The 72,089-nt window shown below is 37.5% G+C and overlaps 1 protein-coding gene and 1 non-coding gene across 9 annotated transcripts; both read left to right on the top strand.

The window, feature by feature from the left end:
- Positions 1 to 31,788: 31,788 nt before the first annotated feature.
- LOC120077113 (putative DUF21 domain-containing protein At1g03270) lies at positions 31,789 to 48,450 on the top strand. 8 transcript variants are annotated; one of them, XM_039031004.1, is made up of 13 exons: positions 31,789 to 32,185; positions 32,282 to 32,358; positions 32,598 to 32,681; positions 32,759 to 32,872; positions 34,103 to 34,186; positions 34,354 to 34,425; positions 35,017 to 35,084; positions 46,183 to 46,270; positions 46,490 to 46,563; positions 46,627 to 46,999; positions 47,214 to 47,260; positions 47,343 to 47,423; positions 48,038 to 48,450. In XM_039031004.1, the coding sequence occupies exons 1-13, from the start codon at positions 31,933 to 31,935 to the stop codon at positions 48,102 to 48,104; spliced, it is 1,482 nt and encodes a 493-aa protein (XP_038886932.1). In that variant the 5' UTR covers positions 31,789 to 31,932; the 3' UTR covers positions 48,105 to 48,450. The 8 variants fall into 8 exon arrangements, with proteins under 8 accessions (XP_038886932.1, XP_038886934.1, XP_038886929.1 ...); XM_039031006.1 differs by having other exon boundaries at positions 47,343 to 47,437; XM_039031001.1 differs by having other exon boundaries at positions 46,627 to 47,041.
- An 11,098-nt stretch (positions 48,451 to 59,548) lies between these two features.
- Positions 59,549 to 59,655, top strand: LOC120078917. The gene has a single exon (XR_005482191.1). It is a non-coding gene; the product is annotated as a small nucleolar RNA R71 (small nucleolar RNA).
- The last annotated feature ends 12,434 nt before the right edge of the window (positions 59,656 to 72,089 follow it).

The raw sequence follows: 72,089 nt of genomic DNA, 5'->3' as shown, positions 1-72,089 counted from the left end.
CCCTTTGACAAAAAGAAATTTGTCCCATCATCATCCAAAGACAAAAGTGTACAGATGAAGAAGAAGGGAAAAGGGAATAAAAAACCCGCGACAAAGAAAAACAAAACTCCCAAGGAAAATGTTTCCATTGTGGAGAAGATGGGCACTAGAAACGTAACTGCCCAAAGTATTTGGCTAAGAAGAAAGCAGAAAAGGCAAGCCAAGGTAAATCAGATTTACTAGTAGTTAAAACATGTCTAGTGAAAAATTCTCACTTGACTTGAATATTAGATTCAGGCGCCGCTAACCATGTTTGCACTTTTCTATGGGAAATTAGTTCTTGGAAACAACTTTCTAAATATGAAATGACTTTCAAGGTGGGAGTAGGAGAAGTCATTTCAGCTGAAGCAATGGGAGATGTCAAACTATTTTTTGGAGAATCTTTTATCTTATTAAAAAATGTGTACTATGTACCTAAGATGAAAAGAAATTTAATCTCTATATCATGTCTGCTAGAAAATATGTACAAAATATCTTTTAAAGTCAGTGAAGTGTTCATTTTTTCAAGAGGTGTTCATATTTATTCTATAAGGCTCGAAAATACCTTGTCCATATTAAAACGAACTGAAGCAAAAGGTATTTTAAATATATAGGTGTTTAAAACGGTTAGACTCAAAATAAAAAACGAAAAATTTCTCCTAACACCTATCTTTGGCACCTCAAACTTGGTCACATTAATCTCAACAGGATTGAGAGATTGGTTAAAAATGATCGTCTAAATCAGTTAGAAGACAGTTCTTTACCTCCATGTGAATCATGTCTTGAGGGAAAATGACTAAAAGATCTTTTCTGAAAAAGGTCTTCATGCCAAAGAACCCCTCGAACTTATACATTCATACCTTTGTGGTTCGATGAATGTAAAAGCTCGAGGTGGATATCAGTATTTTGTCAATTTTATTGATGAGTATTCTGGATATGGCTATATTTACTTAATAAGTCACAAGTTTGAAACTCTTGAAAAATTCAAAGAATTTAAGACCGAAACAGAAAACTTGTTAGGTAAAAGAATTAAAACACTTTAATCAGATCGAGGTGGTGATTATATAGATTTACAATTCTAGAACTATTTAGTAGATCATGATCAATCCCAACTCATAGCACTTAGAACACCACAACAAAATGGTGTTGTAGAAAAAAGAAATCGAACCTTGTTAGACATGGTTCGTTCAATGATGAGTTACGCTCAGTTATCTCAATCCTTTTAGGGGTATGTAGTACAAATTGCGGTATATATTTTGAACATGTTTCCCTAAAAAAGTGGTTCAGAAACACGTCATGACTTGTGGAAAGAATGTAAAAGTAGTTTACGTCATTTCCGAATCTAGGGATGAGCACATGTGTTGGTACAAGATCTTAAGAAATTGGAACGACGTTCGAAATTATGCCTCTTTGTAAGATACTTTAAAGAAACAAAAGATAAATTGTTCTATGATCTCCAAGAAGATAAAGTATTTGTATCGATAAATGCTACAATTTTTTAAGAAGATCATATTAAAAAGCATCAGTCTTGCAGTAAACTAATATTGCAAGAAATGACCAAAGATACTATAGAAAAATCAACAAGAGTTGTTGATCAAGTTGGTCCATCAACAACAGTTGTTGCCCTGTCACGTCCTTCTTAAGAGTTGAGAATGCCTCGACGAGTGGGAGGATTGTTCATCAACCTGAACGCTACATGGGTCTAACATAAACTCAAGAAATCATACCTGATGATGGATTAGAGGATCCATTGACCTTCAAACAGGCAATGAAGATGTTGATAGGGAACAATGGATAAAAGCCATGGATGTAGAAATGGAGTCAATGTACTCCAATTCTGTCTAGGAACTTGTAGATCAACCACATGGAATTAAACCTATAGGTTTAAATGGATCTACAAGAGAAAAATAGACCAAATTGGAAAAGTGCAAACATATAAAGCCAGACTCGTGGCAAAAGATTTTACCCAAAGAGAGGGTGTTGATTATGAAGAAACCTTCTCTCCTGTTGCCATGATAAAATCGATATGAATACTTCTATCCATTCTCGCATATTATGACTATGAAATATGGCAAATGGATGTCAAGACGACTTTCTTGAACGACCATCTTGATGAAAGTATTTTTATGTCTCACCAGAAGGGTTCATTGAATAGGGTCAAAAACAAAAAGTTTGTAAGCTTAAAAAATCCATTTATGGGTTGAAACAAATTTCTAGATCCTGGAATATAAGATTTGACACTGTGATCAAATCTTATGGCTTTGAACAGAATGTTGACGAACCTTGTATACACAAGAAAATAGTCAACAAAACTATAGCTTTCTTGGCACTTTATGTTGGCAATATCTCAGTAATTGGGAATGAGACAAGTTTCCTTGCTCACGTAAAGAGATGGTTAGCACATGGTTCCAAATGAAAGATTTGAGAGATGCTCAATGATAACTTGTAGAAATACAAGTTATTGTCTCTCGAAAGTTGGAACAATCAGGATTCTTAATGATAAAATCTCATCTTTCTTAAAGGAAAACACATGGAATCCTTCAAACATAACTAACCTTTACAAAAACATTCTTTTTGATAAAACCGTGTGTGTCACTAACGCATCTTATCGCAGGACTTCAGTAAATTTTGCTAAGTGTCACAGGCACAACTAACGCAAAGGCATGCGTTTGAAGAATTCCAACGCATAGCAAATACATTGGTTCGAGTTGTCTCTGTCAAATCACCACTTGCAATTATGGGTATTTGAATGTCGGCGTTTAAAAAGCAACTGAAATGGCAAGCGGCTGACTAGGGTATGGAAATTAATGCTGCCATATCACAAGTTGTTGACGAAAAATGCCTATAAATAGAAGACTTGCAACCGAAAAATGCAACACATAGCATTTAGCATAAAGAGCATAACATAACATAACATAGAGAGTTTAGAATAGAGTAGTGTTATTGCTGCAAGAAGATCACAGGAGGAAAAGAACCATTATCATTGTTGATCAAGGAGAATTGAAGAGAACCAAGCTCGAGGGAGAACTTTTCTTCATTTATTTAACAAGTTGGTTGTACACACATTAAGATCAAGCCAAAGAGGACAAGAAATTGAGCTATGTGGCTTTACTTTTTTCTTTTTACTTCATTTCCATTCATCATTCTTGCGATTAAGTGTTTTATTGTAAAGACAGTTTCAATCTTTATAAAATCGTGCATTTAATCCATTCACTTGCCTCTACTTACAATCTACCATGTTAAATGCGTTTGTGACTTAATGCATGCTAAAATTCTAAAAGCTTTAATCATTCACTTGGTTGAAGTTATCTCAGCTAAACCATTCGAGAGAATAGGATAACTAGAAACGCATCAAGTCAGAACGCACAATAGCTTTAGAGATAAAGATACTTCTGGTTTACTATTTTTTGTATCCAACTCATGCATCCTAGAGATAGGAACATGTGGCATTTGCATTGAGAAATGTTAAATGATTAGATAGACAGAAACCCAATGTATTGACATACACTTGATTGTAAACAACGCATCCTTCATCTTTATTCTTGCCCACTCTTTCTTGTCCATCTTACTTGGATCAATGCATTCACTTATCACTTAGCACCATTCCTTCATTGGACCCTATATTTCACTTGAACTCCTGTTTCTTCTTGTACGCATACAGTTAAAGTAGTATAGATAACCTTTTTCAACATTTATTTAGAACCCCTGTACATCAGTCAAATGCAAGGCTTGCGTTAGTCTAACCTAAATCCCTATGTTCGACCCTGGACTTACCAGGAACTTAAATTAGATTTATACTTGGATCTAGCTTAGGTAAAGCTTGTACCATCATCCAATGAGTGTGACACATCAACCATTCTTCTCACCTAGAGAAGTCATTCACCATTCATCTTCATTCACATCAATCTTATCTTCCATTTCCACTCATTATACACTCCTAGCACACATCATGAAACCACGAACACTCAATATATTCTAAGGATTCAAATTTTTCATAATCGAAAGAACAGAACCCTAGCACTATCTCAAACATCTTATGTTGACAAAATGTTGTCAAGATATAATATGAAAAATTCCAAAAAGGGTATGTTTCCTTTTAGACATGGAATTCATTTGTCGAAGGAATAGAGTCCTCAGACACATCAAGAAGTTGAGGAGATGAAAAGAATTCCATATGCATCTGTAGTTGGGAGTCTTATGTACGCTATGTCATGTACACATCCTGACATATGCTTTGCAGTTTGAGTCATCAGTAGGTTCCAATCTAACCCAGGACACAGTTATTGGACTACTGTAAAAAACATCCTCAAGTATCTTAAGAGAACGAGGAACTATATGCTTGTGTATGGACCTAAGGATTTGATCCTTATAGGATACACTAATTCTGATTTTCAGACTGGCGTGGATTCTAGGAAATCTACTTCAGGGTCAGTTTTCACTCTTAACAGAGGAGCTATAGTTTGGAGAAGCATTAAACAAAGTTATATAGATGACTCCACGATAGAAGCAAAATACGTAGCTACGTGTGAAACAGCTAAAGAAGTAGTGTGGCTACGCAAATTCTTAGCAAATTTGCAAGTGGTTCTAGATATGCACTTGCCCATCAAATAATAGTGTGCGATTGCCAACTCAAAGGAACCAAGGAGTCACAAACGTGAAAAACATATCGAAAGAAAGTACCATCTCATCAGGAAGATAGTACATCGAGGAGACGTGATAGTCATGAAGATAAGCTCAAAAGTGTTGGGTTTTATGTCCTAAAACTAGTGGTTTGTAAACATTAGAACTTATTCTGAGAATTAAATAAAGTTGTTGTTGAATATATTGTTTTTTAGAAATCCAATAAACCTAAGTCCCTTGACTATTATATGAGTACTTGAATTTTATGTGGAGACATACAAGTGGATCAGGTTCGAGTAAATAGTCAAAATGATCTATAGTATATGAATAAGGTTGGGTACCTTATTCTGGTAACACTATTGGATGCAGCCTACTCTGTAGTTGTTACAAAGTGTTGTAAAGTGCTACATACGAAGTGATCCTAATTCGTGCATGTTGAGACATGAGGAGTGGGAGTGTCCTATGCAAATGAGTTTTGTGCAAGATCGGACCATGAAACTTATCATTCTTACTTTATAACGTTGTTTACTATTTAAGACTGACGATTTCAAAGCGATGACCTAGGTTACTTAACCTTAATCCTGAGCTAACTATGAACTCTTGTTTGTTCGAGATTATCCTTTGATCTGAAAATGGTGAGAGTATACCAATTGCCTCTACTCAATAAGCTTACCATTTTGGGGATAAGACTGGATGAATAGCTGGGAACATAGGGTGCAAGAGGGAATTCACTCCTAACCAATTAGGGTTAGTAGAGAGGTTGTTTCCTTTAAGTGCTGATTCTAGGTGTTGAACAAGAGGTCTCACCCTCTCATTGGCCTGATAGGGATTCGATTTGCTGATTGTATCATAAATCAATTGTTCATTAGAGGATTAGTGGAACTTAAGGAACAAAAAGTAATTTTGGGGGTAAAACAGAGATTCGACCCAGCCGTTATTACGAGCAACCTGTAAAGGGTTATTACGAGCAATCATGGTTATATCGAGTGGACGTAATATATCTATAGTGAGGGGAGTTCAGCTATGGACTTTAGTGGAATCACCCATCAGTTAGCGAATAGGGATTAGATCGGTCTAATGAGTTTAGCCGATTAATCTCGGATCGTTGGAGCCCATGATCTGTAGGTCCACGAGGTCCCTCTACTAGCTCGTAAATGGGTACACTTTAGGGTAGCTTGAGAAATTAATTTGAAACATTTAAATTAAATAGAACAAGAGAATAAATATTTAAATATGATTTAAATATATAAAAATGATTATTGTGCAAAAATTAATTTAATATTTGATATTAAATTAATTATTTTTAAAATGAATTTATGAAATTAATTTAAGAAAATCAAATTTTAAATTAAAATGATTTAAAATTCATTTTTTGTTTTAAAAATAAAATGAAAATTCGTTTGCATGGGTTGCACATAATAAAAAAAGAGTTTTTTCCATTATCATCATCTTAATGCTCACACACAAACTATGATCTTCTCTACCTTGATTCTCCAAGCATGAGCTGCAAGCCATGCACTCCCTCTCTTTGCATGTTCATCTTGATATATAAAGAAGATTGGAGTTGTTGGAGAGGTGGATGGAGACAGAATTTTGAGAGAAAAATCGTGGTGAAGAAGAAGCTGTCTTCTTCAACTTGCTGTTGTGAGCTTCCGTTGTTTCTCCACATCTACAAGTTGTTCTTGAGTCCCACAACTCTGCCTAAAGCTCCAAGATCATAGTAGAGAAGGCTTTGAGGTGGTTCATGTTGACTTCAAGTGAAGACAGCAGCTGAACAGACATTTTCTTGAAGAGTTCATCAAAAGTATGTTCTGAAAACTCATTTTTATAAACAACATGCGTTAGTTTTTGCCAAAAATAGTGAATTAGAATGCTTATGGATCATTAATACTTCCGCTACATGTTGTTTAACTCTAACAAGAAGACAACCTCGTTGATCCTTTTATATTGGTAATCTCCCACTGAAGTGTTCTAAATGTTTGGGTATTTATTTACTTAGGATTAATACGACTAATTTTAAATAACCTAAGTCTATGTGATTTTTATCTAAGTACAACGTTTATATTTGGAAATTAACCTACGATATCTAAGCGTTTAAACCTCATACTGCTCATGCAAGCTCATAAAATCAGTTAACAATGCTTAATACTTCGGTCATAATCCTCAGGTAGGAGGTGTTACGTAAACCGTCAACTTAAGTACCCCCAGCCTTAGACATGTTTATGAACCGATTTGAGTTTGTAATCAAATTTTATAAGGTACAATCTATTTTAACCATTTAAAATAAGTTGTTAACCTAATTGAGTATATTGTTCATCTTTGTTATGGATTTTAAAGTCTAATTTCATTTTATAACAAACTTATAAAATAAACATGTTTTACCAAACCATAACATGCTTCAAAGGTATTCAAAATTAATATAACACTTATATCAATTTTAACAAACCCTAAACATGCATACTATATATTATAACTAAATATAACATACAATAATGCATGTAACATGTTTACCTATGGTGGGATTTTAAATCTAAAATGGCATATTATATGCACAAACATGTTTAATTAAAAAATAATACACGTCACATGCATAAAATAATAAAATAATAAAAATATGGTTAAACTTTGGCATTCTAAGTAATCAAAATTACTAAATTATTACAAAATTGTATGAAACAACTTCAATTTGAGGAAGAACCACTCGAATCGACCCAAACCGAACCCAAACGACTTGAACTGGACCACCAAGGCTTCTTAAGGGGTTGAACCGGACCGGTTTGAGGAAGAACCGGTCGGACCGGATCCTTTCAACCCGTAAACCGGACTGGCAGCGTGCGAACAATTCTGATATGGGATGAACAACATTATGACACTACACCCTAGCATTGCGGCACTGTTCATTAGCAAGCCTGTGGCGTTGCAACGCTCGATGAACAGCATCGCGACACTGCCTAGACAGAAACATCAGCTCCGTTTTGCTGCTCAACCTTGGTTACTTCAATCTTCAAATTACAACCTAATTTCAACTTTAATTACTCCAAATAAATTACAGACTCTAGAGCACACATATAAGCTCATCAATCAAGAGCCAATTACAAATTTAACAAAGGAATAAAAGAGAAATCTAATGTCAAAGTTGAATTTATACCATATTAGTCACAAATTCAAACACGCTTAGAAATTCACCCACCAAACTCAAATTAACGATAATTGAGTGCTTAAATCATGTTCTGATACTAATTGAAGGAGTTATATAACATGCAACGGAAGAATTCAGAATCAATAAACACTCTGACTACACTTAATTTGAGTTTGAAACATGCTACTCAATGGAAGTTCATAAGAGGGATTGAGCTACACTTTACCTTTGAAGAAAAACTCCATGAATTCAACAAGTAATCCAGAAATTCGAGCTTGAATCTTCAAGTAGACCACCACCAAGATCTTCTCTACTAAACTCAAGGAGGATTGTGTGGTGGACACACTCAAATTGAGATGAATTTGGATGAACTTAGGTGAGGGTTACAGGTTTTCAAGCCAACAACAATTCAGGTTTAAAATCACAGCATGGCTCCCTAAATCGCAACATTTAGCTTCTATATATAAGCCCAAAACTGCATGGATATAGTGTTTGCATAGAGGTCAGCTCCTGCTTCACCAATTTAATGAATTGAAAATAGATTTTGGTGATTGACCACTTAAATAAGATAGTGGATTTTTCCACAACTTGGGAAAAGTCCACTAAAACTCATTTAATAATTTTTTTAATCAAAATGTTAAAAAAATGATTTTCTATTTAAATAAATTATTTTATTTAAATGTTTTATTTTATAAAATTAATTCAAATTAATTAATTTAAATAAAACTAATTCTAATTTTAATTAAACCTTTTAATTAAATTATTAATTTAATATATTAATATTAAATTAATAAAACACCAATTCCACTAATGTGATTCAATTTCATATAGTTAATACTTAAATCATAATTTAAATATTAATAGATTCTCCAATTTCATTTAATTTTGATTAAATTTAACGTTTCTATTGTATCGTATACAATTAATTGAAACCCTAAATTGAATTTGAACCTTTCAAATTCATAACCCTAATTTCAAATTTCATCCAATAATACTCAATTTATTAACCCAATTTACGAGTCAGTAGAGGGACCTAATGGACCTATAGATCATGTGCTCAAACGATTTGTAAGTAATTGGTTAAACTCTTTAAACCGAATTGATTACTATTAGTTAACTATCAAGACGTACCACTATAGCTCGATAGTTGCACTCTCCTCACTGTAGATGTATTTTTGTCCATTTTTAACCATAATTGGCAAGTTGATCCTTCATAGGTCGTTCGTATTAACAGTTGGGTTAAAATTAATATTTTACCCCCGTGAATACATCTTGCTCCTTAAGCTCCCACTGATCCTCTATTGAACAACTGATTTATAATACTACTTACAAATCATGTTCCTCTCTATTAAAAGAGGGTGGGGCCCTTTGTTCAAGACCAGATATCAGCACTTAAGAGAACAACCTATCTGCTAACCCTAAGACGGGTAGGAGTGAATCCCATTTTTGCATAGTTATGTCCCCAGCTATCTATCCGGTCTTATCCTGAAAATGGGAGGCTTATTGAGTAGTGTTGTTAGACTACTCTCACCTATGTAGATCAAAGGATAATGTCGAAATAAATAGGAGTTCATAGTTATTTCAGGATTAAGATCGAGTTACCTTAGGTAATTTTAGTTTGAAATAGTCAGTTTTAATAGTAAACGGTCATTATAAAGAAAAGTGACTATTTCGAGGTCCATTCTTATGCAAACTCATTGCATAGGATGTCCCAACTCACATGTCTCTACATAAATGATTTATGGATTACATCATTTGTATCAGTATACAAAGTGGGTCGCATCCAATAGTGTTACCAGGATGAGATACCCAACTTCATCCATATACTTTATTGACCATTTAGGCTATATACTATAACTTGACCTGTTTATGTCACCATATAAAGTTAAAGTATTCATACTATAACCATGGATTTGTTTATTGGATTTTCATAATAAAATGCAATATCAACAACTTTGTTGAATAAAATACTCAATAATATTTTATTGATAAATAGAATATTTAACATGAAATTTACGAACTGCGAGTTTTAGGAAATTTCCAACACTTTCATCATCAGGGATCTCCACCCTAGAACTCCAACATAGCTCGGTAATCAAGCTAGGGTGCCCTAAGCTACTAGTGATGGAACAACGTCCACATTGACGAATCGAGGCCCTAATGACCCGTCCTGCGTTAACAAACATATCTGAAATAAAGAGTATAAAAGCTTGGCTCGGTCCTTTATGACGTCAGGCGTAGCACTGGTATTAATCTGGAACAAACAAAGGCATGCCATATTTGGCCAAAGACAAACATATCCGTTCCCCTAAATCTAACTGCAACACCTTGTGACCTAGCCCACTTAACTCTAGGTCCATATAGAGTCTCAATAACCTCCCGCTTGAGGAACTATTAGGAGCAGACTCTACTATACTCATCATTAAAGTCCGTCAACCCAAAGACTTCATTGATGGGAATGGACGAAAAGGGAACTCTAATGCTCCTAGCTAACGAAAAATTCCTATTCTCGTCAATGTTGACATAAAACTTTCTAACTATGAGTACCTCCTCGCCAAGATGGTTAACTAAGGTTTCCCATCCTTTCCGCTATATCTCAGCGGAGATATGAAGGTAAGAATTTGCCTCTAAGGCTAAAGCTTTCTTGGGGACTATGTTCCTAGAGGAAATAACATAATGATATCTATTTAGGGCCCTTTGTGAACAAAACCTAGGGTGCTTGAAAACTGGTTCAGGATCACACCCACCCCGACTAGTGTTAGCCCTATTTTTCCTACTTTCTCATCGAGTAAGGGCCATCGTGCAACAAATAAGGGCCATGCACGAGCAAGGAAGCGCTCGGTTGCACATAAAGATGGGCGCAAGGCACTAAATGTAGGGGCATTGGGTGTACAACTGATGGGCTATACGATGCCAAAGACCATGCAATGAGGCTGTGAGCTATGCGACGAGGTTGGCTTAAGAGTATAGGCGATGGCATGGTTGAGCGAGGGCATGCATATGCTATTAAGGCAAGGAGGTTGTAAGCGTTAACCTAGTTGTTGTGCGCTAGCCAAGAGCAAGCCATGCGATGATCAAGCTTTGCAAGGTTAGGAAACTAAGCAAGCTGATGCATAGCAAGGCAACGCCTTTGGCAAAAGGCATGTTGATGCATTGGTCTTGGGGCAAGGTGTTAAATAAGGACATGTAGCCAAGGTTGGGTGGTGGTGCAAGCAATGGTCTTGACGCATGCGACCATGAGAGTGTGCGTTGGCAAGTAGGTGAGTTGCAATGGAAGTGTTGAAGACAAGAACGTTGCATTGGTGGTTAAGGGGAAATGATCAGCTTAAACTAACATTTAAATGGCCAGCTGTTGTGATTAGGCTCAATGAATCCAAGTAAATATGGAGTGGCAGTCTAATAATGAAAGTTAGCATGTAGACTTTAGTATAAATAGAAGAGCTAACTTTAGAAGGATGGCTGGAGCAATCTACTCGTGCAAATGAAGTAATTTCAAAACCATCTAAACTTTGAATGAGTCTTTTTAGTGAAGGAACTCTTATCAAATAGTACCTCTGAGTGGAAGCAAGATCGTTCCAAATTCATTGTGACAAAAATACCACATTCACAAACAAACAACAAGTTATGCATCTAAGAATAAATTACGACATGCTTTGAACAAACTTAAATACAAAGGAACAAGAGACATAACTCTTGAATAACTTTTCTTCCTAGAACTCTCGCTCTCGTCAAGAATGGCAACTCACGCAGTCACAGTGATCGCCAAGTTTATCGTCCACCAAATCATGCTGTCGTCTACCACCGAACGGTCTTTAACACGAATAGGCAACAAAGAAGGACATAACCACTCGAAAACCTTGATATTCTTGGAGTGAGAATCCAGGAGGTGTGGGCTCTGTTAGATTTGGTAGAGGGGAGGAGGAAACAAAGATCGTTTACCACGGCCAAGCAAGTGGGAGAGATATGGTGTCAATCTCGTAGACGGGTGCTTGGTCGTTTAGCAAAAGGTTCACGATCGTTTAGTAAAAAGGGCCTGATTTTTTAGACAATCGTTTAGTAAAATCGCTCGGGCGCGCGATCGCTTAGAAAAGACTATACGATCGTTTGGGTAATCCATGCATGTACATGATTGTTTAGGACGACTTGAGCTATCGTGTAGGCTCTCATTTACTAGACGATGGGTAGTGTACTAAATCGTTAAGCAATTAACCAATCTCTTTGCAAAATGAAAACTATTTTCATTTTATCCTTCAGTTATAAAACTGAATGTAACCTCCCACTATCTCGTGCGATTATGGAGAAAAACAAATAATTATTTAATTTAAAAATAAATATAATCATATTATATTTATAACCTATAGTTTTAATATCACATCATATGCAACATATAAGTCATAGTTCTTATCTCCTCCACTAGATATAAATCATATTTATATCCTTTTCCTCCAATTAATGTATCTCATATATCATGTCAACCATATTATATATAATTGACTAGTTCAATCATATCATATAATCGAACTCCCTCTTGTCAATTTGAACACTTCAAACTAACCCAAAAACTAATTCTCAACTTGAATCCATTGAGTTACCAAGGGGGCCTTATGGACCTGTGACTCGAAGCTCCAACGGTACGTGAATAGCTGACTAAACTCTTTAGCCATGAGATCTACCTTTTGTTAACTGCCATACATTCGACTAAAGACCAACAGTTGCACTTTTTTCACCACAAATATATTTATGTGTCCATCGAATATAACCAATCAACAGTACGATAACTTTTCACAGATGCTCGTAAGTACAGCTGAGCCAATTTATCGTTTTGCCCTTGTAATTACATCTAACTCCTTAAGTACCATTGATCCCTCTAATAAACAATACAACATAGTTCTACTATGTTCGGACACCTTTCGAACCACGAGAAGGTGTGTGGCGACACATCGTTCAATCCCCGGAATTAGTCCCTAAGGGAGCAATCTAACTACTTACCCCTACTTCAGGGAATGAGTGAATTCCATCTTGTGTAGCTGAGTTCCCAGCTCCCAAATCAGACGAATCCTCAAAGTGGTAGGTTTGAGTTAGCAATCTGGCCATTCGCGCCCATGCAAATCAAAGGATCGCCCTCAAAGGCAGGAGTTCCCAACTCACTCATGATTGAGGTCATGCTACATATGGTCATCGTAATGAAGTGAAATCTCTGTCATGAACGGCGTTATGTAACGAGACTATAACACTTCGTGGTCCGGTCTTATACAAACTCCTTTGTATTGATGCTTGGATTTATGAAGTGGAAATATGGATGTTATGCGTTGAAGGAATTGCGTTGTGCACTCATGTTTCCCCAGCAGAATCCAAGTGTAAATTTCTCTGAGTTTCCTGGTAAGTCCAGGGTCGAACACAGGGACTTGTGAAAACAGATTGCGTTAGTAATTTTTATAAAGACTTTGCGGTAACCGGATAAATAAATACAGTGTTGGGTTTTTGTTTTCGTTGATGAAAAATAAATAAATGCGACGGAGTTTGAAAAGAGTTGGTAAACGGGAGATGCAATGAATATGCGGTGAACGGGTTGAGAAGGGTTTCGGCTAAAACTCCCTAGAATGCGTTCATGCTATGCGATCATGCAACATGCATACAACAGTAAACCACCTCTCGGTGCGAATACCACGGCTTCTAAGGCTAGAACGCATGCGATATATGCGACAAGTCTATAGGGTTTACACATAAACCTCTATTTCTATTTATGCGATGACAACAGGACATCCACACAAATATGCGACCACATAATATCATTCCCATCTCTATGATGCATGCAATGCAAGTTGACAAACAGAGCTTATCTCTAAGTCCCTATCTCTTGTTTATGCAGTTCTAATCTTGCTCTCTCGAGTCCAGATTCTAACCTAGCTCTCTCGAGACATTAGGTTCTTTCTTTAAACTCTCTCAAGTAACTCTAAAGGGTACTTGCACAACATAAAACAAGACAATCGCAAGCAAAGAACTTCCTAAGTCATGTTAGCTTAGTTCTTCTCAACCTATTCGACTAGTTTAGCTACTCATGCATATTAAGAGAGTGAACAGATGTAGAAATAGAACTTTCATTGTATAAGTATGAAGATAAAGTACAAAATAACAATGCAAGTATAGAATAAAGAGTCTGGTAGCAATCTCTTACTACCAGGCGTTTACATTGTTTCTACTCGTGCTTAAAATATAATCTCGCTCTCACGAGAGTCTGCTCGCTCTCACGAAAGTCGGCTCACTCTCCACTCTTACACCCCAAGGTTCTCTCTCGAGTTGCCCTAAGCGATCTCTGGTGCCACCACTCTTCTCTTGCTCCGCCTTAAAATGGAAAGGAAACTATGAACAAAAGCGTGAACTAAATGGTGAACTAATCAACTGGTTAACCTCTTCTCTGAAGAATGCCCTTGGTATTTATAGAGCATCCATGGTGAAAGGCGGCTTCTCTCTCCTGGTTGTACAGATGGGATAGTGTTAATTCCTGACTGATGCGCCGAATAATTATCACCGATAAAGCTGAATGTACTTTGTGATCGTTATCAGCTGTCAACTTAATTTGGATTCGACTGTTAGTCCCATCACTCTTAATTATCCTTTCACCCGAATGCACCCACCATGTTTCATTGACCAAGTTGCGGCGATCCTTCTTGGGCGAATGTTTACGACACGATCCACACAAAGCCTTGCGGTGAAGTTACGCTCGACCACTGATTTCCTATGATCATAATTCTTGCATTGCGTTAACGCATATTCTGCACAAAAATACAAAGATCAACTGTTCTAATGTGCTGAACGCATGCGACTGCAATATCACGAAATTGATGCTTAATGGACGCAAGTTAACATATTTCATCAACGCAATCCAACATTGGTTAAGAACTTAGCACTATGATAACGTGCATTTCTGCCCATTATCAAGGACACCCTCGCTCATAATGTCTCCATATGAATGATCAGAATTAGACCATCTGTAGCAAGTCACAACACTTGTAACTATTCAAAAAAGCGGGTCACATCCGTAGCGTTACCAGGATAATATTTCCCTCCTATATCCATATACTACAGACCATTTTAGTTATTACTTAAGACATGATCCACCTGTATGTCTTCACATACATGCTTAAGTTATAATGGAAACCAGAGATCTTAGTTTATTGGTTTGTAGTAAAGTAATTAAAACATCTAATGTTTCATAGACATAGTGAGGAAAATATCAAATATTATTACATCACAAGCGTTTGTTCAATACAGTGTTTACAAACTACAAGACCCAACGAGAGTTTGGGGCATCAACCCCAACATTTAAAAAGGGCTGCCAGAAGAAAAAACCAAGGGAATTGAGCTGGAGATTGAGGAATTTGTAGAGAGGTCGAGTTCTCGGGTAATTTTGGGCGAGTGTTGAAGATTTGAAGATACTGGCCAAACCATGAAGAATCTTGAGCTCAAATTTTAAGGTAAGCATCTCAAGACAAATTAAAGGAATTTTCATGAGAAAAGCTCTAGAAACTGAGTTATTTAAGATGCAAGTTGAATCTGGAATTCTTTGAACAAGCAGGTAACTGCTTGGGTTGATGAAGCTGACAGCTCAAGGGCTGACATACATGCAAGAGGTGAGGTTGTGCGTTGTGTTGTGTTATGAGCTGTATGAGCGGGCACTGAAGGCTTAGATGTGTAAGGGGCAGTCCAAGCGTTGCAGTGTGGCTAAAAAGACACCTAGGACATGCAATGGGTGCATGGTATGGATTGAGGGTGTGTATGACTGTCGAATAAACAAGCTTAACACCTTATGAAAATTCTAAGTACAGGAGGCGTTGGAAGGGTTGACATCAATAGAAACAGCTTGTTAGTCTTGAGAAGATCAACCAAGACTGTGAGTGACTTGAAATGCTTATGAATGTTCTATGTATGCTTAGCAAACCATGTTTTAAATAAGAGACTAATCTTAGATTAGTTACCTTGCAATGAGTTATCAAGCAAATTCATACCAACGCATGCTAAGTAAAGATGTATTGAAGCATGGCTTAGGCAATACATGCTAGCTCCTTAGAAAGTAGTTAGTGTTACATTTCCTCATGACTATGAATGCCTGCTAGTGTAAACTATTAAGTATATTTCAGTTATGTGTTTTTAATGTTATGAGCATGCATTGGAAGAGGGATTTTTCATTAATGCTAGGTGTTATGACATCACGTTCTAGTAAGTCTTCCTATGAAAACACTTCTTATAATGTATGAACAACTAAATATTGAAGTACTAGGAGAAGGTATTTGAGCTAAGTTTTAGGTATAATCATTAATGATAGAATCCAGTATAGCTCTATGTGCACATAGGATAAGTACAAAGGTTAAGATAAAAGGGTGAGCAAAAGGGACTCTCCCTTAAACAAAGATTAGGCGTAAGGGTTGAGCAAAAGGGTTTCTCCCTTAAATGTTGAAAGGCTGAGCAAAAAGGTCTCTCATTTAAATATAAATTAGTTAAAGGTGATGGCAAAAGGCTCCACACCTTAGTCTAGATTATGATTGGGAGTTGAGCAAAAGGGTCTCTCTCTCAACTATTGATATGCTTAGATATAATATGTTAGAAGATTGTATGAAAGCCAAGTTGAAGAATGGAGCTGAACAAACGGATTCTCTCCTAATTGAGAATTAGAACAACTATGCCTTCCAGATGTCAAGGCTATGCCTTTAGAGATAATAAGTTTAAATTATACAATCATGATTTGTTTGAATAGTGTATAGTTCAGTTGTTAGTTTCCAGTTTATGCATGAGATTTATATTATGTATAACTAAGTCACTCACTGGGCTAGTAGCTCACTCAATTTTTTTTTTAATGTTTTCTTCCCCAGGTAGTGATCATTCCCCAGAAGACAACTCTGCTGCTGCACTGCCACTCAAGAACTCAAGTTAAAGAGGAACCTAGGTATTGGTCTTGTAAATACTAGTACACATGTGTTGTGTCATATAGGGACTAGTCATGCATTTTAGACTCATCAAGTGAACAAGGTACAGAAGTTGTAAATATGCACAATTTTATGAAACCCGGTAGTTGTGTGTTTGTTGAACTCTGGTTAAACTGCCCAACATAGTTATAAGTATGAATGCAATTTAGGGTTTTTAGATCAGATTAGGTCGGTTAGTAGGTAGTAAGTGCCAACAAGAAGTTAGTAACTACTGTCGTTGCATTCTCTTCTAGGTTAAAAGGGTAATCTAGGAAGGGGTGTGACAATTCGTATTCGATTCACTACTGTCCATGACATCGAAGAAGAAGCTGTAGTCTTGCCTTGAACCATTGACTTACACCTTACCATCGCTTCTTCATTATTGTGACTTCAAACGTTGGAAGTTGGACATAGAAACATCTCGTTGGAAAATATCCCGATCTATTGCTACGAATACATAACATGGTCACTAGAATGTGGAATATTTGTAGTAAAATTCTTAGAGCATTTAGTGACGGGTAGTTCCCCTTTTGTTATCACTTAGGAGAAGATGAGTGACTATAGGATGTAGTTAGCATGTCAGCTGTAGATGAACGCTCCATATTATTGATGTACATGTATATTATGTATATTATTGATGTAATTTTACTAACATGTTATTTGAATTGTCAGTGTAGAACTAACATGAATAGGTAAACATTTGCGTAACATGAATAGACAAACTCGATTAAATTCTAGAAAGGTTCATGGATAGACAACCACTTAATTAAATTTAGCGAGATTAGTGAGACATTTTCACAGAGAACGAGACATTTTCAGAGATTCATGAATAGACAAACTTGAGTAAAGTTGTGTAAGTGATAGCGAGATTAGCGAGAGCAAGATCCAGAGAGAGCGAGATATTTCCAGAGATTAGTGAATAGACAAACTTGAGTAAAATTGTGTAAGTGATAGCAGGATTAGCGAGAGTGAGATCCAGAGAGAGCGAGACATTTCCAAAGATTCGTGAATAGACAAACGTGAGTAAAGTTGTGTAAGTGATAGCGAGATTAGCGAGAGCGAGATCTAGAGAGAGCAAGACATTTCTAGAGATTCGTGAATAGAAAAACTTGAGTAAATTTGTGTAAGTGACAGCGAGATTAGCGAAAGTGAGATCTAGAGAGAGCGAGACATTTCCAAAGATTTGTGAACAGACAAACTTGAGTAAAGTTTTGTAAATGATAGCAAGATTAATGAGAGCAAGATCTAGAGAGAGCGAGACATTTCCAGAAAGATTCGTGAATGTATAAAGAGAAAAAGATATATATTTGAAATTGATAAGTCCGACTATGAACATTGAGGATTACAAGTGGCATATAAAAAATCATATTCGACCGACATTTGAATCATTTGGATTTAATTTAGATCGCTAGGACGTGAGCGGTTCACTGCAGTTTTGTCAATTATGCCCATAGTTCCCACACCTACCACATTTTATTTTTCTACAGTGTTCTCCTCTTGATGGTATTTTTTATACTCTTTGTCGTCTGACCTGTACCACTCTTTTAGGAGGTGTAATATGCTTTTCCACATATCCCGAAGTTCTTTTCCAATTAGATATGTGACCGAGTGGATTTACGAACTCTGAATAAGCAGCTATAAGGGAGTCAACGCTATAAAATGGACTGCATAGACTTCAGATGGGGATGTTTTGTTCTCATGCAGCCACAATTGCATGCGAACATGGGATACCGAGTGAGTCAAATTCCTTGCACGTACATTCGTTTGTATGGAGGTTCACAATACTGTCTAATCGATTATCCCACACATGGATTCTATGACAATCAATCGGCTCAACTCGATATCGTCTGCCCTCGTCACACTCACTTGCTAATCGATTTTTACAATAGTCCCACAGTGACGTTGTTCGAGATGCCCAATAATTTCTCCGTTCATAAAACCATGACTAGATGAGGCCTCAGACATATTCCAATAAGCACATTATGGGTAACTATCAATATTCTTTGGTCAATGAATTAAAACACTCTGCACTATTAGACGTCATGTTAACGTATCTTCATTTTGTTTAGTAAACACACACCCACCTTTCATGACCAATATCCTCCAAATATTTTGATACAACACCATTTCAAAAGGTACATAGTTGGTCCTAGTGTGATTGGAACTCTGACATGCGAAATGCCTTTGCTGCATCTTTGAACATCCCAACAATCGTACTGCCCTTAAAGTTGGAAAGAATATTATTTTCTATGAGTTATGTGCACAATCCATGAAATGTCGTAGGAAAAACTGCACGAATGGCATTGCCAATAGATATCGCTTGATCAGACAAAAACACCAAGTTAGGGGGTTATCCAATGGCACACTTCAAATTCAACATAAACCACTTCCAAGCTCGATCAATTTCATTGTCCACTAAGGCATATGCTAGTAGATATACTTGGTTGTTACCATCCATGGAAACGCCAACCAACATGGTCCATTTGTATCACAGACCGACAACTTGCAAAACCTCTAATACAAGGTCCTAATGCCATAAACATATACTTGAAATGCACATCATTTTCAAATTCGGTTTCAAACCTTGTACCTGGATTCTCCATTTTTAACCCTTCACCATATGCATGTAAAACAGTGTATGACTCTTATGGAGTACCCCTAGCGAGAGCATAAGTGGTTTCCCTTGCACGCCATGCCTTATCGTAACTTATGTTTATACCGTACTCTTTCCTCATATCCTCAACAATGTGACGAGATTTATAAACACGTCCTATGCTTGTAAACTTGTCTTCGATTAGTCTTATCTATGGTCATGATTTAAAATTCTAATAGAATATGTGTGCAACCGCATATACTTCGTGATCTTAAATATGTCATACCCTGAGATTTTCACTGCACGAAGGCTTCACTTACAATTATCCTTGATACATTTGACAGTAAACAAAGACTTAGTTGACTTTCTTACCTTATATTCAAAATTATTATTTATGAACAGAATAGACAATCTCATTTTTAAGTCACTCTTACTAAAAAAAAGTTGACAAACTTCAACATTTGTCTCAGATGAAGAGGTACCAGGCATAATCAATTCCCCTCTATGAAATGAAGATGTGGAACTCAATCCTGGTGATCTCTCATTAACAACTACTATAGGTCTACACATATCTGAAGAACCACAGTCCCTAGAAATCAATCCTGCTAATCTCTCATTATCAAGCACAAAATGACCATGCTCTTCTGAAGGACCATGATGACAGGCAGAAATGCATGTCATCTTAGGCCTTTTACTTAGAATTATGAGGACTGTTAAGCAGAATATGCGACAATTGTGCTAGGAATCCATGAGAAAAGTGAGCTTGCGTCGTTCAACATGATGAATCTCGGCTAACCCATTATTATGCGATATTATGCGTTCAATGTTCTATTTTTGTAACTAACGCAAGAAGTAGACGCAAACGTGGAAACCGGACCACCGCATAGACGACCACATGCAGAGAAACTCTCCATCGCAAAGGCAAACGCGTTTGATCAATGTATGGATGTTGCGGTAATCAGTCACATGCATCCATTGCATAGGAGTTGCACTCATCAAGTGATTGCAGTCATCGTGTAGAGTTGCGGTACTAAGCGAATGCGGTCACTGAATGATTGCGGCTATGCAATAACGCATACTAATAGGATTAACGCAAGGTTGGTGGAATGAACGCATCAACGCATCTACTTCGAGAAAATCAAAAGATGATGTTGACATTTCACCTACCACGCCGTTGGCAGCAGAGGTTCAAAAAAGACTAAATGTGCCAAATGTCAGAATCAGAGCAGTCCACTAATGTTGTCGGTAATCCAAGCTCTATATAAAGAAGCCGATGAGTAGAAATTCAAGTTATCCAAAGTTTTCGCCTGAGGTTCGCCTAGGGCGAATCCTTGTGATCCAGACAAAATGCGTGAGAAGACGCTTGAAAGTTTTTCACCTCCTTCATCCATTCCGAGTGATAACCGGAGCCTTCGACTGGAGCTAGATCTCGAGAGAGTCAGCTCCACCGCCTATCCATGGCACCACCGGCAGCCTTGACGCACATCCGCTGGAAGCAAGTCTTTGCTTCCAGCCGGTCATTTCATTTTCCTTTATTTTCTTATATTGTATTGTATACATTTTGTGATTAAGGAATTAATACATTTTGTATTCAATACATTTCTATGTTCCTTCGATTCCATCTCCATCTTCTTTACTTAGCATCTTTACTTTCATTGCAACACTTAGTGAGATTGCTTGGGTATCGCATACTTAGTCATGTGGATTAGGAATATGAAGCATGTAGCAACCCACCAAGAGGTGTGTGTTGCGTGAGTGTGTGAGTAACCTTATTTTCTTAATGTGAAGCTACGACAATGCCTGTCTATAGGCTAACACACTTCTTGTCTATGAGTAAAGTTAGCAACAACTAACTGCCCGGGAGGGTAAGTGGTTGGTTGCATTAAGCAATGTATGCATTATTCACTAGAGATAGGAATAATCTTAAGTCAATCAAGTTCATGTTGTTACCTTGTTCTATGAGCACACCATTCATCATTTAGGCATACTTGGGAGAGTAGTCCAAAACCCAAATCTAAGACTCGAGAGAGCGGATTGGAACGCATAGGCAAGAACGGGGAACTTAGAGATAAGCTCTGTTTGCTAACCTACATCACATGCACCCTAGGAATAGGTATGATATTATGTGGTTACCTTATTTGTGTGTGTGTCACTTTGTCATCGCATAAATAAGAATAGAGGCTTATGTGTAGGTTCCATAGATTTATCGCATATATCGCATGCGTTCTAGCATTAGAAGCCGTAGCATTCGCACCGAGAAGTGGTTTACTATCGTATGTGTGTTGCATGATCGCATGGCTTGCGTTGACTAAAGTTGCCCTTGCGATCACTCTTAAGTATTGCAATGAAAACATCTCTGCATTTTATCTATTTTTTTCCATTCATTTGTTTCATGTCAAGAGTTGTCGTGTCTCTACCTCTCATTCATATTCTCATTGTGTTGTCTGTTAGTTAGGAGTATGAGTAGTGTTAGTGTAGAAACCTTCCCATTCATTCTTTTATTCAAACCGTCGCATGCACATTATCGCATTCATTTTACTACAAGTACCTGAGTTCGACCTCGAATGACCCGAGAAACTTGCATTCGCATTATACTTGATGTGAGCGTAAGAAAACTTGTGACAGGACGCATGGTCATCGCATACATTCATTTAACTCATAGTCATTCCAACGCATGACCATCAACGCATACCTTAAAAACATGCATCGCATATTGCGTCCAAGGGATTTTAGTTGTCGAGTAAATGGACATCTTGGTCGCACAAGCTACAATATTCCCAAGATAAAAAGGTTGCCTGCGGAGACACAAAACTCAACAAACAATTAGCTGCCAAGTCCTCGGCAACAGTTCAAAAACTTGGTGACAGGAAATTAGATGTCAATTTACTCGAAAACTAAAATCCCTTGGACGCAATATGCGATGCATGTTCTTAAGGTATGCATTGATAGTCATGTGTCGATGGTCATGCATTGGAATGACTATGCGTTAATGAATGTATGCGATGACCATGCATCCTATCACAAGTTTTCTTGCGCTCACGTAAGTTTCTCGGGTGATCCGAGGTCGAACTCAGGGACTTGTAGCAAAATGAATGCGGTAATGTGCATGCGACGGTTTGAATAAAAGAATGGATGGGAAGGTTTCTACGTTAACACTACTCCTACTTCTAGCTAACAGACAACACAATGAGAATATGAATGAGAGGTAGAGACACGACAACTCTTGACATGAAACAAATAAATGGGAAAAAATAGATAAAATGCGGAGATGTTTTCATTGCAATACTTAAGAGTGATCGCAAGGGCAACCTTAGTCAACGTAAGCCATGCGATCATGCAACACACATACAATAGTAAACCACCTCTCGGTGCGAATGCTACGACTTCTAATGCTAGAACACATGAGATATATGCGATAAGTATATAGGACCTACACATAAGCCTCTATTCTTATTTATGCGATGACAAAGTGACACACACACAAATAAGGTGACCACATAATATCATACCTATTCCTAGGGTGCATGCGATGCAGGTTAGTAAATGGAGCTTATCTATAAGTTCCCCGTTCTTGCCTATGCATTCCAATTCGCTCTCTCGAGTCTTAGATTTGGGTTTTAGACTACTCTCCCAAGTATGCCTAAATGATGAATGATGCGCTCATAGAACAAGGTAACAACATGAACTTGGCTAACCTAAGATTATTCTTATCTCTAGTGAACAATGCATACATTGCTTAATGCGACTAACCACTTACCCTCCCGGGCAATTGGTTGTTGCTGACTTTACTCATAAACAAGCAGTGTGTTAGTCTATAGACAGTCGTTGTCGCAGCCTCACACTAAGCAAATAAGGTTACTCACACATTCACGCAATGCACACCTCTCGATGGGCTGCTACATGTTTCATATCCCTAATCCACATGACTAAGTATGCGATACCCAAGCAATCTCACTAAGTGTTGCAATGAAAGTAAAGATGCTAAGTAAAAAAGATAGAGATGGAATCGAAGAAACATAGAAATGTATTGAATACAAAATGTATTAATTCCTTAATCACAAAATGTATATAATACAATATAAGAAAAGAAAGGAAAATGAAATGACGGTTGGAAACAAAGACTTGATTCCAGCGGATGTGCATCAAGGCTGCTGGTGGTGCCATGGATGGGTGGTGGAGCTGACTCTCTTGAGATCTAGCTCCGGTCGAAGGCTCCGGTTGTCACTCAAAATGGATGAAAGAGATGAAGAACTCTCAAGCGTCTTCTCACGCATTTTGTCTAGATCACAAGGATCCGCCCTAGGCGAACCTCAGGCAAAAACCTTGGATAACTTGAATTTCTGCTCATTAGCTTCTTTATATAGAGCCTGGATTACCGACAACATTAATGGACTGCTCTGGTTCTAAAATTTGGCGCGTTTAGTTCTTTCTGAACCTCTGCTGTCAATGGCATGGTAAGTGAAATGTCAACATCATCTTTTGATTTTCTCGAAGTAGATGCATTGATGCGTTCATTCCACCAACCTTGCGTTGATCCCATTAGTATGCGTTATCGCGTAATCGCAATCATTTAGTGACCGCATTTGCTTAGTACCACAACTCTACACGATGATTGCAATCGTTTGACAAGCGCAACTTGATAACAGGCAGAAATGCACGTTATCATAATGCTAAGTTCTTAAACTATGTTGGATTGCGTTGATGAAATATGCACTTTGTGTCCATTAAGTATCGTTTTCATGATATTGCAGTCGCACGCGTTCAGCACATTAGAACAGTTGTTTTTTGTATTTTTGTGCAGAATATGTGTTAACGCAATGCAAATATTGCGATCATAGGAATTCATTGGTCGAGCGCAACTTCACCGTAAGGCTTTACGCTGATCGTGCTTGCAAAAATTCGCCCAAGAAGGATCGCCGCAACTTGGTCAGCGCAACATGGTGGGCGCATCCGTGTGAAAGGATAATTAAGAGCGATGGGACAGAAAGTTGATGATAGACGAATCCAAATTAAGTTGACAGCTGATAACGGTCACAAAGTACATTCGGCTTTATCGGTGATAATTATTCAACGCATCAGTCAACAATTAAAGCTGTCCCATCTCTACAACCAGAAGAGAGAAGCCATCTTTCACCATGGATGCTCTATAAATACCAAGGGCATTCTTCAGAGAAGGGGTTCACCATTTTTTTTACAATCTTTCGTTCCACAAGTTCACGCCTCTGTCCATAGTTTTCCTTTTCCTTTTCCTTTTAAGGCGGAGCAAGAGAAGAGTGGTGGTGCCGGAGATCGCTCAGGGCAACTTTAGAGAGAACCTTGAGGCGTAAGAGCAGAGAGCGGGCTGACTCTCGCGAGAGCAAGATTATCTTTAGAGCAAAAGTAGAAAATAGCGTAAACGCCTGGCAGCAAGAGATTGCTACCAGGTTCTTTATTCTATACTTGCATTGTTATTTTATACTTCATCTTCATATTTATACAATGGAAGTTCTATTTCTACATCTATTCACTCTCTTAATATGCATGAGTAGCTAAACTAGTCGAATGGGTTGAGAAGAACTAAGCTAACATGACCTAGGAAGTTCTTTGCTTGAGCTTGTCTTGTTTTATGTTGTGCAAAGTACCCTTTAGAAGTACTTCGCAGAGAGAGTCTAAAGAAAGAACCTAATGTCTCGAGAGAGCTAGGTTAGAATTAGACTCGAGAGAGCAAGATTCGAACTGCATAAACAAGAGATAGAGACTTAGAGATAAGCTCTGTTTGTCAACCTGCATTGCATGCATCCTAGAGATAGGAATGATATTATGTGGTCGCATATTTGTGTGGATGTCATGTTGTCATCGCATAAATAGAAATAGAGGTTTATGTGTAGACCCTGTAGACTTGTCGCATATATCGTATGCATTCTAGCCTTAGAAGCCGTGGTTTCGCACCGAGAGGTGGTTTACTGTTGTATGCGTTTTACATGATCGCATAGCATGAACGCATTCTAGGGAGTGTTAGCTGAAACCCTTCTCAACCCGTTCACCGCATATTCATTGCATCTCCCGTTTACCAACTCTTTTCAAACTCCGCCGCATTTATTTATTTTTCATCAACGAAAACAAAAACCCAACACTGTATTTATCTATCCGGTTACCGCAAAGTCTTTATAAAAATTACCAACGCAATCTGTTTTCACAAGTCCCTGTGTTCGACCCTGGACTTACCAGGAAACTCAGAGGAATTTACACTTGGATTCCGCTGGGGAAACTTGAGTGCACAATGCAAATCCATCAATGCATATCATCCACATTTCCATTTCACAAATACAACCGTAAAGTTTTTGCCCTTGCGCACATCAATTTGAGCGCGATCTGTTGAAAGGAATGGTCGTCCCAATATGATGGGCGCACTTTCGTCCGCTTTATAATCCAAAATGAGGAAGTCTGCTGGCAGATGAATTTATCGATTGAAATTATGGCATTTTTCAACTCCCCTTCAGGTTAAATTTGAGATCTGTTCGCGAGCAGGAGAGTTTCCTTTGTGGCATAAGTGTGTTGGCATTCAATTGGTTGAAGACTGATAGCGACATTATGTTTATACATACCTCAAGATCGCATAGTGTTTGGCCACTGAAGGTCCCTCCAATAGAGCATGGGATCGTGAAGATTCCTGGGTCGCCCATTTTAGGTGGGATCATAGCATTTTACGCTACAGCCACTATTGCGATCTTTCCTTCCTCATTTTGTTCCTCTTTCAGTCTTTGCAGAATTACTAGTGGTTGGACTTCTTCTATCCAAGATCTAGAGGCTTAAGGGTGGACGTAACTTCAGGGTCTATTCTCTCGGGCTTCTCTAAATTATAGGTCAACGGGTTTTCGGTTGTCACCGCATTCAAGTTGGTCATAATGTGCTTTTCCCTTACTTCCGCAGTCATGTTGTCGCTTAGCAAGGAGACTGCTAAGCATTGTTTCTTCCCGTTACCCCCAACATTGTGAGGGAGCTCAATTGAGCTGGCAACGCTTCTTTTGGTCTACTTTTCAGCTCACTCGCAATCTGGCTCATCTGTAATTCGAGATTGTGGATGGACGTGGCTTGACTTTGAAGCACGATTTCATTTTTTTCTCTATATATTGCTTCAATTAGGCTCTCTAAAGAAGAGGATTGCGGTGGTTGTTGTGAGCTACTTGCTTGAATTGCTCGGTTGACCGTTGTTGCGTAGGAAGAATCCTTGTGGCCCTTTTTTGCGCCACAGGTTGGAAATTTTGTTGTTTGATTCTTCCAACTAAAAATTGGGGTAGTTTTTCCACCCGGGGTTGTAGGTGTTTGAAAAGGGGTTATTCTTTACAAAGTATACAGATTGGTGGATTTTGCGGGGAATCTTCCATCGCATGTCTCCATCACCGCACAGTCGCATACTTATCGGTGTTTGACTGATTGTGTTGATTTGCCCACTTGCGGGTGTTGGCTGTTGATCGCCAATTCCTTGGATCAAATTATCATTGTGGTCATCTGATTTTTGTAATGAAGCAATAGCACCATTGTTTACGTCAGAGTCTTTTATCTCAATCTTCTGGTCACTCTCTGCTCCAATCTTCAATGTCTTAGAGTGCCGATCTAGGATATTCTTCGCCTCATCATATTTTTTTGTCGAGCAGACTACCAGCGGCTGCCCATTGGTAGTGTCCTGTGAAGCGGGAATTAAACCATGAATAGAAAATCTCCATTTGAAGGCAAGTCTGGTAACCCATTATGCAGATAATCCTGGATCAAACTTTTTAAACCTCGCCCAAGCATCGCTGAGCGATTCATCCATGTCTTGTTCAAAATTTGTAATCAGTTCCTTCGTCTTGCGTTCTTGGTAGGGTGAAAATACTTCTTCATAATTTCTCCACTACCTGCTCCCAAGAAGTGATCTTTCTCGGCTCGAGAGAATATGCCCATTTCCTAGCCTGATCACAGAGAGAAAATGGGAATAACGTTAGTCGAACTTCTTCAGCAGAGATGTTTCGGGAACACAAAGTATTGCAGATTTCAATAAAACTCGGAGGTAGGCGTGCGGGTCCTCGTCACGCCTTCTCCGAAATTGACCTGCAGTCTGGATCATCTGCAGCATCACCGGTTTCATTTCGAATTTACTTCCGTCGAGGGGCAGGCTTCATGATTCCCGGAGAGAAATCAAAGAGGTTTGGCGATGCATAGTCCCTAATGGGTCTATTGCGATCGTTTGCCAGCAAAATTGGATTCGCCATGGCATTATTATCATTTGGTGCTCCATTTTCAGGCTGCTTCGCCATCTCTTCTTTGTCTGATTGTGGTTGTTGTTGGCGGTCTCTCAATCTTCGTCTAAAAGTCTTCTTAATCTCCGGGTCGTAACTCGCCAGAGATTGAGAGTCTGCAAAGAAATCAAAAAAATTACCATTAGCAAACTATCTTGCCGAAGTCCCCGGCAACGCTAAAAACTTGACGGTTGTATTTGTGAAATGGAAATGTGGATGATATGCATTGATGGATTTTCATTGTGCACTCAAGTTTCCCCAACGGAATCCAAGTGTAAATTCCTCTGAGTTTCTTGGTAAGTCCAAGGTTGAACACAGAGACTTGTGAAAACAGATTGTGTTGGTAATTGCGGTAACTGGATAAATAAATACAGTGTTGGGCTTTTATTTTTGTTGATGAAAAATAAATAAATGCGACGGAGTTTGAAAAAAGTTGGTAAACAGAAGATGCAATGAATATGCGGTGAACAGGTTGAGAAGGGTTTCGGCTACACTCCCTATAATGCGTTCATGCTATGCGATCATGCAACATGCATACAACTGTAAACCACCTCTCAGTGCGAATACCACGACTTCTAAGGCTAGAACGCATGCGATATATGCGACAAGTCTACAGGGTCTACACATAAACCTCTATTTCTATTTATGCGATGACAACAGGACATCCACACAAATATGCGACCACATAATATCATTCCCATCTCTAGGATGCATGCGATGCAGGTTGACAAACAAAGCTTATCTCTAAGTCCCTATCTCTTGTTTATGCAGTTCTAATCTTGCTCTCTCGAGTCTAGATTCTAACCTAGCTCTCTCGAGACATTAGGTTCTTTCTTTAGACTCTCTCTCGAGTAACTCTAAAGGGTACTTTGCACAACATAAAACAAGACAATCGCAAGCAAAAAACTTCCTAGGTCATGTTAGCTTAGTTCTTCTCAACCCATCCGACTAGTTTAGCTACTCATGCATATTAAGAGAGTGAACAGATGTAGAAATAAAACTTCCATTTTATAAATATGAAGATGAAGTACAAAATAACAATGCAAGTATAGAATTAAGAGCCTAATAGCAATCTCTTGTTGCCAGGCGTTTAAACTATTTTCTTCTCGTGCTTTAAAGATACTCTCGCTCTCACGAGAGTCTCCCCGTTCTCTGCTCTTACGCCCCAAGGTTCTCTCTCGAGTTTCCCTGAGCGATCTCCGACACCACCACTCTTCTCTTGCTCCGCCTTAAAAGGAAAAAGGAAAACTATGGATAGAGACGTGAACTTATGGAACGAAATATTGTAAAAAAAATGGTGAACCCCTTCTCTGAAGAATGCCCTTGATATTTATAGAGCATCCATGGTGAAAGACGGCTTCTCTCTCCTGGTTGCACAGATGGGATAGCTTTAATTATTGACTGATGCGCCAAATAATTGTCACCGATAAAGTTGAATGTACTTTGTGACCGTTATCGGTTATCAACTTAATTTAAATTCGACTGTCATCAGCTTTCTGTCCCATCGCTCTTAATTACCCTTTCACCCGGATGCGCCTACCATGTTGCGCTGACCAAGTTACGACGATCCTTCTCGGGCGATTTTTGCGAGCACGATCAACGCAAAGCCTTACTGTGAGTTGCGCTCAACCAATGAATTCCTATGATCGCAATCTTTGCATTGCGTTAACGCATATTCTGCACAAAAATACAAAAATGAACTATTATAATGAGCTGAACGCATGCGACTGCAATATCATGAAAACGATGCTTAATGGACGCAAAGTACATATTTCATCAACGCAATCCAACATTGTTTAAGAATTTAGTACTATGATAACGTGCGTTTCTGCCCGTTATCACACCCCCAAATTTAAACAATGCTTGTCCTCAAGCATAAGCTAAAGATTCCTTTAGCAAGTCAACCACAAAGTTCTTTTCCTAGATTTCTCAAGAATACTTCATTCAAATCCTATATACCTGAATTTCCTTAAGTCTTATTCAAGTTTCTTCTTAAAATATTTCTAAGACCTAGGGACTCTAATCTTAACTTTCAAAAGGACTTTACTATATTCCGGAACATCGCATGATTTATTTCAAAAAGAAAATTTTCTAACAGGGTGTCAAATGATTTTATCCTTGCACAAAAATTTTCTTCATTGATATTTTTTTCTAACCTTGCGCTGGTCCAAGTGCCTTGACTTCATTTTGGCTCGCCTCCACGAGTGTCATGCGAACATCCAACTACGAGCAATGCACTCTTTCTCAGACTAAACTCATACCAATTTGGCAGTGGAATTGCGGTCATTTGTTTATGCGTTGATCCTGGTGACTTACTTTCGTTTTGGCTTGCCCCCACGTGTGTCATGCGGACATCCAACTATGGGTAAGTGCCTTTCACAACTTAACTCTTATCAACATGGGTCTCCCATTGCGTTGACAGTGGAGTTGTTATTCTCAAATATATATATATATATTTTCTCTCATGCGATGGACGCATGCAACTGATTACCGCAACATCCATGCATTGATCGAACGCGTTCGCCTTTGCGATGGAAAGTTTCTCTGCATGCAGTCGTCTATCGCGGATGGTCTGGTTTCTGCGTTTGTGTCCACTTCCTGCGTTAGCTACAAAAATAGAACATTGAACGCATAATATCGCATAATAATGGGTTAGCCAAGATTCATCATGCTGAACGACGCAAGCTCACTTTTCTCATGGATTCCTAGTACAATTGCCGCATATTCTGCTTAACAGTCCTCATAATTCTAAGTAAAAGGCCTAAGATGACATGCATTTCTGCCTGTCATCAGATCACAATCCATAAATTCAATCCTACTGATCTTTCATTACCAACCACGAAAGGATCACACTCTTCTAAAGGACCATAATCCATTGAAGTAAGTCCTCATCACACTCTTCTAAAGGACCATAATCCATTGAAGTAAGTCCTCCGGATCTCTCATTACCAAGCACGGGTTCGTTACATTGAGTTTCTCTTTCCAAGTCCCATGCATGAAAGCTGTCATTGTTTATTGACAATATTGATGGTTGAGTGTTCATAGACAATGGAATATCACCCTCTTATCGATTAAGTTCATATGATACCTTGTATTGTCTGTCTACCCCTGTACGATCATAACTCATATTCACATTTCCATCATGGTTCGATTTTAGCGTTATATATAGCTGAACTCTACAAAGTTCTTCTCGGAAAAGAAAGAAGTGAACATCACCGTCGTTCCGTATGTACTGTGGAAGGGTTTCATAGTCAAGCTTATATTTAACTCTCGTAATAACATCAAACTCTGAGTAACTTACATTTGCAACCCTATAAATGTGAGCTTTAAGTTCTTTATACTTCAATGTAATAGGCACAATAATTCATGTTAGCTTGCCTTCAACATATAAATTTTGGTCTAATCCCAATCACCTCCGTATCGAATTAGTAGACACTCTTTTGTCATCCTACAAAGCAAGAGAACATTTTTTTATTAAGCAGATGAATATTGTCTAATACACTTGGATCTCTCTCATTGTCGCTCTCAATTGCTCTTGCTCTTTTGACTCTCATTGTCGCCTCTCACTGTCGCTCTCTCGCTTTCATGCTCTCGCTGTCGCTTTCTCGCTCTCGCTATCGCTCTATCTTGCTCTCTCGCTGCCGCTCTATCTCGCTCTCTTACTGCCGCTCTCTCTCTCCACCTTTCTCGTTGTCGCTCTTTCTCACACCATTTCGTTATGCTATTTACATACCTTTTTTGAGACCACGTTCCTACAAACACCAATGAAACCACGTTCAAGAAAAATCCGTTTCGTTCTGAAAACTCTGTTTGGTTCCGAAAAATTCCATTCAAATGAAGTTTAAATTTTAAAGAATTCACTGTTACATGTTTGCTGTGTGTTAACAATTTTAAGTCGTAGACAGATGATTTCGTGAAAATTTTCAAATTAATCGTACAGTGACAAACAATCACATTACGATGGAAGATAGACAGACAACGAGAATGAGATCTATGTAGTGAGAGCGAGACAATTATCAGGGGCAATTTGTGTAATCTCATACCGTGATGACGTCAGATCAATTGATAGTTTTTTTTTTTTAAAAATCAGATCATTTGATATTATAGGCTCAGATATTAGGTCATTGATCTAAATTTTCACGGAAGTTCCCAAAAGAGGTTTTAGAAAGTCCTTTTAAGAAGCGAGATTGACGAGTGAGACAAGTGGTGTATGAAAAAACAAAACGAGGAGCCACGCCAAATAAAATTGCCACAAAATCGTGCAGTGTCGACGCCCCGGCTTTACTAATAAAAATTACTCATACATACACTACCTTTCCCTTTCCGTCGGTCGCTCTTTTTCCGGCAATGCTGCTCCTTCATTCCTTAACATTACCCACAGCTACCTTCTTCTCCAGCAGCCATTACCAGGTTCCCCTGGTGGAGGCCGATGATATCCCTTTTCCCACTGCATGGTGGTTCCTTTACGCCGGCCTCTCCTGTCTCCTCGTTTTGTTCGCCGGTATTATGTCTGGCCTCACTCTCGGCCTCATGTCCCTCAACCTTGTTGAGCTCGAAATCTTGCAACGTACAGGTTCTTCCACCGAGAAAAAGCAAGCTGGTTTGCCATCTTCATCTTCTCCCCCATTATTATGCTCATATTCGTTTTTCACTCCTCAGTTTCTTCACTGTTTTCCCCCTTTTCCCCCATGCGCAGCTGCTATTATTCCTGTGCTGCAGAAACAGCACCAATTGCTTGTTACTCTCCTGCTTTGTAATGCTTGTGCCATGGAGGTATTCTTTTCTTTTCTGCACTTCTTTTCTGATTACAACTTTCTTTTTTCTTTAATTCCATCCATGCATACATTGGCGATTACAATGGCTTGGTTGTGGTTCTGCTCTTATTTGTTGAAAGCCTAGGAGTGTTCAGATTCATGACAAGAAGATAACTGTTGATGAAGTTAGGTTTAATGTATAATTAAGTATGAATGGTCATTCTTCATTTTCTGTCTTTTCTTTTAATTTTCTTGAAGGCTCTTCCTATCTACCTTGATAAAATCTTTCACCCCTTCGTCGCGGTTTTGCTATCTGTGACGTTCGTTCTTGTCTTTGGCGAGGTAAAGGATTTTCCAATTGACTATACTTTTCGTTCTACAATAAACAATATTGCGTCTAATTTTCATTTATTTAATAGATTATTCCGCAAGCAATATGCTCGAGATATGGACTTGCTGTTGGTGCAAATTTTATTTGGCTAGTGCGTATTTTGATGATCATCTGTTATCCAATTTCGTACCCGGTTGGAAAGGTAACATCTGAAGTAGGCAGAGAGCTGCTGCTAACGTTCCTTTATTTATCCTGTATATGAAATTTACTTTGGTGGATGGTTGCTAGTGGATGATACTCTACTTTGTTGTACTCTACTTTGATCATACCTTGATTCCAGAAAGGTCATAACGCAAACAAGAAAGTGTAGATTTTTCCTTTACCTGTTGTTATTTTTTCTTTAGTTCATTGTTTTCCCTCTAATTGAAAAGTCGTTCTTTATTTTTCTATACACATGAATGGTGATTGTATAAAAGTAATCATGATATCCAGAACTTGAGTAAGCCTTGAATCTGCTAGTTTGTCTCTTATTCTGCTGCATCAATTGAGCTGAGCCCATAAATTATATAGGCTTATGATTGAATTAAAATATAAAGCATCAACTTTAAGTCTATTCATATTTCTTCTTTGGCTCCTCATGTAGACTGCACTTTTTCTGTATGAAAAGTTTAACCTGGACCTTCTTCCATATTCTCAACCTTCTTCTGCAGTTATATCTCCTTAACAAAGTTTAACCTGTACAATTCTTTTTGTCAATGAAAAGCTAAATTACTTCTCGGTTAAAATTAACTTTTGGTTCAAAAACTTTCCAAGTGACATTTTACTCCCTGAACTTTGGTTTGTAATGATTTAGTCTTTGTAGTTACTTTCGATCTCATATAGCCCCTGACTTTGGTATTGAACAGTTTAATCTTTGTACTTTAAAATTAAAAATTTGTAACGATTTAGTGCCATTTGTGAAAATTAGTGTTAAGATTTAATCGTTTATTGCGTAGGTGGATCAATAAAGTAATTAGGGTCTCAATATGTTTATAAGTTACAAAGTCTAAATCATCAAATAATAAAAATTGTGATTTAATTTTGATAAAAAGATTTATGGTGGGATTAAATTGTTGTAAATTTGAAAATACAGGGACTAAATTGTTACACACCAACATTCAAGAACTAAACTGTTATAAAATTCATTGAACAAAGACTAAATTGTTGCAAACACTAATTACTTTTATGGAAGATGAGGGACTAAAAGTGCTTTCTAACCTTAATTTTTTATACTACCTACAATCGTTTTATTGTAACTGTAATTTCTGTTCCAGTTTCTATCTTAACTGTTTTGCAAAGGAGACGATTGCTATTTGAGATTGAAGATACACTGGGTTATTTCACTTTATTCCTGTGATCCCTCTTCTTGCTTACCTATATTTCTGGTTCTAAGGTCTTGGATGCAGTACTTGGTCACCATGATGCTCTGTTTAGGAGAGCTCAGTTGAAAGCCCTTGTTTCTATCCATGGACAAGAGGTAACAAGAAGTATAATATATTAGAATTTGAATTATTAATGAGATATATTCTGGTTTGGACAAAGAATGGAAACCATGCTATAACATTGTGGAAGGGTGCTAAACTGATTAAGAGGAAAGTGATAGGGATTTGTTATGAATTGTCCTTAAATTTCCTTTTCTTTTAGGCTGGGAAGGGAGGTGAACTCACACACGATGAGACGACCATCATCAGTGGGGCATTGGACTTGACAGAAAAGGTATCTACTCTAATAAGACAAGCCTTCTAATCTTTGTACATATCTTGATTTATCCATCATCTTTATTTTATCACGCACTTTGAATAAGGGAAACTCCTGCATTTTAATTTGTTACAAGATAATATATATTTTTTTCGATAGTGCATTTATAGAATCTTAATAAAGGGTTAATCTAATTTAACAAGTATACATTGTTTTTCTCTGGCAATTTGGGAATTTAAAGGATCTCTGTCCGCAGAATCTAATGGATATGACGTTATCACCCTCTGATTGTGTCCCTAGTCACTATGTATTTATTCACATGACCAAAATTTACCTTTATACTTTATATTAACCATTTTCTGTTCTGTTTTTTCATTTTTAAACTCACGTATTACCTCCCCCACCTGCCCAACAAATCAAGTCCTTTATTTGTATACACAAAAAGAATGACAATGCGGAAATTAAGGATGGAATTCTTTTTCTAATGAGACCTTGGACCATTAATCTCACTTATAGGCTTGACCCTTCAAGATTTTGAGGCAACTTTATGGTTTACTTTGTTGTGAAGAAAATTCACAGTTCAAATGACTGAACTTTCTGGAATTGCAGACTGCAGTGGCGGCTATGACACCTATAGAATCAACATTTTCTTTGGATGTGAATTCCAACTTGGACTGGTCAGTTTAGCCTCAAAATCATGATTAACTTATTTCTTGTCAAACCTTGTTTTTCCTGTGGATTTATATTAATAATGATGATGATGCAAATATCTTCTGGTAGGTTGGGTTAATCATTTTTACATCTTATTACATCTTGTACTGTTAATATTTAATATAGTCATCAGTAAATAATCTTTTTATCTAAGAAGCATGGACACTTTAGTTTGTCTAGCGTGTCTGTGTCGGATACTTGGACACTTGGACACTTGTTGTATATGTATTAGACACTTGTTACTGCAGCAAATGTGTTAGATATGCATAGAACATTTGTTGAGTAGACTAAAAAGATACATATATGATAGCAGTAGTAAATTTTGAGTGTGAAATACATAAAACTAATTTTTTAAACATATAAATGCATCAACCCATTTTCTTTGAATTTTATTCTGGCATAAAAATGATATATATTTTTTAAAAAATATATTTTAATAAAAGTGTCCTTGCCATGTCCATGTCCTAGATTTTTGAAAAATGAAAGAAAAAATGACGTGTCACTGGTATCTGTGACGTATCGTATCCGTGTCTCATATCCGTATCTGTGCTTCTTAGCTTTTTATTTTTTTTCTTTCTGAGTTGTAGTTGAAAATGAATATAGACCCATGTTCTTCTCGAGAGTTAGGAATAAAAATTTTTAGTTATTGACTTCTGGTAATAAACATACTTTCCTGGGAGCTAGGAATTAATCATATTCAATGAGATTTTCAAGTATGCTGGTTGTCGCTCTTTTTGCTTGTTTCTCTGTTTTTCCTGTACGAGGCAAAAGATATTAGTCGGACGTCAGTGGACTATGTGAAAACACATAAGACAAATTTTGCCTTTCACTTTATCTGCTTATCTTCTGGAGACAAACTTCACTAACCAAGGTGCCGTTAGAATCTTTGATAATCAATTTGGTTTCTATTTTTGGTTTTTGTTTTTGTTTTTCTAGAAACAGGTTGTTAGGTAACTAGTTATTTGTTTTTTGAGATCTCATTTTCTCACATTATTTTTTTACTCATCTCTCCAGCAAATCATTCTCTCTAAAATTTCTCTAAAGAAAAGCTCTTACTCTTTTTAAAATTTCCATTTCTCTATTCTAACATACCACTCTCACTCCTCTCTAAAAAGTTTTAATATTTTTTCAAACTTCTCTCTCTCGCATATCTATGTCTAAAATTTCTTATTTTTTACTTTCCTTTTTCTCCCTCTGATTTTCTTCTCTCTCAAACATATATTCAATTTTAATATTTTTGTGAAATTACTTTATTAGACAACATGGAATCCTTTTCGTACACTCCTTTTTCCCTTCACCATCGCTAACATAGTTTTGATCAACGGCATGTATCACAGTTTTTTTGTCTCCCCTTCCATCCTTCACAAATCACGATTGACATCCAGACCTTCACCATTGAACTTGATCATGGTTTGCGCATCACGAAGGCTTGGAAAGATGGATCTTTCACTCTTTCTTTGAGAAAGCTGCATTGATATTTGATCGATGATCCCTCAGCCAAAAGTTCTTCTAGAAAAGCCGTCTTGATGAATACGTTTTATCAGTAGAAAAGATCACCGGCCGAGTTTAGAAATAGTGAAGCTTGGCATTAATGGAGGCCTAAATAAAATTATCATCCCTGTGAGAATAGATAAGAAGAGATGGAAGTTTTTCATTTATTTTATTAATCTCTTTTATTAAAGATACCAACCAACCCTCTTCCTGCCATTAATACTGAGGTATCTTACGAGTAAGCTTTAAAAAATAACTCTCTTTTGGCACCAATGACCTCCTTCACACCTTTCCATTAAAGGTCACAGAAGAGGATCCTCTTCCTCCTCCCTCTTCTTTTGAGCTAGCAACTTTCTACCCCGACAAAGCCATTATTGTTTATAGAGAAAGCCTTCATGACTCATGATGACTGTTTTGACATTCTTTACATTATTCTAAGAGAGATTAGTTCCTTGCAACGAAACAAAGCCATCTTTGCTGTCAAAAACAAAGAACAAGGGCAAGCACTTTGCAATATCAAATGTTGGTTCCAAGTTAGAAAAATTTAAGTTAAAATTTGAACAGTAGGGTACTAAGCTGAGGCTTTTTACAAGGTGTTGAAATTAGGGTTTTTTACTCTAGGGGGAAATTTGTCTTTTTACTTGTACCCTAGGGTTTCCCTTTTTCCTATTTAAGCTGGAAGTCATAGGGTATTCTTGGTATCAGTCATATAATAAAAATCCTTCTTCCTGTGGTTTTTTCTCCCTGATTAGGGTTTTCTACGTAAACCTTGTGTGTGCTATTTTTCTTTTTCTACTCTGTATTTTCATCATGGTATCAGAGCATGGAGACGAAGCTCTGGCCATAACTGAGGAAAACCCAATAGGAGAATCCCAAACCAATGGCACATATATAGCCATTGTTATCCAAACCGCCATTGACCGATATTTCCAATCTCTCCTTCCCCACCTTCAATGTGATGACTAGCCGACCAGACTCGATCACCCGATCAGATTAGACTAGCTAGTTGCTTTCCGCCCGATTTTGTTCGATCCCATGCAGACGCAGCCGATCGAAGCTTACCCATAGTAGGCCTAGTCGAGGGCTTCCGCGCCGCACAGGTTGAAGTCGCCTTTGCCCGTCGACGCCTTCCAGGTGACACAACCGACCGCCGCCGAACCACAAGGGTTGAAGCCGAACCTACCTTTCCAGTCGACCCGTGACCTTCCGCCAAACTTCCAGCCGGGTAACGCCGTGTTTTCCACCGACCCAGGCATCTTTCCTTCCGTGCGGGTCGACCCATCAAGTTCGGCAGGTAGGTTCCAGCTGATCCCTCGAGCAGGCGTAGACAGAGACTTCCAGCCAGGTCAGTTGGGAATAAATCCAGTCAGTGGCCGTCATTTAATCAATCGGGATCCCATGGCTCAGCNGATCCCTTGAGCAGGTGTAGACAGAGACTTCCAGCTGGGTTAACCGGGAATAAATCCAATAAGTGGCCGTCATTTAATCAATCGGGATCCCATGGCTCAGCCGGATGCGAATAGTAGTTTGGGATAGTCATCACCGATCATTGGTGGATTTGGAGGAGGAGAATCATCGTCCCATCGTCGGGATCAGGGGAATATAATCCAAGACCAGTTTACTCAGTTGCAACTACGTATTAAGAAGCAGAATGAGATGTTCCAACAAGAGATGGCTGCCATTGGAGAAGCACTGGGATCGGCATCCAATGTCCAGTTAGATCTAAATCAGAATCAATCGATTTACCCTGAAAATTCGGTAACTTCTTTCCCTACGTACTCTTCAAATTTATTCTCTGGAGCTATAGGCAACTCTTCTAGCTTTATTGTAGGAGAAAAGTTGAATGGTGAAAATTATTTTTCTGAGAGATACCGAAACCAAGGCCAGGAGATCCCCAAGAACGAATTTGGAAAGGGGAGGATTCTTTGCTATTCTGGTAGGAAGTATGGAACCCCAAATTGGAAAACTCCTATTATATGCAGCCACGGCTTGAGATATTTGGGAGGCAGTCCAAAAACTTTACTCGAGGAGACAGAATGCTTTGCGATTATATACCTTACGTAAGCAGGTCCACGAGTGTAAGCAAGGGGCAATGGATGTTACATCTTACTTCAATAAACTGTCACTTCTTTAGCAAGAGATGAACTTGTGTCGTGAGATGATTTGGAATTGTCCTTGTGGAGGAGTTTTGCACTATCAATCTGAGGAAACCGATCGTGTATACGACTTTCTTGTCGGACTAAATTCTAAGTTTGATGCAGTCGCAGTCGTATATTGGGAACCCGTCCGATACCGTCCCTAATGGAGGTTTGTTGGTTTGTTTTGAAGTACGTCTTGAGGAAGACCGGTCTAGGGCAATGAATAATACTATTGTGACTCCAACAGATTGTGCTGCTTTCAAAACTTCAGGCCCTGATAAACAGAATAGTAAGTTGCCGCCAGTATGTGAACACACACGAAAGATCAGTGTTGGAAATTGCATGGCTGTCCACCGAATGGTAAAAAACAACAGTCAGGTCGGACACTGGTAGGTGAATCAGTAATTGGAGACACATAGTCTCAGAATCAGGAAAACAGTCAGAGCACTACTGGTATAGTAGGAGTCAGTGCAATCACCCAATCAAGTACTTTTCACTCCTTTGGCTTTGTCAGTATAATTGGTAATAAACCATGGATATTAGATTCAGGGGATACAGACCACTTGACTGGTTCCTCCGACCAGTTTCTCTCTTATCAACCAAGTGCTGGGAATGAGAGGATCAGGATTCCTGATGGGTCTTTTTGCCCCAGTTGCCGGAAAAGGACGGGTGTCACCCTTTGAGGGCTTAGTTCTCCAAGATGTGTTGCATGTGCCAAAAGTTTCTTACAACCTTTTTATCTATTAGTAAAATTAAAGGGATTTGAAATGTCGTGTTATCACCTAATGCTATTGCTTTTCAGGATCTGAACTCTGGGGATGACGATTGGCACTGTCCGGCATAACACAGGGGCTCTATTTTCTCACTGAAGAAGCCTCATTTAGGATATGTGATAGGACTAGTTTGCTTTCATCTCATTTTTCTGTTTCTGAAACTGACTATATGTTTATGGCACTATCGCCTTGGGCACCCTAATTTTCAGTATATGAATTATTTGTTTCCCCATCTTTTTCATAATATTAATATTTCTAAGATAAATTGCGATGTGTGTGTCCAAGCCAAACAACTCCGTGTTTCTTTCAAGTCTCAACCTTATAAGCCTTCTAAACCATTCACCCTATTCCATAGCGATGTCTGGGGTTCGTCACCTATTTACTACCATCACTGGAAAGCGATGGTTTGTAACCTTCATCGACGATCATACTAGGCTAACTTGGGTTTTCCTTCCAACAGACAAATCCGAAGTTACATCGGTCTTTCAACAATTCTACTATTCTATAAGAAACACAGTTCAATGCCAAATCGCTATTCTCCAGAGTAATAATGGTCGGGAAAACCTTAATAATTCCTTAAGGGGCCATTTGGATTGAGGTTTTCTCAATGCCCAGGAATTAAAGATGCTTGAGAATTATATGTCTGGGAATAAAATTGTTGGGAATTAAGGATGACTATGTTTTGGTTGTGCATGGTAATGTTATCAGAATTTTGTGCCAAAAAATTGTATTTGTGTTTAATTAATGAAATTAAGCATGGAAATCTTATTATAATTGTAATAGATTAGTATTTAAAGAATAAATAATACTCAATATATCAATTAAAAATTAATTAATTATGAATCAATAATAACTTTAATTATTAATATTTGAAGATTATATTATAATTATAAATATTCAATATTTTAATTATAAGTATAAATATTTTACTAATTTTATAATTAAAAATTAACTAATTAATGCATTTAATGAATGCCATACTAATTCTAATCTAACACTTAATCATTTTTATTATTAATTAAGCTCCACATTAATAATTTTACTTTTAGTTAAATAATAATAAGAAAATATATTTTAATGGACAATATATTTATAAAAGGTGAAGACAATGAGATAAAAATAGGATATATTAATAAGAATACTAAAAAATATTTTATAAATATGATATGTTAATAATTGACGGAATAATTAAAAAATAAGCACAATAAATAATTAACTTCTTATAAATAACTCTGATGATTATATATTCATAATGAATGATCAAATTAAAATTAATCTCCATAAATTATTGATTATTAAAAAAACAATAAAGTAATAAATTACTATTATTGAAAATGAAGTTTAATACTAACTAAAATTTAACTAATTCCTAGTTTACTAATTAAATATATTTAAGATATTATTTAGTTAATAAATTAATAATTTATGTAAAAAATAATTCCATTCATTTAATAAATTTTTATTATAAAAATAAGTCAAGTAAATATTTTAATATATCATTATTGATTTATTAAAATAAATATGTATTCATTTTTTGTTAAATTAATATTAATTAATTAGTTAACTATATTCGAAGTGAAATTATATGTAAAATGAAAAATAGATAGAGAGGGTAAAAGAGAAAATCTGTAGTTTTGGATGAGAATAAAAAACCCTTATATGTGGGAAGTGAGAATGCCTGGGAATAGTTTATTCCCAGGTAAATGGGTGAAAACTGGGAAACAAACATGAGAATTGGATACCTATGCCAATTCCATGCGGAAAGGCTGCCAACCAAACGACCCCTAAGAGAGTTCCTAATCTCAAAAGGAATAGTTCGTCAGAGTTTCTGTGCGTACACCCCTCAACAAAATGGAGTGGTCGAACGGAAAAACCGTCACCTAGTCGAAGTTGCTCGGTCTCTTATGTTGTCAACTTCCCTTCCTTCCTATTTATGGGGAGATGCTGTCTTGATAGCAGCCCATTGATAAATTGAATGCCGTCCCGGACTTTAAAGTTCCAAACCCCCTTAGATTCCTTCAAAGAGTCCTATCCAACTACCCGACTTCTTTCTGATGTACCCCTCCGAGTATTTGGCAGTATTGTGTTTGTCCATACTCATGGCCCTAACCGAACCAAGTTTACTCCTCGGGCTCAGAAATGTGTCTTTGTAAGGTATCCACTTCATCAGCGTGGGTACAAGTGTTATCATCCCTCTTCCAGAAAATACTTTGTCTTCATGGATGTGACATTCTTCGAAGATCATCCATTCTCCTAATGGTTCTCTTCAGGGGGAGAATACTAGTGAAGAAACCAATTGGGGTCTGAGGCGATCTGTCTTGCCTGAACCCATCCTTGACATCAGTACCAATGAATCCATTCTACCGACCAAACAAGTCCCATGGATCACATACTATAGGAGGAATCTCAGGAAGGAAATGGCGTCGCCTGTTATTTCTCCGGCTCCAATCCATGAGTCAGAACGGAGATCAGTTCTAGGTATTAATAGTCCTATCCCTGATGATGGTAATAAATATGATAAAATTGATGCCTGTGTTGAAATTGGTGAGAGCAAAAACAGGGAAGACAATGGCAGCAAGGATGTAATCGGGGCAGAAAATGATGATTGTGAGACACTTGTTCCAGCAAAGAATATTGTTGAACCTGGAAAAGAAATGTCACCTATTCCAACTGAAAACACTGTTGAAAGTGGAAAAGTGACAGAACATGAGACGTATGAGCAAGAGGGTGAGTGCAGTATGAAGTTTTGAGGAAAGTAAAGACAGAGATGCATCCCTTGACCTTCCGATTGTCCTAAGGAAAGGTACCAGATCGTGTACAAAATATCCACTACAGAGTTACTTGTCCTATAGCAACCTGTCTCCTGAGTTCAAGGCCCTCACTATGAACCTAGACACAGTGGTGATACCAAATTGTATACACACTACATTGGAAATTCCTGAATGGAAAGCCGTAGTCATGGTAGAAATGGGGGCTCTCGAGAAAAATCATACGTGGGACCAAGTCACTCTTCCAAATGGTCACAAAGCAGTTAGATGTAAATGGATGTTCACAGTAAAGTATAGGCTAGATGAAACAGTTGATAGATACAAGGCCAGATTGGTTGCCAGAGGTTTTACTTAGACCTTCGGGGTTGATTATTCCGAGACTTTTTCACAAGTAGCAAAGCTGAATACATTACGGGTTCTGCTTTCAATTGCAGTTAATAAAGATTGGCCCCTTCATCAGTTTGATGTGAAGAATGCCTTTCTCAACGGAGAGTTGGAGGAAGAAGTCTACATGAGTCCTCCCCTAGGATTTGAGAAACAGTTTAACCACCGAGTTTGTAGACTAAGGAAGTCCTTGTATTGGTTAAAATAGTCCCCAAGGGCCTAGTTTGGTAGGTTTACTACGTTTGTAAAGTCACAAGGGTATAGTCAAGGACATTCTCATTAAGAGTTCAGTATCCAGAAAGATTGCAGTTTTGATTGTTTATGTTGATGATATTGTCATTTCAGGTGATGATGCCTCAGAGATTGACTGATTAAAGGCAAAGATCGCTGAGGAATTCGAAATCAAGGAACTTGGAAAACTAAGGTACTTCCTTGGAATGGAGGTAGCTCGATCGAGAGAAGGGATTTCAGTTTTCCAATGGAAATATACTCTGGACTTGCTTAAGGAGACAAGTATGACAGGCTGCAAACGAGTTGATACTCCTATAGAAGCAAATGCAAAGTTAAGTGATATGAGTGAAGGTGTTCTAGTTAACAAAGAGAGATCAGCGACTTGTTGGAAAATTAATATATCTTTCTCATACTAGACCTGACATTTTATATGCAGTGAGTATGGTAAGTTAGTTTATGCAGTCTCCATACGAAGAACATATGAGGTCAGTGGAGTGCATCTTGAGATATCTGAAAACTTCTCCAGGGAGAGGCTTGATATTCAAGAAAACTGAAAAATGATGCATCGAGGCATACACAGATGCAAATTGGGTAGGTTTTGTGGTAGATAGAAAGTCGGGGTAACCTTGTCACATGGAGGAGTAAAAAACAAGGTGTTGTTGCTAGAAGTAGTGCCGAAGCTGAGTACAGGGCCATGAGTTTGGGATTCTGTGAAGAAATTTGACTTGAAAAGGTTCTAAGAGACCTTGACCAAGATCATACTGGTCCATAAAACTCTATTGTGATAATAAAGCCGCAATAAGCATAGCAAATAACCCAATTCAACATGATAGAACAAAGCATGTGGAGATTGATCGGCATTTCATCAAGGAGAGACTTGATAGTGACAACATTTGTGTTCCTTACATTCCTTCCATCCAACAGATTGCAGATGTCCTATCAAAGGGATTGCCCAGACAGTTGTTTGACTAGTGTGTGAGCAAGTTGGGTCTTATTGACATCTACGCCCCAACTTGAGGGGAGTGTTGAAATTAGGGTTTTTTACTTTAGGGGCAATTTTGTCTTTTTACTTGTACCCTAGGGTTTTCCTTTTTTCTATTTAAGCTGGCAGTCACTGTGTATTCTTGGTATTAGTCATATAATAAAAATCCTTCTTCCCGCGGTTTTTTCTCCCTGATTAGGGTTTTCCACGTAAATCTTGTGTGCTATTTTTCTCTCTAATCTGTATTTTCATCACAAGGAAATGAAGGTACCCTCTTTATGGGGTTGGATAAAAATCCGTAATTTACCTATTGATCAGTTGTCTTATGATACATTCAAGCTTATTGGAGATCTTTGTGGAGGATACGTAGAGACATCAAAGGAAGACTTTGGCAATAATGGATATGATAAGTTTAAAGGTCACAATGAACAAAAATGGTTTCCTTCCAGCCAACATCCATCTCCCTGCCACTTCATTGTAATCTCTGAATGTTCAAATCAATCATTTCTCCGAAGCAAACCAAAGATACTGGAGATTGATCAACATTGGCTGGAGTTTTCATTGATTGCTTCACACTTGAGAATCCTGCCGAAAAATAACTTGATTTTGGTGAACAAGGACACTGCCACAACCCTTCCATCTGAAAGTTGTACAAACAAATGAATAAAACAACCCCGTCCTATCAGTCATTTTATCATACCAAAGTGACTCCTTTTTGTGTGCTACACACCCAAGTTTTGAGTCCATCCAATCATCTGTCTTGTCATCCCAAAAAGCCACCAATTGGCTACCTTCTTTGCTCGATTTTCCGCTCAAAGAGTCTCCCTCAAAATATGACTTTTCCCATCCAGCGTCATCTGTTTTCCCTAACAACTCTTCTCACCATTCTCTTTCTGTCCATCCCACCATCCCTTTCTCCTACGCAATCTCCCATTCACCTGCAATCTTTTCCTCCTTTCATTGAATGCTTTTCTCTTCCCCCAGCCTCATCTACACCTTTGACAAGCCATTCTGCAAACCACATCCCAACTCTGCCTGATTCTCCTCATCTATCTTCCATTTATCAACCTCTTGAAGCACAATGGTATGATTTCATTCCTCCAGTGACAGATGAGCCTTTCAATTTGGGGCCTCATTTAAATGCATCAGCTCCTTGGTTCAGAGACGACGGACTCTGTATGTTGGCTATCCCTGCTAAGAAAAAGGACAATAAGGAAATGCATTAGAGAAAGCCAGAACCCAGAATGCTCGATCTCTTATGAGAAGAAAGTTACATCTTTGCTTAGAGAGGGGTCATTATTGGCTTGATCACATACAAGCTTGGTGCTCTCCCTTCATCAAAATGGTTGTTTTCTCCATCATAGTCTCAACCGAATGTGGTTTTTGTTTTGATTGTTTATAGAATCGCCTATGGTGCTTTTGAATTGGTTTTTTCTTCACTATATTTTGGGTGCATCTGATTGATGTCCTTTGGATTGTTGTTTTGTTTGGGTTTGCCCTTTTGTTTACATTCAAAGATTGGAGGGCTTCTTGCATCGTCAATCCAGATTACACCTATCTGTTTTATCTCTCCTTTTTGTTACCCTTCTCCTCCCTAGTTTTTCTTGTATCCGTATCTTTTTCAAGGGGTATCCCTTTGGTTCATCTTGCATCTCTTTATGGGGTTTCTCTATTGTTTCTCTTTGGACGTTTCATTTATCAATGAAATTGTTTCTTATCCAAAAAAAAAATATTGTTTGCAAAATTTTCCCTCTCGCATATCTAGCTCTAAAATTTCTTATTTTATTATTTTTCTTTTTCTTAATCTGATTTATTTATTTCTAACATATATTCCAAATTTTCTAATTTCTCTCTTTCTATTTATCCTTTTCTCCGACTCGTCCTTTGCCCTGTCTCATTACTCTCTCTAAAATCCCATTTTCTCTCTTAACGTTTCTTTCTCTAAAATTTCTCTTCAAAACATTTTTTTTTCACTGTACCTTTTCTTTCTGTTTCTCTAACTAGTACTCTCTAATATATATCTCATTCTTTGAACTTTTCTCTTCTGGATCCTCTTTCAATCTCTCTTCTATTCCTCTCTAAGATTTTTCTAAAGAACTTTATCTTTTCTTCTCTTAACTGTTTGTTTCCCCATCTCCACGTGTTTCTTTCCTCTTTGGAAAACCGAAAACAAAAAGTAGTTGCATTTGCATGGTTTTTGTTTTTACAGACAGAAAAACCAAAAGCTGAATACAGAAAGGTCAAATTAAACGGGCCCGAGTAATTGCCAACTGATTGTTATCCTATTTTTTGTACAGGGAAGCAATTGGAAAAATCCTTGCACGAGGTCATAGTCGTGTCCCAGTCTATTCTGAGAACCCAAAGAATATAATTGGTCTCCTATTGGTATCAGTAGGATAATTTTATTATGCCTTTTAATTTTCAACCTCCATTTGATTTGTATGTTTCTTTCGAAATGCAATGGCAAGCTCTCAAGAATAGGAAATAACATCGTTCATTTTCTTAAAAAGAAATTCCAGTTTTCTTGTGGTAGGTGTTTTCCTTTGATTGTTGAACCCTTCACTATCCTTTTCAATTAGTTTCAGTTTCTCTTCCTGGATTCAGGTGAAAAGTCTACTGACAGTAAGAGCAGAAACGGAAACTCCAGTCAGTGCTGTTTCCATACGGAGAATTCCTAGGTAATGAATGTTCTCCCCTTGTATCTAATTATAAATGATTTCACCTCTTAATATGTTATGCAGGGTTCCTTCAGATATGCCATTATATGATATCCTAAATGAATTCCAAAAGGGAAGCAGTCATATGGCCGCTGTAGTCAAGGTCAAGGAGAAGAATAAGAATTCTGTGCTTGCCAGTGATGGAGAGAAATATGAGGGAAAATTTTTTACCTCTGGGATATCACCCCTTGCCACTCCCTTGCTCACAAAACATGACAATGATTTGGAAAGTAATGATGTTGATATAGAAAAAGCTCCAAGGAATGCTGGACACAGGCAAACCATGCAGCAGAATTTGACTGCAACAAATGGAGTGTGCAATTTGTATGAAGATATTGAAGATGCGGAAATTATTGGGATTATCACTTTAGAGGATGTTTTTGAGGAACTTCTGCAAGTGAGCACAACCTCCACAATTTATAGTAGAAATATTTACGAGGCAACCAATCTTTTTACGCAAATAAAATTCATCTGTGGTTTCTCTTTTCTCTCTCTCTCTCGTTTATTATTTATTTATTTTTTTCCTCTTCTTAAAAAAAGCACGTACCTATGTTTTAACATATGTTGTAAAGACAGATGATCGGTTTCCACTGACTTGCTTCATAATGCAGGAGGAAATTGTAGATGAGACAGACGTATATGTGGATGTCCATAAAAGGTAAAAATAATTATTTCCTTATAGCTTCAGGCTTATTTAGCTGATTGTGTGCTTGAATGTAGAATGTTTCTGACATTTGTAGAATACGTGTGGCTGCGGCTGCAGCTGTGGCTGCTTCATCTGTGGCACGAGCTCCATCAGCTCGTAGGTTGCCACTTGACAGGTCAAAAGTCCACCGTAAGTTAAAATTTTTGTCCAATTCTCAAGTTGTTGAGTACTTACTTTTGTCTAGCTATTAGCAGCATTTTTAAAAACTGAAATTGATCCGACATCAAAGTATACTTTTTTCTTGGTTTGTTCTACTCAATTATATAAGTCTTTTTGGGCAATTATAACCATTTTGGCTGAGTTAAATTGTATAAGATTTTGAAAAATGAACTCCCAAGAAGAAAGAAAATAATTACGAAATAGTGTGAAATTTTTTGGCCAATTATTTCATGTTTGATTTTATGAGAAAATTACTTTTGCCGTATCAAGAATACAGGGAAATGGGAAGTGCCTCGTTATTTCATGCTTGATTTTGTTTTTTTGTTTTTTTTTTGTTTGTCATTTGCATTCTTTGATAAACAGGTATGTTTAGTAACTCCATGTTTATTTTTTCTCATTTCCATGAAAACTTTTCAAGATCACACTTATGTTTCTTCTAACAAAATAATAAGAACTAGGAGGCAAGATAGCAAAAAAATGTCACGCAACGGAGTTTTATTTGCACTACATGTTGGCTAGTAAATATGTCTCTAGTGTTAATATGTAAGTCTTATAATTTGTAACTCACAGGGAGTTCAAAGTAGGGAAGTCAAGATCCAGGAAAGCTGCGGGAGACTATAGATTCAATGATATTTAAAGGAGTCACACTGGTACTTCAACCGAGTAAAATAAAAGATGAATCAACCAAGTTTCAAAAGGAATTCTATTGCGTGCTTCACCAAGCTTAAACTCTCCAGCTTCTGTAGTATTGATCATAATTGATTTTAGCTTTAGAATAAAAAATCAACCTTTGAAAGCTTTAAATGTTTTAAACTCGCCATTACAACAAGAAAATAATTACGAGATAGTATGAAATTTTCTCATTCTTGTACACAGTGTAGAGGATAATAGTAGCTGCTGATGTAAAGAACGATAGAGCTGATATGGTAGAAATTACTGTGAATTCCAAGTAGTAAAGAATGGTGACTGAATCTTGCTTAAAATTTTACTTTTCACTTATTATTAATTTGAGAATGAAGAGGTTTCTTAAATAAAAGAGATCCTCAAGATAAAGAAAATGAAGGAAAATATAAAAACAGCAAAAATAATTACAATAAATATAAAGAATATGTTAAACGGGGAAAAGGAAATAATCAACACTCCCTCTTAAGCTATATCATTTATTGCTAGCTTGTCAATTAAATTGTTGATCTGCCACTTTTGGAGACCTTCAGTTAACACGTCAGTAATTTGTCCTGTCGTGGGAGGGTATGGAATGTAAAATTACTCTAGCATTAATTTTCTCTTTTATGAAGTATTGATTAATTTCAATATGTTTTGTCCTATCATGAAGGACTGGATTGTGGGTAATGGAGATTGTTGTCTTGTTATCACAATAAGTATCTATGGACATCGTATGAGAGAATTTTAATTCTTCCAATAGTCTTTTTATCCATATACCCTCATAAATATCATAGGCTAATGCCTTAAATTTTGCTTCTACACTACTTTTAGTCACCACACTTTTTCCCCCCTCCACATAACTTGATTTCCTCAAAAAAAAAAAAAAAAAAAAAAGATTAGTAACTAGAAGTAGATCTTTTATCAATGGTGCTACCGGCCCAATCAACATCATTGTAAACATCAACATGTAGGTGACCATGTTTTTTAAAATATGTGAGGATTCTATAAACTACTTCAAAATGAGCTGATCTAGGAACATGCATGAATTGACTTACCATACTAACTGCAAAAGCAATATCTGGGTGTGTGTGAAAGAGATATATAAGTCTTCCCACAAGCCTCTAGTATTTTTCGTCTTTTATTTCCTTCTCTGTTGCAACTTGCAATTTTAAATTTTGCTCAATGGGAGCTTTTGCAGTTCTACACCCAAGTAATCTTGTCTCTTCAATTAGATCTAGAATATACTTCCTTTGGCTGACTAGTGATAACTTGTAGAAATATAAGTTATTGTAACTTTTTACTTAGAATAATCAGGAAAATTGTCACAGCCCCTTCCAGATTACTCTCTGAGCCTAGGAAAGGACATGACTGCAGCAGTTATACTGTCCAATAACTCTAGCGGAAATAACTCTGATACCAATCATGCAAACTCATACATAGCGGATGCCTCTAAGGCTCAAACATTAAGTTTACCTACAAAATATTTAGAGAGATTACATTAATAGTTTCATAAGCCCTGATACCCAAAACCTTAGTCCCTATATGAACAACTGTAACATGTGTACAATATTTACAGTAACCACCTAATAGATAGGTTATAATAACTTTGTCCTTGAGTGGCAAAGCAAATGCAGAGCTACCTCCTGAGGATTTGACTGCTACCTGGGGGAAAAGAAAACATTTGAAAATGGGGTGAACTTGCTAGCCTAGTGAGTGACTTAAGAAAGAAACTGATTCTCATGCAAAAGTTTCAGTAAAGAGATTAAATTGAAATATGAATTTCTACAATAACCTTGTACTGCAATATAAACATTTTCCCATGCATAAAGCATATAAAACTATTTTCATCATAAAACATTAAACTGTTCCTTAATTGGGAATAACCCTATTATGGTTAAATCCCAACGTCAATTGCTAGTCAAGAGAGAACTCTTTTGCTCAATCTCTGACTTTAAACTACCTACGTGCACGTGGCCATAACTAAGTACCATCATAGCTTAGGTACTTTTGCTCAGATACCTTCTCAAAATGTCCCTCAGTATCGAGCTACTCAGATACCTTCTCAAATGTCCTTCGGTATTGAGTTTCAAGTAAACTAGTCATACAATGATTTTCTCTTTAAAGTATGTAAAGCATAACACATAGAAAACATGTCTTTAAAGATGCTAATGTTTGCTTTGTGTAATTAAACACACATAAATAGTTTTTCAATAAACTTTCATACATGGTATGCGTTTAAAACATTACTCATGGTTTGCTTAGAAATTATTTATAAAACTAGCTAGCATGAGAATAATCTTTCTTTAAAACATGGTTTCTTTAAAACATTATAAATATTTAGTCACTCATAACTTTTAGAACTATTCCTCAAGTGTCGATATGCTTTTATCACTGGTGTCAATCATGTGGACACAAAAGTATATATTAACTACTAGCATAAGTCTCCCTTTTGAGACTAACCTTAAATAAGCTTTGCGTTTAGCCTTCCCTTTTGAAGACTTTCACTCAACGCACCTTGTTGTATACCTTAACATTTATGAATTTCTTTGAGATTTGGCTCATGCAAAGCTTCCAACCGCTCTTCACAAACGCAACACCACCTATGCAACCAACACTTTTATCTCTAAGTGTTCTCACAGCTGCATATGGTCGTCCACAAGACTGCTTATACATCCAAGACTCCAATGCAAGCTCTCCTCGGCCTACACAGAAGGTTCAATGCACGGAAAAACTTAGCCCTTGGTCTGTCCAAGCGTTTCCTTTGAGCTGTCAGCTTATTCAACTCAAGCAGCTACCTGCTTGTTCATGAAATTCTAGATTTATTTTTCAAAATTAATAACTCGAATTCTAGAACTCATCTCAAGAAATTTTCTTCTACATACTTGTTAATAATTGTCTCAGGAATCGTACCTCAAAATTTCAGCTTCATACTTCTTGTGGTCTGTCCTAGAGACTCAATTATTTAACGATGGCTCGGATTCACCCAAGAGCAGAGTCTCTAGTACTTTTTCTCCTTTTCCAGCCTTAATCCGATGAGGACTTCTTTCGGAAGTGTCACCTCTGAAAGTAGACTCTCAGAGCTTTCCAACGACACTAAGAACTCTAAATTTTCATGGAGGAATTGATCAAACTGATCGTTTGAAGTTTGACCTCATCTTTTTATACTGCTTTCCACCGCTTCTCATTAAAGCATAGTGTGACACTTCATTTTTCATGGAGTTAAATCCTGTGCTAAGGACATCTGGTGTTTTTAATCGGTTATTAATGTCGATCAATACACGTCCAATCGTTTAGCTCATTGCCCCATCATTTAGCCCTTCGTTTAGTGACCTCATGCTGATGCTTGTCACCCGACGATCTTGCCCAATGTATAGCACACTGATGCCCACCGTGTAGTGCTGACACCCATCGTCTAGTGCCCACGCCCATCGCGTAGCGTCATTGCTTAGTGCTGATGCCGATCATGCAATGCCAGTGCTCCATCACTTAACGCTATCTTTTAACGCAACCCTTCACATCGTCTAGCGCCGCACTTTACCGCACGATCGCCTATTGCATCATTGAGCTCCGTGCATTTGCTACACGATTGCCTACTTCATCGCGTAGCGTCGCTCATTTGCTAGACGATCACCTACCTCATAGTGTAGCACCGCTCATTTGCTAGGCGATCACGCAGCGCGTGCAACTCCAATGCCTAGCGCCCATGCTTGCGCACACTTGAGGCTGCCACATGCTTTGCTAACCTCTCAAGACTTTGGCTGTTGCATGTCTTTGATGCATTGTAAATGTGATATGATTATGTTGTATATTTGCAGTGATGAGTTATACATTGCACATGCAAGTTTTCCTAGTAAAATCCAAGTATAAATCTCACTAGGTTTCCTGGTAAGTCTAGGATGGAACACATGGACTATTGAGTTACTATGCGACAGTAAAATTGATTCCTTTGCGGTGGCCAAAACAAATAAATTGGTTGGTTTTTTGTTTAAGTAAAAATCCTATGCGACAGATTCGAGTAAAGAGTAGATGAAATCGGGAATTACAATGAGTATGCGATGAACGAGTTGAGAAGGGATTTAGCTAACACTTCCTAAGATTGCGTTCAAGTTATGCGATCATGCTACACACACATAACAACATGTCATCTCTCAATGCAAATGCCATAGTTCTTATTTCTAGGACGCATGCGATGTATACGATAATGTCGATAGGACTTATGTCTAAGCCTCTATTCTTGTCTATGCGATGATGAATGATGCATACATACACAAGATGACCGCATACTATCATATCCTATTTCTAAGGTGCATGTGATGCATAATAGCAAACAGAACTTATGTCTAAGTTTCTATCTCTTGCTTATGCGGTCCTAATCTGATTCTCTCAAGCCTAGATTCTAATCTGACTCTCTCAAACCTAGATTCTAATCTGACTCTCTCAAGTCTAGATTCTTTCTTTAGACTACCTCTCAAGTATCTCATAAGGGTGAATGACGCATACATAAGACAAGATGATCGCATAAAGTGAAGATTTTAGGTCATACTAGCTAAGTACTTCTCAACCCATTTAAAAATTTAGCTACTCATGCGAAATGTAGAGAGATTGAAATGTCTATAAATAAAGTGCAGAATACAAAACAACAATGCAAAAGTAGGGATAAGAAGCCCGGTAGCAATGTCTTACTTCCCGTGGCTTTTACATTATCTTTTCACTCCAACGCTGCCCAGAAGAATATCCTTGTTTTTGCAAGCGTTGATTCTCTCTCCTTTTATAGCGCTTCCTGGTAGTCTATCGAGATGTCCAGGAATGTCCTCTCCGTGTCTTCTTCTTTTTGCTCGCCTCCGCCTTCTAAATATAAGAATCACTACAGACTAAGGGCTTATCTACTTTGTATCTAATTTATCTTCTATATGGCGAACTTCTTTAACGATGATGGTCTTTGGTATTTATAGAGCTCAATGTGAAGAAGATTTTCTCTTTAATAATTGCAGTGATGGGAGGTCATTAAATCTTCTGCTTTGATGCGCCAATTAATGGTCACCAAAAAGTTGAGTGTACTTGCTACAGTGTGTCGTTAATGGTTTGTCAACTAAATTCGGATTCGACCGTCCTCAGCTTTCCATCCCATCATGATTCATTATGCTTTCACCTTGATGCACCATCTTAATGCGGTCACCTTCTTGAGTAACTTCTCGCGAGCGCATACGATCACATGCCTTTGCGATCACAATCTTTCAATGCGCGTGGATGCCTAATTCCTTGGATCACAATTTCCTTTGCGCCGACACATGTTTCCTGCATAAAATGAGTAAATTGGCTGCTTTTATGCGATGGGCGCATGCGATCACAATATTCTCAATTTAACGCTTTTGGACATGATTTTGTATATTTTTATCGTCGCATTCCCTCATTGCTTTACTTATTTGCGCTGTAATAACGTGCATTTCTACCCGTTATCACACCCCCAAATTTAAAACAATGCTTGTTCTCAAGCATAAACTAAAGATTTTCTTTTAGAGAGTCAGTCGCCTTTTCCTTACCTAGATTACTCGAGGTGCCTTATTCAAATCTTATGAACCAGAATCTTCTTAATTTCTATCTTGGTCTCTTCCTAAAATATTTCTAGCACTTAGGGACTGAAAGTTTAACCTTCAAAAAGGCTTTACTTGTTTCCAGGACATCGCATGATTTATTTCAAAACTTTTTCAATTGGGGTGTTTCCAAATGATTTTTATCCTTGCGAGGTTTATATATTCTTTTTGTGACCTTGCGCTGATCCAAGTGCCTAGCCTTTGTTTTGACTTGCTCCCACGGGTGTCATGCGAGCATCTAACTACGAGTGAGACACTCTTTGTCAGTCTAAAGTCATGCCCATTTGGTAGCGGAGTTGCGATCACTTGATTTATGCTTTGATCATGATTCCTACCTTCATTTTGGCTTGCTCCCGTGGTGTCATGCAGACATCCAAATACGAGTAGGATTTGATCTCAATGTTACGATTTTTATTTTCAAATGTCTAAAAGTAGCAAGGTTGAAAATAAATACCGGCACCCCCAAATTTATACGCAGCAATGTCCTCATTGCTGATAGACTAAAATGATTCATACGATGCTCTTAGGAAGTTTTGTAAAAGTCATTTTGAAAGAAAGTTGGTGGACCACTAACTTTTAGAAATGTTTCATGAATTGACCGTCTTGAAATTAAGTTGATTCTAGTACATGCGATGAGAAATAAAGGCATGCGTTTCATCATTGAAATCATAGTTGGTGCGAAAAACATTGCGGTAACTAAATAAATTAATAAAAATTTAATGATTGCACCAAACAAAAGAGGATGCGATGATAAATCAGCAATGTTAAAATGAGATGCGAGAGTGCAAAATTTGGAATAAAAAAAGTCAAAGAAAGATACAACCCCCAAATTTACTCTGTTGCCCTCATCGACTGTGATCGCATCTTTCTTTGCGGCTAGCTGATTTCTCGATTGCGATGGGCTGAACGACCTGGTCGCGTGTTTTTAGTTTATTGTGTAGCTCCACTACAATCGTTTCCTATGATCGTTGTTAAAAAATCAAGAGGGTAAAAAATATGAAAGACAAAGTTGATAATTTTAAAGAGTAGTGTTTGTAAAAAAAATTAGAGTAAGTTCATGAAATGAAGATATAAAAAGGATACTTAAAAAAATGCGTCTATGATGAGTTTGTATCGCAAATTATCGTAGGGACTGCACATTTCTTCTCCAGTCAGGAATTTTAGGTCCACGCAGGTTTTCTCGCGATGCAAGTCTCCTCCGTGATACATTTTGACTCTTTGCCCGTTGACCTTGAATGCGTTGGTCCTTTTTTCATTGGTTAATTCAACCACACCATGCGGGAATATCTCTTTGATTATAAATGGTTCGGACCAACGTGACTTTAATTTTTCGGGAAAAAGTCGTAGCCGAGAATTGTATAACAAGACCTTCTGTCCAACTTGGAGATTATTTTCGCATAGTCGTTTGTCATGTCAGCGTTTTGTGCGTTCCTTGTAGATCTTGGCATTTTCATATGCTTGGATTCTCCATTCGTCTAGCTCGAGCAACTGAAGTTTTCTTGCCTTCCCTACAGTCTTCAAATCAAAATTGAGCTTCTTCATTGCCCACAGTGCTTTGTGCTCCAATTCAAGTGATAAGTGGCATGCCTTCCCAAACACCAGCGCATATGGGGACATGCCTATAGGTGTTTTATAGGCGGTCCTGTATGCCCACAAGGCATCGTCCAGCTTCATGGCCCAATCTTTATGTGAAGGATTCTCCACCTTCTTTAGGATCAGTTTGATTTCCCTATTGGACAACTCGACTTTGCCATTTGTCTGTGGATGGTATGCAGTGGCGACCTTATGGTGGATATTATACTTGAGTAGTAATTTGTTGATGACGCCATTGACAAAGTGGGAGCCTTCATCACTTATTATAGCATGTGGGGTGCCAAAATGAGTGAAGATATTTCTCTGCAAGAATTTGGAGACTATCGTCACATTGCTTGCGACACACGATACTGCTTTAACTCATTTGGAAACATAATCGACGACCAACAGAATGTACTTGTGATCATTTGATGGTGAAAATGGTCCCATGAAGTCTATGCCCCACACATTGAATAGTTCAAATTCTAATATAATATTCATTGGCATCGCATTCTTCCATGAAATGTTTCCCGTGCGTTGACACCTATCGTATCTCATAGAATAGTCTCCGCATTCTTGAATAGAGTCAGCCAAAAATACCCACTTTGTAACACTTTTGCTACTGTACGTTAACCTCCAAAGTGTCCACCATACGGTGAGTCATGGCATTGGGATAGTTTGGTGAACAACCTTTGGTACACATAGACACAAGATCTGGTCTGACCCCCTCTTGTAAAGATTTGGCTCGTCCCAATAATAAGATCTACATTCTTACATAAGCCGCCTCTTTTGGTGGGTTGTGTAATTTTCCAGAAATTGTTCACAAACCAGATAATTGACCACATCTGCGTACCATGGTAATTCTTCAATTTTGAATAGCTGCTCATCTTGAAAGGATGCATTCATCTCCGACTGGTTGCGGTCTACTTCCGGATTTTCTAGTCTTGATAGGTGGTTCGTAACTTGGTTCTCCGTCCCTTTGAGGCTAATGATTTCCATGTTGAATTCTTGGAGGAGGAAAACCCATCGAATTAACCTCGACTTTGCATCTTTCTTGGTCATTAAATATTTGATTGTCGAGTGGTCAGTGTGAACGATCACTTTGGATCCCAACAAGTAAGCTCTAAATTTTTCTAGTGCAAAGATCATCACAAGAAGTTCTTTTTCCGTGGTAGTGTAATTCACTTGGGCAGGGTTCAGTGTTCTACTCGCATATGCGATAGGGTGTAGCATTGTATTTCTCTTTTGTGCTAGCATTGCCCCCATCGCATAACTGCTAGCATCGCACATTAGCTCAAATGGCTTTATCCATTCAGGTGCAATCAACACAGGTGTGGTTATCAATGCGTTCTTCAGTATTTTGAATGTGCTGAGGCATTGTGAATCAAAGTCAAATGTTCTACGGCCTCCAACAACGCATTCAATGGTCGAGCAATCTTCGAAAAGTCCTTCACAAAATGATGGTAAAATCTTGCTTGTCCCAGGAAACTCCTGATAGCCTTTACATTTGCTGGAGGTGGAAGCTTTTCAATGGCTTCAATCTTCGCCTTATCCACCTCTAGCCCTTCCTTGGAAACTTTGTGCCTGAGCACAATACCTTCATTCACCATGAAGTGGCACTTCTCCCAATTCAACATAAGGTTTGTCTCTTCACATCTCTTTAATATCTTCTCCAAGTTATTCAGACATACTTCATACGTTTGCCCGTAAACCGAGAAGTCGTCCATGAAAATTTCCACTGAATCCTCAAGATGCTCAGAGAAAATGGCCATCATGCACCTCTGGAACGTACTCGGCGCATTGCATAATTCGAACGACATGCGGTGAAAAGCAAACATTCTATATGGGCAGGTGAATGTGGTTTTCTCTTGGTCTTCAGGAGCGGTCATTATTTGGTTGTAGCCCACATAACCATCCAGAAAACAGAAGTAATCATTTCCTGCTAGACGATTTAGCATCTGGTCAATAAAAGGCAAGGGGAAATGGTCTTTCTTTGTCGCCACATTGAGTTTGCGGTAGTCCATGCAAATCCTCCAACCATTGATAGTTCTCATTGGTATTAACTAATTGTTTGCGTTTGGAACTACCATCATTCCTCCTTTCTTGGGCACGCATTGCACAGGGCTTACCCATGTGCTATCGGTGATTGGGTATATAATCTCTGCGTCCAACCATTTAATTATCTCCTTTTTCACAACCTCCTTCATCGCAGGGTTTAGTCTGCGTTGAGGTTCGATAGACCCTTTTTGGTTTTCTTCAAGACATATCCTGTGCATGCAATATGCAGGGCTAATTCATCTTATGTCTGCTATCGTCCACCCTATTGCTTTTATATACTTCTTCAGGATGCTAAGCAAATCATTTTCTTGTTCTTCTTGTAGCACAGAGGAAATTATCACTGGCAAAGTTTCATTTTGCCCCAAGAAAACATACTTCAGATGACTTGGCAGAGTCTTTAATTCCACGGTAGGCGGTTGTTCCAAGGATGGTTTTTGTGCTGTTCTCTCTTCATTCAAATTCATTTTTTCTTCTTTGTTCGCTGTTTCCATGATCACATTGCAAGTTTTCACAGATGCGGATGCATCTTTTCTTCCATCTTCTTTATCAGACTCTTCTTTTTCATTACAACTGGGTTCATTGTCAGAATCGGATAGGTCTTCATCTTCCGGATACTTCATGGCTTTAAGAATGTCAAACCTGAGCTTCTTCCCATTTACGTTCAACGTGATCTCTCCTTTATACACATTAATTTGAGCACGACTAGTAGATAAAAATGGTCGTCCCAATATGATGGGTAAATCTTTGTCCGCTTCGTAGTCGAGAATGATGAAGTCTGCCGGTAGAATGAATTTATCAATTAAGACCAGAACATTCTTCAACTTTCCTCTGGGTGAACAAGGGACCTGTCCGCCAGCTGGAGAGTCACCGTCGTGGGCACCAGCTGCCCCACATTCAACTGTTTGAAAATTGAAAGGGGCATTAAATTTATACTGGCCCCAAGATCGCGAAGCGTTTGACCTATATATATCCCGTCAATTGAGCAGGGTATTGTGAAACTTACGGGGTCGACATCTTCGGTGGAATTATGGTGTTTGACTTTTGCGTTAATACCATCATTGCAAACTTTCCTGTGCTCTTTTTCTTTGTCACCATGTCCTTAAAAAACATAGCATATTTTGGCATTTATTCAATCGCTTCTATGAAAGGGATGTTGTTATGTAACTATTTTAACATATCCATGAAGCGATGATACTGCACTTCATCATTTTGCTTCTTCTCAAGTCTTTGTGGGAATGGTGGTAGCTGTACCTTCACGGTTCCCTGTTCCGTAGGCTTAGAAGTGGACGCAACTTTCGGTTCCATCGTCTCATTTTCTTCTGGTTCGTCCTGTGTCAACGGGGTCTTGGATTCCATCGCAACTGGAGTAGTCCTACTTATCTCTGTCTTCTCTTCCCCTATTGTCTTTCCACTTCGTAAAGTCACGACTTGACATTGCTCATTTCCTGTGTTCTCTGGGTTGCGAGGGAGCTCAGTTGAACTCAGCAACGCCCCTTGTGGTCTATTTTTCAGCTCGCCCGCAATCTGTCCTATTTGGATTTTGAGATTGCATATTGAAGTCACCTGATTCTGGAGCACCGTCTCGTTCTTTTCTATGTACTGCTTTAATAAGCTCTCTAGGGAAAAAGATGGCGGCGCTTACGAGCTGCTAGCTTGATTTTGCGATTGACCGTTTGTTCGGGGGAAAAATTCTTGCGGCCCTTCTTTTTGCGCCATCGGTTGATATCTCTGTTGATTATTTTTCCATGCAAAATTGGGGTGCTTTCTCCACCCGAGGTTATAAGTGCTAGAGAAAGGATTTTTCTTTACGAAGTATACAGATTGCGGGTTCCTTTGACATTCTTCCATCGGATGTGCTTCTACACAAGAGGCATAACTTGTGCTTGTCTGATCAATTGCGTTGACTTGCCCTCTTTGTGTTCCCAGGCTATTGATTGCGATGCTCTATATTAGATTCATCATCGCATTCATTTGATTTTGTAGGGATGCGATGGCCCCATTGTTTACGTCACCTTCTTGAATTTTAAGTCGTTGATCACTTTCCCTCCAATCTTCGTGATTCTTTGATATGCGATCAAGAATATTTTTAGCCTCATCATACGTTTTGTCAAGCAGACCTCCAGCTGCTACCGCATTGGCAGCTGTCTATGATGCAGGGTTCAAACCGTGATAAATCTCCATCTGGAGACAGTCAGGTAAGCCATTATGTGGACAATCTCACACCAGTCTCTTAAATCTCGCCCAGGCATCGCTGAGCGATTCGTCAATTTCCTGTTCAAAATTTGTAATCAACTTCCTTCTTCTTGCGTTCTTGGTAGGGGGAAAGTATTTCATCATGAACTTCTCTACTACTTGTTCCCACGACGTTATCTCCCCTGGTTCGAGAGAATAAGCCCATTTCCTTACTTGATCGCATAGCGAAAATGGGAACAACGTTAGTCGATCTTCTTCAACTAAGATGTTTGGGAACACAAAAGTATTGTAGATTTCGATGAAGCTCCAGAGATGGGCGTGCGGATCCTCGCCACGTCTTCCACCAAACTATCCAGCTATCTGAATCATCTGTAACATAACCGGCTTCATCTCAAACCTCGATCCGTCCAGAGTGGGCCTTATGATTCCTAGGGAGAAATCATAGAGGTTGGGCGACGCATAGTCCCGGATGGATCTATTGCAGTCGTTCGCCAGGAGAATAGGGTTTTCCATGATATTGTTCGCATTTGCTACTCTGTCTTCCAGTTGTTCCGCTATGTTGGGATTTCTCTCTTGTTGTTGTCGGTGGTTGTTTTTTCGTCTTCTTCGGAACATTCTTTCAATCTCTGGGTCGTAGTTGGGCTCAGAACCGTGTCCTTCACTCATACGACACCCGCTTCTTTCTTTACGAAAGGAATGGCAATGAATAGAGGTTGAAAGCTACAAAGAAAATAAAAAAGTTACCGTTAGCGCAATATGTACTGCTGTAATCCCCGACAACGGTACCAAAAACTTGATGCTTTGTAAATGTGATGCGATTATGGTGTATATTTGTGGCGATGAGTTATGCGTTGCACATGCAAGTTTTCCTAGTAAAATCCAAGTATAAATTTCACTAGGTTTCCTGGTAAGTCAAGGGTTGAACACAGGGACTATTGAGTTACTATGTGATAGTAAAGTTGATTACTTTGCGGTGGAAAAAAAAATAAGTTGGTTGGTGTTTTGTTTAAGTAAAAATCCAATACGACGGATTCGAGTAAAGAGTTGATGAAATCGGGAATTACAATGAGTATGCGATGAACGGGTTAATAATGGATTTAGCTAACACTTCCTAAGATTGCATTCAAGTTATGCGATCATGCTACACACACACAACAACATGTCATCTCTCAATGCAAATGCCATAGTTCCTATTTTTAGGACGCATGCGATGTATACGATAATGTTGATAGGACTTATGTCTAAGCCTCTATTCTTGTCTATGCGATGATGAATGATGCACACATACACAAGGTGACCGCATACTATCATATCCTATTTCTAAGGTGCATGCGATGCATAATAGCAAACAGAACTTATGTCTAAGTTTCTATCTCTTGCTTATGCGGTTCTAATCTGACTCTCTCAAGCCTAGATTCTAATTTGACTCTCTCAGGTCTAGATTCTTTCTTTAGATTACTCTCTCAAGTATCTCTAAAGGGTGAATGACGCATACATAAGACAAGATAATCGCATAAAGTGAAGATCTTAGGTCATGCTAGCTAAGTACTTCTCAACCCATTCGAAAATTTAGCTACTCATTAAAATGTGGAGAGATTGAAATGAGAGTTCCATTTTCTATAAATAAAATGCAGAATACAAAACAACAATGGAAAGTAGCGATAAGAAGCCCGGTACCAATGTCTTGCTTCCCATGGCTTTTACACTGTCTTTTCACTTCAATGCTGCCCAGAAGAATATCTTTGCTTTTGCAAGTGTCGACCCTCTCTCCTTTTATAGCATTTCTCGGCAGTCTATCGAGCTTTTCAGGATTGTCTTCTCGACGTCTAATTCTCTTTGCTCGCCTCCGCCTTCTAAGTATAAGAATAACTATAGACTAACGGCTTATCTACTTTGTATTTGATCTATCTTCTATATGGCAAACTTCTTTAACGATGGTGGTCTTCGGTATTTATAAAGCTCAAGGTGAAGAAGTTTTTCTCTCTAATGATTGCAATGATGGGAGGCCATTAAATCTTCTGCTCTGATGCGCCGATTAATGGTCACCAAAAATTTGAATGTACTTGCTATAGTGTGTCGTTAACGGTTTGTCAACTAAATTCGGATTTGACCGTCCTCAGCTTCTCGTTCCATCATGATTTATTATGCTTTCACCTTGATGCGCCGTCTTAATGTGGCCACCTTCTTGAGAAACTTCTCATGAGTGCATACGATTGCATGCTTTGGCTATCGCAATCTTTTAATGTGCGCGGACGCCTAATTCCTTGGATCACAATTTCCTTTGCACCAATGCATTTTTCCTGCACAAAATGAGTAAATTAGTTGCTTTTATGCGATGGGCGCATGCGATTGCAATATTCTCAGTTTAACACTTTTGGACATGATTTTGTATATTTTTATCATCGCATTCCCTCATTGTTTTACTTATTTGCTCTGTAATGACGTGCATTTCTATGCGTTATTATCATTCCCACGCATAGCCTTTCTCTTGGCCATACCTTAGCTTCCTTCAATGCCCAAATAACCTCTCAAATGAGCATGGCCAATGTATGGCACGACACTTAGCCAATTTTCTAGCCTTCAATGCATGGGTTATACTTAACCAATTTTTTCAAGCTATACCCAAGAGTCAAGCTTTCAACTCAAACTTTTCTTCTAATTTTTCACCATTTTCTCTACAATTACACATTAATTCTCACATCAACCTACTCACCACATTGGTCTTAGTAGGGAACATACTCAAATAGAGAAATTATGGCTCAGGGTTCATAGAAATTTAGTAGAAAATACATTAACTTAAAAAGGAAATCATGTAAAAAGACGAGTCTCACGTTTACTACTGGCAAAACTTTTTATCATAAAAAGTTATAAATCTAAACTCTTTCAATACAGGATTTGGAATCGAATTCCTACAAAAACGTGTGAACGTTTTGCAATTAGATATTCGTTTTTCATGGAAACAAAAACAATAAAACAAAACATGCATTTGTAGGATAAACATTCAAACAAAATCATAAGCATGCTAGAAAAGAGAAAGAAGATGAGAAATCAAAACTCACATTTGTTGATTCCCGTAGCTTTCCTCTTTCACCATTATCAACAATCTTGAACTTCTCGAAGAAGAAGAACACCACCAACAAAGTTACCTTGCTATTCTCTAGGATTCTAAAGAACTTGGAAGAGTGGTGTCCAAGAAATTTTGAGGAGGAAAATGGTAGAGAATTTCTAGAGAGAAGTTAGAGGCTTGGAGGCTAGAATTTTGTGTAATAAAAATCCCTTTCCCTAAATGGGCTATAAGGATATATTTATATGGAGGAGGGTTAATCCATTCTCTAAGAATTTCCCTTTATACTCTTAGTGCTAATTAATTAAATAACATCTGTGTAATTAATTGACACATTAATTAAATGACCATATATTAAATTCTATTTAATATACATTTAATTAATTATTATAAATACCATATATTTATACTAACCTCCAATCTCCATTATATATTAATCAATTAATTATTCATTTATTAATCATTAAATAACTATATTAAATCATATTTAATATGGAGTTATTAACATATAAGTATCACATATTTATATGTATACATCTCGTTATGAATCCAATTCATACAAATGTAATTTAAATATATCTCTTTTACATGATTTGGATTATAGATCATATCTATAATTAACCATTATATATTAATCTCATTAATATAAAATTCCCTCATTTGATTTGAAATTTAAAACACTCCCCGTTCCTACTATTTAGTGAGCTAACAAGGGGACCTCCTGAACCTACAGATTTGAAGCTCGAATGATATGAGATTAATTGATTAAACTCCTTTAATCCAATTAATCAATATTCATTAGCTACCAATCACTTTATGAAAGACCGATAGCTGCACTCTTCGCATTGTAGATATATTTCTGTGTCCATGGATATAACCAATTAACAGAGCGATGACCCTTCACAAATGCTCATAACTACAACTAGATCAAAATACTGTTTTACCCTTGCAGTTATATCTAACTTCTTAAGTACCACTGATTCATCAAATGAACAAACAATTTATAGTCCAACTATAAACTAACATCTCTTGGGCTAGGAGAGGTTGAGGCCTTATTATTCAAGACCCGGAACCATCTATTAAGGGAGCAATTTATCTACTTTCCCAAGCAATGGGAAGGAGTGAATTCTATCTTGTGTAGTTGTGTTCCCAGCTCCCTAATCAGACAAATCCCCAAAATGGTAAGCTTATTGAGTCAGCTATCATGACCATTCTCACCCTTATAGATCAAAGGATTTTTGTCATAAATAAGAGTTCACAACTCACTTAGGATTAAGGTCAAGTCTCTTCTGGTCATCCTAGTGAAATATTAGTTTCTTCAAGTAATGGTGTTATAAAGAGAAACTAATTATTTCATGGTCTGGTCTATGTATAAACTTCTTTATATAGGATATCCCAACTCACATGTCTTTACATGAATAATATGGTTCATATTTTTTTGTAACACTTCCATCTCATGTAATAATTACAAAGTCGGCCGTATCCGCAGTGTTACCAGGATAAGGCACCCAACCTTTATCCATTTACTGTAGACCTTTTAGGTTATTACTTGAACATAAACCACTTGTATGTCAACCACATACCATTCAAGTGAAATCATATAATATTGGATCTTAGTTTATTGGATTGAATCAATACTGTCTAAATGTCAAATAAAATACCTCTGATTTTATTAGATAAATAATTTGTGTTAACAAAATTACAAACCACGAGATACACTAGGTTTAGGACATCAATCCCAACAATCTCCCACTTGTCCAAAACTAGTGAAATGTATCAAAATACAATAAAAGATGAGTGTAAAAGTAAAGTATCAATGTACAATATAAGGTAAAGTATCAATATACAATACAATAAACTAGGGTATACAATATATCCAATAAGATCTCCCACTTAACCTAGCTTAGGTGACTCATATCTCGTAGACCTAGACCTTCTAGGTGACCCTAAAAAGCTTTAGCCATGAGAGCCTTTGTAAATAGATAGCAATATTATGCTCTGAGGCAATCTTTATGATGATCATATCTTCTCGTTGCATAATCTCTCTAATAAGATGATACTTGCGCTCTATATGCTTTCCATGTTTGTGGCTACGAGGCTCCTTGGAGTTTGCCACAACACCACTGTTACAATAAAGTGTGATGGGCAAGGACATATTTGGAAAAACTTCCAAATCTGTGAGAAAGTTTCTAAGCTAGATGACTTCCTTAGCAGCTTCACAAGCAACTATATACTCAACCTCCATGGTGGAATCCACAATACAACCTTGCTTAATGCTGCGCCATACTATAGCTCCTCCATTCAGAGTGAACACTAATCCTGATGTGGATTTCCTTTAATCCTTAGCAATCTGAAAATCAAAATCAGTGTATCCTATAAGGATCAAATCCTTAGCACCATATACAAGCATATAGTTTCTCGTTCTTCTAAGATACTTGAGAATAACTTTAACTACTGTTCAGTGATCAAATCCTGGATTGGATTGATATTTACTAACTAGTCCCACTACATGGCAGATGTTGGGTCTACTATACAACATGGAATATATAAGTCTACCCATTGCAGATGCTTAGGGAATTTGTCTCATTGAGGTACCTTAGGACACTATTCCTTAGACAAAGATAATTCCATGCCTGAAAGATAACAAATTGTTCTTGGAATTTTGCATCGAATATCTAACAAGCACTTTGTAAATAAAGGATGTCTGAGACAAGGTTAGTGATTTGTTTTTTCGATCCCTTATAATTTGGATCCGTAGAACAAATTTTGCTTCACCAAAATCTTTCTTTTGAAATTGAGCAACTAGCCAATCTTTAATGGTAGTTAGATAACCTACATCATTTCTAATGAGTAGGATATCATCCACATTCAATACAAGAAAAGCTACTGAACTATTGATGATCTTCTTGTAAACACAAGGCTCATCAACATTTTGAACAAAGCCATAAGATTTGATTGCAGCATCAAACCTTATATTCCAAGATCACGATGCTTGTTTCAATCCAAAAATGAACCGATTAAGCTTGCACATCTTTTGCTATTGACCTTGTTCAACGAATCCCTCTGGTTGGGTCATGTAGATTGTTTCATTAAGCTTACCATTCAAAAAAGCAATCTTGACATCTATTTACCATATCTTATAGTCATAATATGTGGCAATAGATAAAAGAATCTGGATAGATTTAATCATAGCAACAGATGAGAAAATTTCTTCATAGTCCATTCCTTCAACCTAGGTATAACCCTTTGCTACTAGTCTAGCCTTAAAGGTTTGTACCTTTCCATTTACACCTAGTTTCCTCTTGTAGATCTATTTGCAACGTATGGATTTAACTCCATCAGGTTGATATATAAGTTCCCAGATAGAATTTGAGTGTATAGACTCCATTTCTTGATCCATGGCTTTGATTCATTCATCTTTGTCAACATCAAACATTGTCTTCTTATAAGACGATGAATCATCGATCTTATTATCTAATATGATGGTTTGAGTTTATGTTAAACCCAAATAGAAAATAGGTTGGGTTACAATCCTCCCACTATGTTGAGGCTCTCTCAATACTTGAGAAGGATGTGTTTGGCTAGATGAAGCAATATCAACAACTTTTGTTGAAGTGCTCGTCTCTTCAACAACTCTTGTTAAAGTTTCAGTAGTTTCTCTGAAATTTTCATTTAATACGATTTGGCTCCTTGGCTTATATTCTCTAATATGGTTTTCTTCTAGGAAAGTAGATTTGTTGATACAAATACTTTGTTTTCTTTTGGATCGAAGAACATACCACCTATCGTTTCTTTAGAATAACCTACAAATAGGCATAATCTTGAACGTGATTCCAATTTCTTTAGATTTGCCACATGCATATGTGCTGGATATCTCCAAATCCTGAGATGTCGTAAACTACTTTTATGATCTCTCCATAATTCAAAAGGTGTTTCAGTAACACTCTTTGATGGCCTAGTTTAAAGATAAGCTGCAGTCTCCACTGCATAACCCCAGAACGAGATAGGTAGAAAAGCATAACTCATCATAGAGCGAACCATGTCCAACAGGGTTCTATTTCTCCTTTCTGATACACTGTTTTGTTAAGATGTATTAGGTGTTGATAGTTGAGATGTGATTCCATGTTCTATCATATAGTTTTGGAATTCAATATCCATGTACTTTTTACCTAGATCTGATCGAAGTGCTTTAATCTTTTTACCTAATAAATTTTCAACTTCAGCCTTATACTCCTTGAACTTTCAAGTGTGTTAGACTTATGTTGCATTAAATAAACATACCTATATCTTGAATAATCATTGGTAAAAGTGAAAAAATAGCTATTACACTCATTGGACCACAGAGATATGAATGTATAAGCTCCAAGGGTTCTTTGGGTCTATAACCTTTTCCAATAAAAGGTCGTTTTTTCATTTTTCCTTTTAAACAAAATTCACATACAAGTAAAAAAATTTTCTTTTAGCTCGTTTAGAATTCTATTCTTAACCAACCTCTCAATCTTACTGAGATCAACGTGACCTAGTTTTAGATTCCAAAGATGAGCATTATCTTTAGGAGAAAATTTTATTTTCTTAGTTTTAGTGGTTGTAGTTTTGAACATTTCGATATTATGGAACATTTTAGATACTAACGACCTTAGTACATATATTTTACTTTCGTTTGTTGTAGAACAAATATCAATACTATTTTTTGAGACAAACACTTTATTCCAAATAAAAGGTACATTAAAAGAGTGTTCTAACAAGCATGAAACTGAAATCAAGTCTCTTTTAAATATGACTTTCTTGACAATTAATCGACACAATAGAATCCTTGATCATAATGCATGTGCTTTTTAATTCTATATGGAAACTATCAAACCCAATAGGATTTAGAAACATGTAGATTAGTTGAGGTATGATCTTTCTGACCTTAATTGATGCCTAGGACACTCTTTAGGTTCGATTTTGCTAGTCGTCCACCTTTGTAGAGGCTAGTTAGATCGCATCGAGTGTGTTGTTGTGCACCATGAATCAGTTGCATGTTTAAGTTACAGAAGTCGAGGATAGAAATTGCATTGAATGGCTCTAGAAATTAGATATATTAATCCTAGTTTACATTTATCCTTGGCAATTCAAATTCTTGCATGTTTTCCATTTCTTTTCAAAACCAAAACCCATTTTTTACTGCTTTTCATAGTTGAATTTAGCCTAAGAGAAGAATAATTCTTGACTTCCCTATGGTTCGACCCTATACTTGCCACTTATGCTACTTGTTAGTATAAGAAGTATTGGTGATTTACAGAAAATATTTTTGTTTCAATTTGGAGTCGAATTAACAACATCGATTTTCATCCGAACAAATGACGCCGTTGTCGAGAAGGAAAATCAATTAATCTCTTTTAGTTGGATTTGACTTGTAAACTTTAAAAATCCCCAAAATATTTTTCTTTCTTTTATGTCTACTTGTTTTCTCATGTCAGACGATTTGAACATCTACTATATGCTTCATGCGAAGCAAGAAGCTGAATGAAGAGAACAAGAGGTAAGAGAATTTAATGAGCTAAAAAATCAAGTTTCACAACTAACATCTCTTATTCAAGATTTGGTTATTAGGAAATTACAGGTTTTGCATGGTCCTGAGCGCGATTACTATTCCCTTTTGAGATGCCTAACCCAAGGTTGAAATCTATATATGTTTCTTCTGCCAATTCAGGTATGTCTTTAGAAGATTTGGTCAGGGAACTTTCTAATAGCTCCAGTGAATTGTCTAGAGCTTCACAACGTTTATACTACTGAGGTTGATTTCGTGGAGGAATTTTACCCTTTCGATAGTGATGATGATGTCTATCGCACGCCATGCCAGGAACAAATCAGTGAGGTAAAGTGTGAGCCCGTGCTTCATCTCGAAGGGTCTCAGGTAAAAGAGTTAGAAACTTTCAAGCCTCGATCTGTTCTTTCGCCTGACATTTCTTACATTTTTTTAATATTGCTCATTTTTTCCTTGCGAGTCAGTTGAGTCAAAGTCTTTATCTAGAGTTAGTTGTTGAGTCTTTTCTTTCAACCATGTGTAAAATTTTACTTGCTTTCTTTTATTTTTTTTTTTTTTTTTTTTTTTTTTTTTTTTTTTTTTTTAAGGTTTCTCTCCTTGGTCCTAAAAAGAAAGAAGGCCAAATTGAAGAGAGCGGTAACCCAACCATTACCCTGTGCACAAGAAAGGTTTTAGGGGACGTTTTATGTTCTCTTGTACCTTTTTATTTTAGAGCTTTATTTAGGGATACATTAAGGACAATGTATCATTTTAACTTAGCCCAATTTGAAAATTTTTTCTCATCTCTCATGCATCTTTAAGTCATTGTTTTTGCAAAATTAAAGTCTTTCATGCTTAGAATTGTATTATCAGGTTTGTATTTCTATTGTCACCTCGAAAGGTCACATTTGACTTAGGAGTAACCTTACTTGTTTTAGAGCAAAACTAGACAAAGTGGATAAAAAAGAGCCTAGTGTGAATAAAAATAATATAGATATGAAAAGAAAATTAGTTGCTTGGAAAAATAAAAGAAAAAAAAAAACATAAAAAATGAGGCAAAAGCTAGCTTGCCTACAAAAAAGTAATGTGTGTGTGCATGGATAGAGGTGAAAAGAGCTACCTCAGTGTGTCTAGTTAGGGCCCTACGAGAAAAGAGTGGTTAGGTTCCTGAAGTTAAGTGTGAAAGCTAGCCTTCTAGGTAAAAGAAATACCTTTTAAAATTTGTGTGCTTGAGTTTAGACACCCTTGTCTTAGTGTTACCTTTTGTTTACAAGTTTGGTATGTTCGAGGTTGATAATCGAGCCAGAGTAGGGAGAAAACAGATTGAGGACCTTATAAAAACTTTTCGGGTCGTGCAAGCTTAACTAACAAGACTTTAGGCTCACTCATGCATGAATAGATTTAGAATCATTCTTAAAAATGTGCTTTATTGATTGATTGTAATTGAATTTCATTATTGATTGCAGATTTCATCCTTTTTTACTGTCAAGACTAGAGTAGTAACTAAGCATAATTTTGGAGCAAGCCTAATATTTTTGAATAATTTTTTGTTTGCATGTGTGTTTCTACCTTGCTCGAGACGAGCAAGAATTAAGTTGGGGGGTGTTTGATAGCTCTAAAAAAGAGCTATAATTCCTAGCTTAATTTAAGCTCGTTAGTAGATTTTACATGTTAAATATCCTATTTTGTAGGTGCCAAGCAAATCAAGAGGTGGAATTGGCCATTTGGAGCCAAACGGGGTTAATTCAAAGCAATTTGGAGGCAAATTGAGCATCTGAGCTTCAAAGGAGAACAAATGACCAAACTGCCCCTGAGATGAGCATTGCAATGCTCATCAATTACTTAACTGAACGCTAGCCCAACGTTGAAAGGAAGTAGCTACGGATACGGGCTAGCGTTGCAACGCTGTTCCTAATGTTGCAATGTTATGAGTTTTGATGGAATTCCCAGCATCTGCGCGCACGCCTCTCGCACAACCAAGCATCACAGTAGTGTTGTGCCTCTAACTCAACGCTCGAGGCCATTCGCGTAACAGCATTGCAATGCTGTCCTCAGCATTGCAATGCTCTGACTCATTTTTATATATACTCTCTTCGATTTTAGGTGAAAGGGGGATGTAAAATCTAATGGAGGCCGAGGAGTGGCTGCTAGTTTTTTCTCTTCCTTTATCTATTTTGTGCCTTTAGGTTAGATTTCTATTTTCTTTTGATTGTAAACGATGTGTTGGATCTTCCTCTTCGATTTGTTTATGGATTGCTCAAGGTAATGATTTTCTATCTAGTTTTTGGAGCTTTAATTCTTTCCTAATTTCTTGAGTTTTCTGCGTTCTTAAATAAATTGCATGCTGAATTTGTGTCTTCTTCAAATCCATTACAATTTCTAAAAGGATGATTGTGAGGTTGACTGTTCATGCACAATGGTGCATGGCTAATCGACTTTTAGTTACATCACGTTCTTACCTGAATGTCTAGCTAAAATCAACCAAGTAGCATTAGTTAATTATGCATTTGATGGCTAGTCCTGGGATGCATGAATTGCTAGTTTTGAAGATAATTTGGTTAATGGAATATGACTTTCTTGACAATTAATCGACACAATAGAATCCTTGAACATAATGTATGTGTTTTTTAGTTCTATATGGACACTATCGAACCCAATAGGATTTAGAAACATGTAGATTGGGGTATGGTCTTTTCGACCTTGATTGATGCTTAGGACGCTCCCTAGTTTCGATATTTGCTAGTCGTCTGCCTTTGTAGAGGCTAGTTAGATCGCATCGAGCGAGTTGTTATGCATACATGAATCAATTGCATGTTTAAGTTACAAAAGCCGAGGATAGAAATTGCATTGAATGGCTCTAGAAACTCGATAGACTAATCCTAGTTTACATTTATTCTTTGTGATTTAATTTCTTTCATGTTTTCCATTTCTTAAACCAAAATCCAGTTTTTACTGCTTTTCATAGTTGAATTTAGCCTATGATAAGATTAATTCCTGATTTACAAAATTAGTTTATGATTTACAAAATATTACAAAATATTCCTTGTTGGTATAAAAAGTATGTTTCGGTGATTTACAAAATATTTTTGTTTTGGTTTGGAGTCTTATTAACGATATCGATTTTCGATCCAAATACTTATGCAGTTGTAGATAATGAGACTAACTAGTCGTGGAAGTGGTTTATGACAAACTTGAAAATTGCAATTGGAGATTGTCCTGATTTGGTATTCGTTTTAGATCATCACCCTACTATAACCTTGCTGTTGATGTTGTATTCCTAAAAACATTTCACGAATTTTGTACTTTGCATCTCAAGAGGAATGTCAAGATGAATTTCAAAGATGCAGCGGTGTGTAATTTATTTGATAAAGCGGCTAGAGCCTTCTGTGAGTTTGACCTCAAAAGATATTGTGACCAAATAATGGACTACAAAGATGGTAGGCCTGGACGATATTTGGAAAAAGTTGGCATTGAATGATGGAGTCAGTGTTATCAATGTGGGAGTCGATTCGATAACATGACTAGCAATGCCGCCGAATGTTTACTGTCGAAGGAAGGAAGTTGCTGATTGTTTCTTTGCTTGAATTCATTAGGGGATTTATCCAAGATGGGTTTTATGATTGATGAAACCACTGCTCGGCTAGTACATCGACACACTCAAATTATGTGGAGAAGATAATGTCACTTGAGTGTGAAAAAGCGAGACGATACAAGGTCAATCCATATGATTGTTATCAGTTCCATGTGAAGGACAGTAGGTTGGATGGTCTTGTTGGTCTCAACACATTGGAATGTAGCTGCAAACATTTTGATTTCTAAAAATTCCATGTTTGCATGCTATTACTGCAGTTAGAGAGCGAAACATCAACCCATTCACTCTTTGTAGCCGACTTTATAGTGTTGAGTCTCTTACACATACATACTTAGAATCAATAACTTCGCTTGGCCATGTGTCTGAATGGAAGAAACCAA

Source organism: Benincasa hispida, chromosome 5, assembly GCF_009727055.1.
Source record: "Benincasa hispida cultivar B227 chromosome 5, ASM972705v1, whole genome shotgun sequence".
Lineage (NCBI taxonomy): Eukaryota > Viridiplantae > Streptophyta > Magnoliopsida > Cucurbitales > Cucurbitaceae > Benincasa > Benincasa hispida.
Note: the sequence above shows the minus strand (reverse complement) of the source record. Positions and strands in the feature narration are given on the sequence as shown.

Coding starts and splice junctions, on each gene's coding strand:
- LOC120077113 (XM_039031000.1), top strand. CDS start 31,933: ATGCTGCTCCTTCATTCCTTAACATTACCCACAGCTACCTTCTTCTCC. Junction 32,873..34,102: donor TTTCGTACCCGGTTGGAAAG/GTAACATCTGAA, acceptor TCTGGTTCTAAG/GTCTTGGATGCAGTACTTGG. Junction 46,564..46,626: donor TCCATACGGAGAATTCCTAG/GTAATGAATGTT, acceptor TATGTTATGCAG/GGTTCCTTCAGATATGCCAT.